The sequence below is a fragment of the Cervus elaphus genome, chromosome X (genome assembly GCF_910594005.1).
Source record: "Cervus elaphus chromosome X, mCerEla1.1, whole genome shotgun sequence".
NCBI lineage: Eukaryota > Metazoa > Chordata > Mammalia > Artiodactyla > Cervidae > Cervus > Cervus elaphus.
The window spans coordinates 121,588,448-121,660,536 of NC_057848.1; the positions used below are offsets into that span (position 1 = coordinate 121,588,448).

General features: G+C 42.0%; 2 long non-coding RNA genes across 3 annotated transcripts; both read left to right on the forward strand.

Annotated features, from left to right (window-relative positions):
• Positions 1 to 17,468: 17,468 nt before the first annotated feature.
• On the forward strand, positions 17,469 to 51,470 carry LOC122689974. 2 transcript variants are annotated; one of them, XR_006339955.1, is made up of 4 exons: positions 17,469 to 17,592; positions 18,061 to 18,154; positions 23,729 to 23,975; positions 51,125 to 51,470. It is a non-coding gene; the product is annotated as an uncharacterized LOC122689974 (long non-coding RNA). The 2 variants fall into 2 exon arrangements; XR_006339954.1 differs by having other exon boundaries at positions 17,512 to 17,612.
• A 3,052-nt stretch (positions 51,471 to 54,522) lies between these two features.
• Positions 54,523 to 58,832, forward strand: LOC122689975. The gene is made up of 3 exons (XR_006339956.1): positions 54,523 to 55,636; positions 57,608 to 57,667; positions 58,546 to 58,832. It is a non-coding gene; the product is annotated as an uncharacterized LOC122689975 (long non-coding RNA).
• The last annotated feature ends 13,257 nt before the right edge of the window (positions 58,833 to 72,089 follow it).

The following is a 72,089-nucleotide window of genomic DNA, read 5'->3' on the forward strand; positions in this document are numbered from 1 at the left end:
AATTAGGTTAGAAATCAATTTTTTAAAAAGGATTCACTTTTTATTGCAAAGTAGAAAAGTGCTTCAAAGTGGTTACACAGGTGAAATGAAAAAAATAATCATAACTGAAATTTTAAAATACTTATTAATGAACAATAATGATAATACAATACAATATATCTTGTGGGTCTTAGATGGAAATGTTTAACCTTAAGGCTTAAATTAGAAAAGGAGGGGTTGACTAATAATTCACGGGGCATCTGATGTAAAAAATCCCATCATTGAATCCACAGTAGCCCCGACACCAAGGTAGATTCCCCCCATCACTCAGCTCAGAGTAGCCAACCAAACCCTCTCAAAATCACCCCTGACCGGCGCTAACCTGCAACCCCTGACAACTCCTTTGCTTCTGAGTTCCAACCTCTAACACCCTGGTATTTAGTGGAGAGGCAGGGTAAGGCGAAGGCTCATGCTCAAGAGCACTTGGGAAGCCATGTTCCCCAGTCAACAGGCCGCTCCACTAGAGTTCCTTTACCCTTTGCAGATTTGCTGGGCTTCTAATATGATCACACTCAAGTGTCATTGCTTCTTAGGGACCGCCATCATGGAAGGGTGTCCTTGCACTACAGTGGAAGAAGCTGTTGCCTCCAGTCTCACCCAGCAGGCCAGTGGGGCTGCCCTGGGAGAAGGTACTCTACCCTTATTTGAGTAGACTTCCTGGTGCAGGAAGGTCTTTGGGGATAGGCTCTGAGGGGCTGCTAAAGGCAATCCATGGGTGAGAGGGGCGCCATTACTAATGAAAAGAGTAAGAATAACCCAGAATAAGTCCAGGAGATACTATTATAGCAGAAATTGATAAAGGCTGCTTCTAATATGCTAGGTCTTATTCTTTTAAGCCCACTCAGCCATTTTCTCGGAACTGTTTCTGTTTTTCACTTAATTACATTTTTTGAAAATGATTATTTCTAACCAGAGCTGTACATTGCAGCTGGTGTTTGCTTCTCTGAGAAAGCACTCCCTAACACTCCCTTCTTTGGTAAGCATTCTTTATTCCAGAAAGAAAGTCACAGTGTGATAGCTTCAGTTCAGTTCAGTCCAGTCGCTCAGTCGTGTCCGACTCTCTGCGACCCCATGAATCGCAGCACGCCAGGCCTCCCTGTCCATCACCAACTCCCGGAGTTCACCCAAACCCATGTCCATTGAGTCGGTGATGCCATCCAACCATCTCCTCCTCTGTCGTCCCCTTCTCCTCCTGCCCCCAATCCTTCCCAGCATCAGGGTCTTTTGCAATGAGTCAACACTTTGCATGAGGTGGGCAAAGTATTGGAGTTTCAGCTTCAACATGAGTCCTTCCAATGAAAACCCAGGACTGATCTCCTTTAGGATGGACTGGTTGGATCTCCTTGCAGTCCAAGGGACTCTCAAGAGTCTTCTCCAACAACACGGTTTAAAAGCATCAATTCTTCAGCGCTCAGCTTTCTCCACCGTCCAACTCTCACATCCATACATGACCACTGGAAAAACCATAGCCTTGACTAGACGGAGCTTTATTGGCAAATTAATGTCTCTGCTTTTAAATATGCTATCTAGGTTGGCCATAACTTTCCTTCCAAGGAGTAAGCATCTTTTGATTTCATGGCTGCAGTCACCATCTGCCATGATTTTGGAGCCCCCCCAAAATAAATCTGACACTGTTTCCACTGTTTCCCCATCTATTTCAATAAACTGTGGAAAATTCTTAAAGAGATGGGAATACCAGACCATCTGACCTGTCTCTTGAGAAACCTGTATGCAGGTCAGGAAGAAACAGTTAGAACTGGACATGGAACAACAGGCTGGTTCCAAATAGGAAAAGGAGTACGTCAAGGCTGTATATTGTCACCCTACTTATTTAACTTATATGCAGAGTACATCATGAGAAACGCCGGGCTGGAAGAAGCACAAGCTGGAAAGAAGATTGCTGGGAGATATATCAATAACCTCAGATATGCAGATGACACCACCCTTGTGGCAGAAAGCGAAGAAGAACTAAAGAGCCTCTTGATGAAAGTGAAGGAGGAGAGTGAAAAAGTTGGCTTAAAGCTCAACATTCAGAAAACTAAGATCATGGCAGCTGGTCCCATAGCTTCATGGGGAAATAGATGGGGAAAACAGTGGCAACAGTGACAGCTTCAAGGTGTACCAAAACCCACCCAAGACTGCCTGACACCAACTTTGACCATGAAGAAGTTTTCCAAGAGGAAAGAAGAATGCAAGCTTGCATCTGCCCTACTCCTTGCCTGCAGCACTCCCTTCCCCTCCTGAACTATAAGACCCCCTTTCTATTTTTCCCAAGGGAGGGCACAGTCCTGAGGGCACCAGGCTACTGTGGCCTCCTTTGCCTGGCAAAGCAATAAAAGCTACTCTTTTCTACTTCACTCAAAAGTCTGTCTTTGCATTTCTATTCGGCATTGGAGAACGTGATAGCTTATGGTGAACGGTGTCGGATTCTTGATCTCCAAAGAAATTTTAGCTTCAGGACCAGGGACCAGCTTGATCACTCAAGGGCTTTTGTGTAGCAGAGTTTTATTAAAGTATGAAAAGGGACAGAGAAAGCTTCTGACATAGACATCAGAAGGGGGAGTGCAGAGAGTGGCCCCCTGCTAGTGTTAGCAAGGGAGTTATATAGTTTTTAAACTAGTTATTACAATAAATCAAAAGAATCTCTCCAGGTTGTAAAGATCTTACTATACCCACTCCCGTAATTTACATTTTAAGATAACAGGATTAGCCAGAAGGTTTTCAGGAAGGAGAAACTGTCCTCAAGCAGGATACATTGTTATCATACAATCCTTAGTACAGAGTTTGAACCCAGTTGTTGTTGTTGTGCAATCATCAGTTCTGGGCTTAAGGAAAAAAAAAAAAAAACGTTTTATGTGACTAAGGAATGTAGAGAGAGGAAAAAAAAAAGGTGTTTGTCCTTTCCTCCTCCTTGAGAATTCCAGACCCCTATCTCCAGTTGGAGAGCCCCAGGCCCCTTTCTCCTCCTTGTGGACCCCAGACTTACCTGCCTAGGAATTGACCCTCTCATTCCCCCGTTTTCCTTTAGGAGAATTATGTTGCCAAGGGAAAGGGGCATCGTTTTCATTCCATAACTACTTCCTGCTGTTGAGGGGCACGGTCCCTACATTGTTGAGGCAACATATTCTCCTAACCCTAATATTGAGGGTTTCTGACCCAGGGACTCCAAGTAATAGTTGGAGGAGGCTGTGGCACTGGTAGGAGCCTGGGCAATCATTTGTAATGTAAAAGCTTTCAAACAGTTAGAAACATATCCAGTTACACAGTTACAGATGCAGGGAGCAAACAGGAAAAACAAAACGATTAGAATGATTACGATTAAGATTGTTTTCCACCATGGGGAGCTAGTTAACGTTTCCCAAAGTGAGGTGACTGAGGCTTCGGGAGAATCCATAGCCTGAATCATCTTGTTCATGTGTTTAGTAAAGTGAGTAACATTAGTACTCATATCTGGTATATATGTACAACATTGGGTATGAATAATGGCTCAAGTTCCTCCTTGTGCAGCCGTCAGAATATCTAAGGCCAATCTGTTTTGAAAAACCACCTTTCTAATTTGTATTTGTTCAGTATTAAGGGCTGAAAGTTAGACAAGGCATCAGCTGATTGTAACATCTGATCTGTAGTTCCCAGAGAGGAAACGAATATTGTAGCCAGATAATCATACCAGTGAAATACAGATCTTGCCCAGTGAGTTTTAAGGTGTAGCAAATTAGTAGGCTTCTCTGAAAACTGAAGTGAAGTGACTCAGTCGTGTCCGACTCTTTGAGACCCCATGGACTGTAGCCTACCAGGCTCCTCTGTCCATGGGATTTTCCAGGCGAGAGTACTGGAGTGGGTTGCCATTTCCTTCCCTCATAGCTCAGTTGGTAAAGAATCCGCCTGCAATGGAAGAGACCCCGGTTCCATTCCTGAGTCAGGAAGATACCCTGGAGAAGGGAAAGGCTACCCACTCCAGTATTCTGGCCTGGAGAATTCCATGGACTATACAGTGATTATACAGATGTGACGTTCACCTTCACTGAAAACTGAAGCCATGGGTAAAAGTTAGACCTAGGGTACATCTTCCTATCCAGCCAGGGGGAAGCCACACCCACAGGTAAGAGCCACATATCCAGTAGGTCCCATTTGGAGTAAACCAGTGTGACTGAGGGATCCAGTCCCCATCGGTTCCTGGCCAGGCAAAAGGAGGACCTAAGCTAGGATTGGAAAACACAGGAATGATTGTGCTGTATATTTCTTGAGGCAAACATCCCAGTTGCGTCCAATCATTATAATTAAGTTGTCGGCGAACTTCTGGGGATGGCTCTATTTTTGCCCCAGCATATGGGAGCATTAGATAGTAGGTATCCCTTTTTAGGAGTTAGCCATATGACCTCATCCCGTATCTGATCAACATCAGGTAGAAAGCCACCAGATCTAGACCCACTTACCTTCTTATGTGCAATAAAATAGTCTAAACCAAGTTAAAACATAATCAAAATTAAAAGTTACGTTATGTCCATAGTTACATCAGTCCATCTTAGGATTGTTAGATGTCATCTGATCAAGAAGAGGGGTCACATATGATTATTGTTGGTCAAAGTATTCTCAGAGTTGAAGAAAGTCCTTTCCTTGAAGTGGAGAAACCCACCATGGGAAGTCTTCAATTGATGAGGAGGGGAGTGCTCAGCAGACCCAGCAATTAGACTGATTGTGGAATGCAACGTAGGGATGAGTCCAGGACAGGAAGGCACTCTCTTGAAAATCAAACGGCAGACTCAGGACTTTTGGAGTCAGCAGAAGCAAGCCCATCTGCATTCTCGGGCCCATCTCGGTTCCTGGCTCAAACAGGGGCTTGATGGACTCAAAGGCTGGGTCAGGAGTCAACCTCCTGGTAATGTCTGTTGAAAAGCTAAACGCTGAGTCACATAGTTAATTTTAAGGCTTCAGGATCTATCACGGTATCTGTGCACAAAAACAGTCTGTCATAGGGACAGATCAGATGTTACAGTCCTTTCTTCTTAGGGGCAGTTTGCATCCTCATTAAAGCTACGGGTAAAGCTTTAAACCAATTGTCTTGTGTTTCCTGAGTTAGCTTATGCATTAGCTTTTTTTCTACTTTTCCCGAAGATTAGGGTCTCCAGGAACAGTGTAAGTGATAGTCTATTCCTAGAGCTTTCAACACCCCTTGAGTTATACAGCAGCTTTAAAGGTGGAGCATGGTTGCTCTGAACTCTAGAGTTTAAGATCCCACTTACATCATGAGGAGTCAGTGCAGTAAGATTTTGCCCATTCAGTAACCTCCAGCTTTAGTGGATACTGCTTTTGATGTGAAAATAGGTGAGGGTCATTGAGCTTGATAAAGACAGGAACAGCATTTTGTGCTCCACCCACAGTTTTTCCATCAGTTCACACTCTAGGATTTACAGTTTGTTCCATTAAAAGAGCTGGTTCTATATCCATGAAAACAGAGGCCTGGACCTGGAGACTCTGGCACGATTAGAAACTCGTGAGAAAACAGCACAGAGTCCTAGGATGACTGACATAATAATGTTTGGCTCACCCAGACAGTCCCAAGCGGGCCAGGGGTTTCAGTGAGCACAGAGAAAGTTGCCCCGGTGTCCAAAAGAAGTCAACTGATTGACCCACCAGTTATTAATACCCAGGGTTCCTCAGGTGTAATTAGGATGGTAGCTTGTGTGGGGACCCCCTGGCACCTTCAGTCCAGATTGTCTTGAGAGTCCGACCCCTCGGGCCTACACCTCGGAGGGCAGTCTCTTCTCTAGTATGGTCCTCTGCAGACCAGACCTGAAGCCAGGGGCCGCTTGGATGCCTGAGGGCAATCCAGCTTGAGATGCCCTTCCTTTCCACAGTAATAACAAGTCTTCCCCTTTTCACCTGGGTTCCTCTGGGCATTTTTCTTCAGGCTGTCTCAGAGCAGATCTAACAGCCATTGTTGGGGCTTCAGTCTTTTGCCTGGTTCTTTTTTGCTTCTTATTTTCCCCCTTATATTCTCTACCATAATATACCGTCTGAGCCAGCTGTAACAGTGTTTCTAAAGACTGATTTGATCCAAACACCTGTTTTTGTAACTTACGGCCGATATCTGGAGCTGACTGAGTGAGAAATCTATCTTTTAAGATCATTCCTCCTTCTGTACTTTCAAGATTGACACCAGTAAACTTGTGGGGAGCCTCCCATAGTCTAAACTAGGAGTTTATCAGGAGTTTCCTTCTCTCCCTGGTCTATGTCAGCAAACTCAGCATAGTTTAAAGTCTTAGCAATCCTTCCAGTTCATTTCCACAGAGTCCACAAAAGAATATCTAAGGAGTTGAGACAAAAGCCACCAGAGAGCCTCCTCTGGTCTACTAAGAGCTAGAGCTACCAAAGGAAGAAGCCCACCGTACTTCCCACCTGAACAGATCCTGCAGTTCCCAATCTGTGCCCTCAAAAACCTCATGGTCACCAACAGTGCTTCTATCCATATAGATAGGAGGCACAGCCATGACAAAGACTCACTTTCAGGTCGCTGGCCCCTGGGGCAGGCAGCCAAACTAGTAATCTCCAGCCTGAAAGACATTCCTGGAGCTAGAGTTCCACCTCACTCCATACATGCTCCTAGTACCTTTCTAGCAAGGCTTGCCTAGTCTAGCAAGGGTAAGTGCTTCCATACATGGGGTCTAAGTAAAAGTACACAATAATAGCATGGATCACAAGTCCCTTGAAAGTCTACGATCTGACAGATTAGCTTAGTAGTTCTAATTCCCCATGCAATTATGAAGTGGTCAAAGAGACCAGGAAAAGCTGACCAAGCAAGGAAAATTCGGTCCACATGCTTCGCCCATTTCTGCCTGCTCCCCTCGCAGGGATGTTGGGTGTCTCTTTGCATTGGCAGGTCGGTTAAAACCCCAATAAGTCTCCCCTTTGGGGTGCTGCCTTCAGTCATTACGAGGCCTTGTGAAACCATAGAGCAAGGCTCAATGCTCGCTTCACACAGGGAGTGTCATTCATTCACTCAAGCACACCATTGACTTAGTAAAGCAGAACACGTGTGTACTGAGAAAGCAGAGAGGCTAGAACTCTGAGTGTTCTTACCTTGTCCTGAAGATCCTGGACGAGCCCCCAAGATGATAGCTTATGGTGAATGGTGTCGGATTCTTGATCTCTGAAGAAGATTTAGCTTCGGGACCAGGGACCAGGCTTGATCACTCAAGAGCTTTTGTGTAGCAGAGTTTTTATTAAAGTATTGTCAACTACAAATTGGCACTGACCAAGAGCATTGCCAATGACTGAACAACAAACGCATTTGCCATCTGCCTCTACAGAGATTGAACCCGGTGCTGCTTATAGCTGTTGACCTTCAACAACCCCTGAGGGAGGTCAGGGTGGAGTGAGGCACTGTGCTCCAGGGAATCTGGTGGGACAGGTCTTTAGATAGTTGGATGTTTTTAGGAACAGATTTTATGATCTCAATCCTTCCATCTCCTCATATCTAGAGAAGCAGTAAATCCCTTCGTGGTGACATCAGATCCTCATGACTAACAAAAACCTTTTGTAAAATGAGTGCCTCACGGCATTGAACTGCCCCTTCACCAAAACCTTATAGATTGACTTTCCCCCACTGCCGCTTTGGAGCAGTCTCTCAGAGCGATCTGAAATGCTGCCTCCCAGGCTGTGGTGCTCATTTTGCCCCAGATAAAACTTAACTCACAACCCTCAAGTTGTACACCTTTTTTTTTCTCTTGGTCGACAGTATGAGAAGGGACAGAGAAATCTTCTGACACAGACATCAGAAGGGGGACAGAGTGCCCCCCTCGCTAGTGTTAGCAAGGGAGTTATATACTTTTAAAATTAGTTATTCCAATAAATCAAAAGAATCTCTCCAGGTTGTAAAGATCTTACTAGACCCACCAGGAAGGAGAAACTATCCTCAAGCAGGATACATTGTTGTTATATAATCCTTAGTACAGAGTTTAAACTGAGTTGTTTGTTGTGTAATCATCAGTTCTGGGCTTAAAGGAAAAAAAAATGTTTTATGTGACTAAAGACTAAGGAATGTAGAGAAAAAAACAAGTGTTTGTCCTTTCCTCCTCCTTGAGAATTCCAGACCCCTATCTCCACTTTGAGAGCCCCAGACCCCTTTCGCCTCCTCGGGGACCCGGGACTTCTTATCAACCTGCCTAGGAATCGACTCTCTCAAACAGAGGCTGGGATTTTGGCAACAATACCACTGGAGTTAAGGGGAAATATGTCAGGATGGTATCCTCCCCTGGGCTATACTATGGAGTGTTGTAGAAGGGATAGTAGGAGCAGTACTGTGGCCTTCCCCCACCCCCATATCAAGAAGGGAGAGGAGAGAAGTCAGGGTGGGAGCATTGGCATTGATCTCAATTTGCCCCCACACTGAAGTAGGAGATTTGAGGTAGGAGATTGATGCGCACCAGGTTGGAAATTCATATTCAGCCAGTCTCTTCTTTGCGTTTCCTGATGCAAGAGTTAGGTGGGCTCCAGTTGAGGACTATACAATCAGTCCCCTGTTGGCTCTAAGAAAAGGAAGCAACAGAAATGGGGTAAACAGCCAGTCTTTGTCTCCTGTAAACATCTCCAGGGAACAATCATGGCAAGGACAGTTCAGTTCAGTTCAGTCCCTCAGTCGTGTCCGACTCCTTGCGACCCCATGAACCACAGCACGCCACACCTCCCTGTCCATCACCAACTCCCGGAGTCCACCCAAACCCATGTCCATTGAGTCGGTGATGCCACCCAACCATCTCATCCTCCGTCGTCCCCTTCTCCTGCCCTCAATCCTTCCCAGCATCAGGGTCTTTTCAAATGAGTCAGCTTTTCGCATCAGGAGGCCAAAGTATTGGAGTTTCAGCTTCAGCATCAGTCCTTCCAATGACTATTCAGGACTGATCTCCTTTAGGATGGACTGGTTGGATCTCCTTGCTGTCCAAGGGACTCTCAAGAGTCTTCTCCAACACCGCAGTTCAAAAGCATCAATTCTTCGGCGCTCAGCTTTCTTTATAGTTCAATTCTCACATCCATACATGACCACTGGAAAAACCATAGCCTTGACTAGACGGACCTTTGTTGACAAAGTAATGTCTCTGCTTTTTAATATGCTCTCTAGGTTGGCCATAACTTTCCTTCCAAGGAGTAAGCGTCTTCTGATTTCATGACTGCAATCACCATCTGCAGTGATTTTGGAGCCCCCCAAAATAAAGTCAGCCACTGTTTCCCCATCTATTTGCCATGAAGTGATGGGACCGGATGCCATGATCTTAGTTTTTCTGAATGTTGAGCTTCAAGCCAACTTTTTCCCTCTCCTCTTTCACTTTCATCAAGAGGCTCTTTTGTTCTTCTTCACTTTCTGCCATAAGGGTGGGATCATCTGCATATCTGAGGTTATTGATATTTCTCCTGGCAATCTTGATTCCAGCTTGTGCTTCCTCCAGCCCAGCGTTTCTCATGAAAAACTTTGGCAAGGACAAAGTGAGGCAAAATCCCTTTCTGAGTAAAGGATAAGGGAGACACTGCACATGCGCAGAAAGGCTCCTTGAAGTCAAAAGTCAGGGGGATAACTACAGGCCATAATGAGTCTTGCTCCTTCCAGAAGCCTTCACTTCGAGATCCATCTTGGCTGAGGGGTATGTGCACACCCCAGAAGAGGGTTCCAGGGTACCTCAGGTGTGAAAAAAGGAACCAGGTAATTGGCCTGAAGGAAGACCAAGGACCCAGAAGAACTGACCTATATAAATGACTTAGCCACCTCTTTACTGTGCTTCTCCTCACTAGGGGGACGCCCACACCCTTTCTCTCCGGGTATGCATCTCCGCCTTGCTTCTAGCTCAAATAAACAAACTGTTTCTCTATGTGCTCTCCCACTTGTTGTGCTATGTCTCTAATAATAAGCTTTGCACCTGCATTTACAGTTTCTGCCTCCGTGATAAACGCGTTTTCCACTGGGGACAAAGATCCAGGGAAAATTAGCTTCTAGCCTCTAGCCCTTGCTGGTTTGGTGGCTAGGATTCCTGGTTTTCATCCAGGCTACCCAGGTTCAATTCGTGGGCAGGGAATTAAGATCTCACTTCATGCCACCGTTCTCTTCTGCCTCGCCAAGATCAACACCAGTCCCTCCAAACAAAATAGTTAAGTGCTATCAACAAAAGTTAGTCTATTTATTTATGTTTTGGCCCCGCTGTGTGGCTTGTGGGATCTCAGTTCCCAAAGCAGTGATTGAACCTGGACTATGGCAGCTAAAGCCTGGAATTCTGACCACAAGACCACCAGGGACCTCCCCCAAAATTGGTTATAAATTGATACGACCAATGGATGTTTTCTCTGTCTAATGTAATGTGTCAGTAAAAACATCTTCTAGGACATTTTATTATTCATAATTGCTCATAAAATGAAATCTAATAATTATCCTATTTGAAATGATCTGGCCCTGTGCTCTGGTGTTCTTTATATCTTTGTGCCCTGAGACCAGTCACATCTGTTTTGGGCCCCAGTTCTACATTCTGGGCAGTAGAGGGCTGGACTTTGTGACTACCCAATAATAGTGTGAAATTTTTCCATTAGAAATCTGGGTGTAAATTAAATAAACTATCATTGCTTTGTATCTACTGACACATGCAAATAATCGTAGCTGTTGGTTCAGAGGTCCCTGCTCAGTGGTTGTGGTTTAGTTGTTAAGTCGTATCTGACTCTTTGCTACCCCATGAAATATAGTCTGCCAGGCTCCTCTGTCCATGGGGTTCCCCAGCAAGAATACTGGCGTGGGTTGCCACTTCCTGCTCCAGGGGACCTTTCCAACCCAAGGATCAAATCCAGGTCTCCCACACTGCAGGCGTTCTCCTGCAATGCAGGCGGATATTTGACCAACTGAGCCACCAGGAAACCCTGCTCAGTAAATACTGTAAAATATTTTCCACCTACTAAAGGAAGGCATGCAAGACAAGACTGATCAGAAGACTGGGTATTACTCCTTGCGTGTGTGTGTGTGTGTGTGTGTGTGTGTGTACTCAGTCACTCAGTTGTGTCTGAGTCTTTGTGACCCCATGGACTGTAGCCTACCAGGTTCCTCTGTCCGTGGGATTCTCCAGGCAAGAATACTGGAGTGGGTTGCCATTTCCTCCTCCAGGGGATCTTCCTGACCCAGGGATCGAACCCAAGTCTCCTTCGTCTCCTGCACTGCAGGTGGATTTTTCACCACTGAGTCATTGGATAAGCCCACTCCTTGCATCTACTGTAGGACAAAAAGGTACTCATTGTTACATCCTTAGCTGCAGATGTGAAAATATTCTGACCTTGCATTCGTCCTTGGTTTCAACTAGATGCCCACATACTCGTGAAGATTTGAGACTGGCCTGCTCCAGAATGCAGGGCAGCCGGTGGTAGAGTGTAAGAGGAGACTGCTCTTCCTATTTAAAGTGGCAGTTCTCCAGCACTTTCAAGTCACATCACTCTGTCCTATCCAACTCTCTTTAGAAGTTATCACCTTTTAACAATGTTTATTGGCTTTCTTCTTCATCAGAATGTCAGGTCCAGGAAGTTAGGGGTTTGGGGGTTGCTTTGTTCAACCAAACATTAAGTATCAAGAGCAGTGACTGGTGATCAACAGATTATTGTTGAATGAATAAATAGGGTCCTATATACTGAGAAGTTCTCCATCTCTAGTATTTTCTGCATTACTCTACAAAATCAAATTTATAACTAGTCGTGTCATCCAGAGATGCTCGCAGAGTCTTTTAGAGGGAATAATTAATCTTTTAACAAAATGAATACAGCACATACAGAGTTTTGTTGCACTCTACGTGTGTGGTAAAGATACTAAAAATAAAGCATCTGAATACATATGTGAGAAGCAGAAATCACTGCAGTATCAGCATGAACAGAAATGAGCAAACAGGAAATGAATAAGATCATGTCAGATAAAAAGGAAGGCTATGAAGAAAGCAAATGCATAGTGAGGAGTTAGAGAGTTGTGGGGTAGGTCAGGGAAGAAAAACATCTGAGGAAAATGCATTTGAGTGATAATATCTTTTATGTGGATTTTAAAAACATGATACGAATGAACTTATTTACAAAACAGAAATAAACTTACAGAGGTAGAAAACAAATTTATGGTTACCAAAGGGAGGTGGGGAAGAGGGTTAAATTGGAAGTTGGAGATTAAATTATACACAAAGCATAAGTAAAATAAAGAACAAAGCTCTACTATATTAATCAGGAAAATTAAACTGTTAGATGGTGAGATGGACAGGTAAGCCTGGTGTGTGGCAGTCTATGGGGTAGTAAAGACTTGGACACGACTTGGTGACTGAACAATGACAACTGTTAGATAAATATCTAAATGTAAAAAGAAAAAGTCTGCATGGAGAAAAGTACAGTCCTGTCCTTGAATGGGCTAAGAAAATCTTTGGGCCCAGCCCAGATACTCCACCCACTGGTGGGATGATCAAGAAGGCAGGTGCTCCGTGGCCTTGACAGTTTCTTTCTCTGTTTTCTTCTTCTTTTTTTTTTTTCACCAATAAAGACAGCTTTTATTTCTTAATAGAGGAAGGCAATTGAGAAAAGTAAGGCCTTGACGCTTTCTGTGGCCTCTGTCAAAGGTGCTCTGCCTCCAAGGCTCACCCCGTCACACCACTCATGCACCTGCTCAAATGTCTTTTTTTTTTCTTTTTAAAAAAAATTATTGAAATGCAGTTGATAAGCCATGTTGTGTTAGTTTCAAGTGCACAGTAAAGTGATTCAGTTATATAGTCATTATTTTTACCTTCTCTTCCATTGTATGTTATTACAAGATGCAGGGATGGTGGTTCCACTACATCCTCATTCAATGTGCCTATTTGTCACGTTGCACAGAAGACAAATGGATCTTGGAGAAAGACAGTGGATTATCAAAAACTTAACCAGGTAGTGTCTCCAACAGCAGCTGCTATACCAGATACAGTTTTGTTGCTTGACCAAATGAACACATCCTTTGGTACTTGGCATGTAGATACTTACCTGGTAAATGCCTTTTTAAAAACCAGTACTGTTAGTAAAGACCAGCAAAAGCAGTTTTCTTCCACTGGCAAGGCCAGCTATATACCTTCACTGTCCTACCTCAGAGGTAGATCAACTCTCCAGGCCGATGTCATAATTTAGTTTGTAGGGATTTTGGTCAACTTTCCCTTCCACAAGACATCACATCACATGTCTTCATGCTCAGTCACTTTAATCATGTCTGGCTCTTTGTGACACTATGGACTGTAGCCTGCCAGGCTCCTCTGTCCATGGGATTCTCCAGGTAGGAATATTGGAGCGGGTTGCTGTGACCTCCTCCAGGGGATCTTCCCAACCTAGGGATCGAACCCACGTCCCTTACATCTGTTGCATTGGCAGGCAGGTTCTTTACCACCGGCGCCACCTGGGAACCCCACATTGGTCCATTACATGGATATTATGCTGATTAGACCTAATGGACAAGAGTGAGCGACTACTCTAGACTTGTGGATAAGATATTTGTGTGTCAGAAGACGGGAAATGAATCTGAAAATAAATGTAGGGGCCTTCTATCTCAGTGAGATTACTAGGGGTCCAGTGGTGGGGGGGCTTGTGGAGATACTCCTTCTAACCTCTTGAAGAATAAGTTTTGCATCTGGCTCTTCCATAAGCAGAAAGGAGGGACAACACCTAGGGCCTCTTTGGACATCAGAAGCAACACAGTCCTCATCTGGATGAGCTACTCTGGCCTATTTACCAGGTGATTCAAAATTAATGGCTACCAAAGTGGGAGGGCTTCCCTTGTGGCTCAGCTGGTAAAGAATCCGCCTGCAATGCAGGAGACGTGGGTTTGATCCCTGGGTTGGGATGATCCCCTGGAGAAGGCAAAGGCTACCCACTCCAGTATTCTGGCCTGGAGAATTTCAAGGACTGTATAGTCTGTGGGGTCGCAAAGAGTTGGCGCCACTGAGTGACTTTCACTTTCACTTTTGAAGTGGGAGGGATTAATTGGGAGTATGGGATTAGCAGATGCACATTACCATACATAAAATAGATAAACAACAGGCACCTACTATATAGATAGCACAGGGAACTAACTATATTCAGTATCTTGTAATAACCTGTAATAGAAGAGAATGTAAAAATAATGACTGTATAACTGAATCACTTTACTGTGCACTTGAAACTAATACAACATTGCTAATCAACTGCATTTCAATATAAATTGTTTAAAAAGAAAAAAAGACATTTGAGCAAGTACATGAGTGGTGTGACGGGGTGAGCCTTAGAGGCAGAGCACCTTTGGCAGGGGCCACAGTAAGTGTCAAGGCCATGGAGTGCCTGCCTTCTTGGTCATCCCACCACTGGGTGGCGTCTCTGGGCTGGGGCCAAAGATTTTCTTAGCCCATTCAAGGACAGGACTGTACTTTTCTCCATGCAGATTTTCTCTTTTTACATTTAGATATTTATCTAAGTTTGTTGCTGTTGTTCAGTCACCAAGTCGTGCCTGAGTCTTCACGACCCCATGGGCTGCAGCATTCCCGGCTTCCCTGTCCATCTCACCATCCACAGTTTAATTTTCCAGACTAACTGAAACATTAAGTTAGTTTTAATAATATGATTAGCACTGATGCACCTATCACCCAAAAGAAAAGGTATGGCCTTAACAATAATTCCATCTAACCACGTGTTTCCTCAATTCCTGGCTCTGCCTGTCCTCAACTGAGGTAAACATCATCCTAAATACCAAGTTCACTGATTTTTTATTTCCTTTTAATATAATTTTATCACAACTATACAACATGCTAAATAATTCTTTTTAATTTTATAGAAGTGTGTTACGCTTTTTATACTATTTCGGGAATCACAGTTTCTTTTTTTCCCCCTTAAAATTCATCCCTATTGTTGGGTACTGTTCTGGTTCATTCATTTTGACTCCATTCACTTTTGTTTCCAGGTTTTGCTATCGTGAACAAGATACCATGCATATTCTATGTTTCATGTGCAAGTGGTTCTCTTAGATATACTCCTGAGCACGGACAGGATAGAATGTGAGGACTGTAAATATTCACTGCAGGAGGAAATGCCAACTATCTTCTGAAGTGGTCACACTGATTTATATTCCTTCAACAGGGCAAGAAGATCCTGTATTTATATATCCTCTCCAACAGTCTGTTTTGTCAGACATAATTTTTGCAAGTTGAATGGGTGTTAAATGTTACCTCATTATTTGTATTTCCCTGATCACTGATGACTTTGAACATCTCTTCATATGATTATTGGCTCCGTCTTTCTTCTCTGAAATAGTCTAATAGACTTAGCTTTTTAAAAACATAACCATAGTACTATTATGACACTGACATTAACAATGATTCCTGGTGCTGTTATTAGACTAGTATGCATACCAAACATGCTTCCACTGATTCCATTTCTTCTTTCATGTATTCATTCAACAAACATCCAGACCAAGACTATAGGGGCAGAAAGAGAATATGGGATAATCAGAGACTCGAACCATCTAAGAAAGTAAAAATTAGCTGAGAATGTAAAAGTATGCTCTGCCATTCATAAGGCTGGGGGAACAGACACAGATAAAGTCAGATGAAAATTAATAGGAAACATTATTTCTTTCAAGGATGTCCTGTATCTGTAATGCCATAAAGAACTCCTGCTTTGAGGGACTGCTGCTTTTTCACTCACTGAGAAACTTTGTTCTCTACAATCATAAAGTATCAGAAACTGTTTGATATCAGTATAGATAAAACATCCCACTCTTGCTGAAGATTTTAAGTCACTTACACACAAAAGAGCAGCTAAGGTTTCCAACCCCAGTGCAGAGACAGGGGGTATCTAGATAGAAACTTCCATATCTATCTTAACTTTATGGTTGCCAAGGAAACAGGATTCTGAATTCACTTTATAGTCCACATACAGCCCTGCTTTGCTTTGAGTTTACCAAAACACTGCTTCATTCACATTTCATCTGAACTTCACCATTCCTCAGAATTTCATAACTCCATTTTTTCTTTTGTTTAGTGAACCACTCCTTGGTTCCTCTGGTGTATGGTCTCCCTCACTGACTGATAAATTTGTCAGACTACAGATTAATCCCAGATGTTCTTAGGATAATTGGAATAGGACACCCGTATATTCCAGATTGTTAAACCGAGGCCCAGATGGAATGTCACTAGACTGAGCGCATCCAGCAAGTTCACATCTGAGCTCCTCCAAACACCTTCCATACTTGAAGATTCAGAAGGGCCTGCAGTGGGATACAGAGTCCTCTACCTCTGTCAGGAGGATTCCATGAAGGAGATATTGGAACTTGGTTTTGAAAAATACGTAGGCATTCCCAGGAGAAAGGCAGCATGACTTCTTCTTCATCTGCCCCAGTGACATCTCCCAGAGGGCAAGGGCATCTCCAGGATTTCCTTACTGGAGGTGACAAGGGGCAACAAACAGGTTCAACGGCAGAAGCGGTCTTGTCTAATTTTTTAATTTTTTTATTTTCCATTTATTTTTATTAGTTGGAGGCCAATTACTTTACAATATTGAAGTGTTTTTTGTCATACATTGACATGAATCAGCCATGGATTTACAAGTATTCCCCATCCCGATCCGCCCCCCCCCCACCTCCCTCTCCACCCGACGGTCTTGGCTTAAAGCTACATTTGCAAAGTAAGGGCACTATTACTATATACATTTTATTTTATGAAAAAATAAAAGCAATTTTTCCTAAAATATTTTTATTGACATATTGTATTAGAGTAAGGGAAAATTTTTTAAAAATTGGTATAAACTTCTTTTAGCTGGGGTGGCTGGAGTGGGTATGTCGATAATGTCGATTTGGGAGCATCCAAATCCCACAGCCAACCCCACAAGCCCAGCAGAGGGGAAGCTTACACTGACTCCTTCCCCTTTTCCTCCAGTGCTATATCCTAGGAGGGCCTATAGGTCCCTGATTTCTTCCCTTTCGCCCCTCGTGGTATGTTCCAGGAGGAGCCTGCAAGCAGTCCGACTTCTCATCCCCTGTTATCTGCCAGGAGATAATAGCCATTGGCATCTCCGTGTCTTTCCAGAGGCCTCTCAGCTTCTCTGAACATCATTACACAGATCCATAGAGTTCAGAGCCAAAGACCCTTTCTCCAAGAAGCCCGCCAGAGAAACGCCCCCATTCTTGCTCCCCACCACCTGTGAGGCAGGGCCACCGCTCCGCAACGTGAGTAGAGGCTTCCTCATCCTCTGTACGGAATGGACACTCCTCCAACATGGCGTACCCCACGGGGAATCGCACCTCTGGCGCGGCCACGTTCCCCGCCTGACCACGCTGCCGATGGGCACTGAATGCCCCAAAACTTCGACTCCGTAACATGGCGATGTTGACTGTTGGTTGACTGCGGCTTCGAACGCGGTTTTGCGCCTGTGCAGAGCCACGCCCCTTCGTGTGTGAACCTCCCACCCAAAGCTCGAGAAGGGGCGGTGCTAGGGGTGGTGACCGGAAGCGCCTGCAGTTTTCGGCCGCGGTTTGATAGTTGTTGTGAAGAGGATCCCGGTGCTCTGTGTCCTAGCGGCGTGAAGGTAAAGGGGACCCGGGGAGGGTGAGTGTTGGGGAATTCTGTCTGGTCAGTGATGGAGTCGGTTGTCTGGATATAGCTGGATGATTCGTCTTTTATTTTTCAGGCTTTCCTCTTTTCTCATATCAATGTCAAGATCTTAAAGTTCACTCAGAGACCCACAGGGTTGGGTGCTTTATATTTTAAGTGTTTTCTAAGAGTGGATTTTTTTTTTTTTTTGGGTCCATGAGTTATTTAGAAGTGTGCTTTCATTTTGCAAAAGTTTATCTTTTTACTAGACTTCTAAGTTTTCTTTGGTTGGAAAAATGTCTGCATGAAGCTCATTTCTTGAAATCTGAGGGGACTCATGGCCTAGTCCTTGGTGAATTTTTAATGAATGTTCCATGTATAATTTGAAAATAATATTTAATTGTTTAGCTATCACTTGTGTTGTACAAAATTTGTACTTTTTTGTTTGCTTATTCTCTTACAGAGAAAGGAGAGATTAAGTCTTCACTGTGATAAGGATTTTATTCATTTCTTCTTCCGCTGTCCATGATCCAGTTTGAATTGTTTTGTATGAAGTGGTGAGTCTTAGATCGAGGTGCATATATTTGATGCTCAGTTCCTTAAGCACTGTTTGTGAAAAAGACTGCAGTTCCTCCACTGACTCCTCTGGTACCTTTGTCAAAAATAAATTTGCCATACTTTTGTGCAGCTCCTTCTAGATTCTTTGTTATGTTCCATTTGTCTATGTGTCTGTTTGCTTTTATCGTGAATGTACGTTGAATTTTGTCAATACCATGTGAATTTATATGGTTTTTCTTCTTTAGCCCGTTAATATGGGGGAATCCCCTTATTGAGTTTTGAATATTGAACCAGCCTTACATTCCTGGAATAAACTTCAGTTGCCTGTGGTGTATAATTCTTTTTTATATATATTGCAGGAATTATTAATTAATGCTTTTTTTGAGGATTTTTGTGTCCAAGTTTGTGACAGAGATTGGTCTGTAGTTTTCTTTTTCTGTCCTGTCTTTGGTTTTAGTATAAGGATAATACTTATCTCAGTAACTGAGTTAGGAAGTGTTCTCTCCTCTTCTGTTTTCTGAAAGAGATTATGTAGATGATATTTTTTCTTTTAATGTTCAGTAGAATTCTCCAGTGAAACCATCTGGGCCTGGAGATTTCCTTTTGGAAGCTTTTGATTATGGCTTCAATTTCTGCAGTAGTTAAATAACTGTTCAGGTTATCTATTTAGTGTCTGTTCAGAGTACCTACATATTTAATAGTGGGTAAATTGTAGGAGTCTATGTTTTGTGAGAAAATTGGACTATTTCATCCATGTTGTTGAATTTATGTGCATAAAGTGGTGTGCGATATTCCCTTACTTTCAGTGACTACAGAATCTATAGTTATATCTCCTGTTTCATTTCTGATATTGGTAATTTGTGTCTTCTCTCTTTTTATCTTTGTCAGTCTTGCTAGAGGATTACCAATTTGATTGTCTTTTCAACAAACCAGCTTTTAGTTTCATTGATCTTTCTCTATTTTCAATTTTATTGATTTCCACTCTTACATTTATGACTTGCTTCCTTTGATTGCTTTGGGTTTTCTTTGCTCTTCTTTTTCTAGTATCTTATGGTGGGAGCTTACCTTATTGATTTAATACCTTAATTCTTTTCTAATCTAAACATTTAGGATTATAAATTTACCTTTCAACACTGCTTTATCTGCATCCCAAATTGTGATATGTTGTATTTTCATTTTCATTCATTACTTTTTAATTTCCCTTGAGACTTCCTCTTTGATCCATGGGTTATATAGAAATGTGTTGTTTAATTTCCAAAGTTTGGCAACTTTCCTGTTACCTGTTATTGATTTCTAGTTTGATGCTGTTATAATCAGAGAACATAAGCTGTATGATTTCAATTTGTCAAAGTTTGTTTTGTGACCCTGGATAGTGTCACACCGGTGCTTGAAGAGAATGCGTATTCTATTAGTGTTTGGCTGGAGTAGGAAGGATATGCTCAGTTAGGACTCTTTTCTTGGTCCTTTGATTAAGGGGTGCAGGCTTTTCCTAGAGCTTTGTTGTCTGTGCCTGTTGATGGTTCTGAGTTATAAGCTTCTCTAGTGGCCTGTTTGTGATACATGTGAGGGAAAAGGAAACCCAGGAAACTCACTACAAGGCCGTGTTCCTTAGGCCCTGAGATCTGTGGACCGCGCCTTTTCTTTTTAACTTTGAATCTTTCTATTTGTATTTGTTGTTATGTCATTTCCCCCGCCCCCCCTCCCCGGTCTCTTCCACATTCATTATTCTGTTCCATCTGTATTTTCCTGTATTAAGTTTGTAAATTTAAATTTTGCTAGGGAAGCACCTGTTTCACATCAATACAAACTATGTTGCTATACAGTTATGCATAATATCCTGCAATAACTACTTTGAAACACTGCCTTATCTGGGAATGATTCTCATTCTGTCTTCCCTCTCTGTATATGTGTTTGTGTGTGCCTGTGTGTGTGTGTGTGTGAGAATATATATGTCTTTTAACTCTTCTTTATCTCATTTGCTAGGGAGTTATCTATGACATTGGTCATTTTAAAGGACCAGCTCTTTGTTTTCTTTTAACTCCTATTATATTCTTTTGATTTATTTAAGGCTTTTCTTAGTTACTGTTTTCCATTGGCGGGGGTTTGCTTAATTTTTTTTTTTTTGCACCCCTCCCCTTGTTTTTTTTTCTATGTTTTAGAGTGAATACTTAGCTCTCTTTTGTTCTTGTTCATTTTTTTATTTATTATTTTATTGAAGGGTAATTGCTTTATAGGATTTTGTTGTTTTCTCAACATGAGAAAACCTCAACCTCAACATGAATCAGCCATAGATAGGTATACGTGCATCCCCTCCCTTTTGAATCTCCCTCCCATCTCCCTCCCCATCCCACCCCTCTAGGTAGATACAGAGCCCCTGTTTGAGTTTCCTGAGCCACACAGCAATTTCCCGTTGGCTATCTATTTTACATATGGTAGTGTAAGTTTCCATGTTACTCTTTCCATACATCTCACCCTCTCCTCCCCTCTCCTCATGTCCTTAAGTCTGTTCTCTATGTCTGTTTCTCCACTGTTGTCCTGTAAATAAATTCTTCAGAACCATTTTTCTAGATTCTGTATGTGTGTGTTAGAATACGATATTTATCTTTCTCTTTCTGACTCACTTCACTCTGTATAATAGGTTCTAGGTTCATCCACCTCATATACCCTGAGGAAACCAGGGTTGAAAAAGACATGTATCTATCTCTCTTTTGTTTTATCTATTTATTTGTATAGAATGTTTACTTTGTTGGTCTTTGGGGGCAATTTGATACATCACCAGTGTATTACAGCTGAGCCATTAATCTTGTAGCTTCACCACTGTTAACTGGTTCATTTTTATGACACTGCTGAAAAATCAGCTGTTTCTATAGAGATTAAAGATAAAAAACTTTTTGAGAAATGTGCAAGTTCCTTTTGTATACCTACAGAAGATTTTCCCACTCTATTAGATTTTTCATCTCTCACAATATGTACTTTCTTTAAATTAGTGGTAACTGGTTTTGCTGTATTTTTTACCTTGCTCTATGGAATACATTCTTGGACTTCTGCCCTCTTGGTTTGTCCATGGCCATGGGTATCAAAGACCCTCATGCAGCTGCTCAAGCTCCAGGTGACGCCATCTGCACCTGTTATATTTATTTTTAATTAAAAGTAAAGCCATTAAAATATATACATCTCACTCTGTATACAACTTTAGCATGTTCCATGACTTCTGGTAAAAATTGTGTAGCCTTTGTATTGATTTCTGACTTTGATCCTGGGTTATTTAGGAAAGTGTTCTTTTTCTTTTTTCTTTTTCCCTTGTGGCTCAGTGGGTAAAGAATCTGCCTGCAATGTGGGAGACCTGGGTTTGATCCCTGGGTTGGGAAGATCCCCTGGAGAAGGGAAAGGCTACTGACTCCAGTATTCTGGGCTGGAGAATTCCATGGACTGGATAGTCCATGTGGTTGCAGAGAGTTGGACACGACTGAGCGACTTTCACTTTCTTTTTCTTTTAAAGCAGATTTATTTATTTAGTTATATAAAAGAGACATACATATATATATATATATATATTCAGTACCTTAAAATTCATCAATTTGAAGTGTACGGTTCAGTGATTTTTAGTACATTCACAGAATTGTTTAGTCAACACCACAGTGTAATTTTAGAATGTTTTCAATACCCCAGAAAGAAACTTTTCACGCATTAGCAGACATTCATCATTCATGCCACCCTACATCCCCAGCCCTAGGGAACTTCTAATCAGTTTTCTGTCTCATGTGTTTGCCTATTCTGGACATTTCATATATATGAAATCATAAAATATGTGGTCTTTTGCGACTGACTTCTTTCTCTTAAGATAATGATTTCAAGGTTCATTTATGTTACAGCATGTATTGGTACTTCTTTTTTATTGCCAAATAATATTCCATTGTATGCACACAGCAAATTTTGTTTATCTGTTCATCAGTTGGTCGACATTTAAGTGGTTTCCTCTTTTTGGCTACTATGACTAATACTGCTGTGAATATTTGTGCACAAGTTCTGGAGTGGACATGGCCTTTCATTTCTCTTGGTAGATACTAGGAGTAGAACTGCTGGGTCATATGATGACTGTATATGGGTAGCATTTTGAGGAACTGCCAGCCTATTTTTCAGAGTGGCTACCATTTTAAAATTTTACCAGTAATGTCTGAGAGCTCAAATTTATTCACATCTCACCAGCGTTAGTTACTGTCTGTTTTTTTAGCCATCCTAGTGTATTTGAAATGGTTTGCTAATGAATAGAACATTTTTGGTTTTGATTGTATTTCCTAAGGCATAATGACGTTGAACATTTTATACTAGAAGATAACATCTTACGTACTATATGCTTATATATACTGTATATACATATAGTATATAAGTATATACTACAGTATAACATCTTATACTATAACATTCAGACATCTACCAGGTTTTTTTTCTGGCTATGTTATTTGATAGAATTGTGTAAAAAGTTCTATAAGCATAAGAAAAGAAAGCATATTCTCTCTTTCTCTGACACAACGTCTTCTTTACGTGTTTAAAATTTAACCTATTCATACTTTTCATTTTATTTTACTTTTTATTTTGTTTACTTTCTTGTTTCTTTTTCATCTTGTTTCTTAACTTCTCTTATCTTAAGTTCCTCCTCATTTTATGTGGTACTTTCCCTTTCCCAACAAGGATGACTAAATCTTTCGTGCCTGGATTAGTTGATCATAATGAAATTGTACCTCAGCTTGGACAGGGAGACACCTTCCCCTCCCTAGTTCCCTCAACTGGAGAAACAGTTTCTCCTTCTGGATGTTATTGTGGTAATTAAAAATTTTAGTCCCAGACTGTTAGTACTTTCCTTATGGCATATATCTTCTGGCTTAAGAACTTTACTTAATAATTTTTTCCAAATTATAATGTTTTCAACATCTGTTTAATAATAGAACCATGTTTATTTTGAGCCTCCCACATATAAGTACCATGTGGTATACCATTGAGAATGTGAGCTTTGAAGCCAGGTAGACGGACTTCAATTGAACATCACTGAACCTCTGTTTCTATATGCATACTGTGAGATAATAATAATTACAGCGGGACACAAATAATGTGATTGATGTACACACTAAATGAGATACCTCCTTCTTCATATTACATGATTCCTTGTAATAACCATACTTGCTAATATGAATTAAATATTTATCTGGGCCAGTCTGTTGCTGAGTTCCTAAAAAACATCAACTCATTTAATTCTCACAGTCCCTTGAAATAAATATTTTTGATTTGTTTTAGGGAAAAGAAAACCTGAAGAAACATTTTCATATTCATATAGCTAAAGGATGACAGAGCTAAAAATGAAGCTTTTGTTAGTTTTAGTCTAAGTCTCATGGTCACACTCATATTCCCTTTTGATGAGTGACTTGAATAGGTCGATGTGAATAGGTTCAATAGGTTGAATAGGTTGATGTGACTGTCTACTCCACAGTATTCCGTGCCATAACAATACTTTGGTGCTCTCAGGAAGCACTTGTGGGGTGAATGCAGAATAACTGATCACGTGAACACTGTCTTTCCAGGTTTCTTGGAATCTCTGCTTAGCCCTTGGGACAGACCCTGTGGTGAAGGCTGCAAGATCTTCCATTTCCAGCATCAGCAGCTGTGGTTAAGTCCACAGGTGCCCACCTGACCTCGGGTTCCTGGGAAGGGCAGAGTTGTCAGCAAGAGAACCTGGGGGTAAAGCCCAGCAGGAAGATGCCAGGCAATCGGAGTGCTGCTGGGCCGTCCCTGACCCTGACTACAGGGGGACGTGACAACTCCTGTGAGGTAAGGAGTAGGAAGAAGCACCCAGGGACAGAAATTCTCCAGAATGAAAGATAATATCTCATTATTTTAATTTGTATGAGTTTTTTTTTTTAATCAAGCAACATAGTCAGGGGACTTTTATTGCTGATTTATGTATGTGAATTTCTTTCTGTCCATTGTTGATTTATTTATATTAACTTAAGGATTTTTACAGAGTTTTTTTGAAGAGTAAGTTTAATAAACTTTTATCATTCTTATATATTGGGTTGGCCAAAATGTTTGGGGTTTTCTGTATGATGTTATGAAAAAAACCCAAATGAACTTTTTGGTTAACCCAATATTTCTGTGAATATTTTTTGCCACTTTGTAATTTGAAATTAGCCTCTAGTTTAGTTATAAGTGACAAAAGGTGCCAAAGAGTTCTCAAAGTCTTCTTAAAACAATGACTCTTCCCTGATTTGTTTCGCCCAGATTCCAGCTCCCTAGAAGCAAGCTCTCTTAAACTTTTTAATGGATTTCTTTTTCGTTTTGAACATTATCTATTGACTTTCCACTATGAAAGGTAGAGATTTAGCTTTTCTGTGCACCTCTACTCATATACACATTTGCCTCTACCTATCACTATTCTGATTAGATCTATCGTGTTTATTATTGTGACTGTTTATGGTTGAGTCATGTAGTATCCATGCTTACTGTTTCTTCACAACTTTTACTTTTCCCTGGAATTAACTATTTTTCAATGGATTGATCATTTCTTTGCTTTACTGTATACATATCAATAAATCAACTCCAAATTCTTTCTAGTTATTTAAATCTCCTCTCTGTATGTTCAGACATAGACGTTAAAGAATCTGCCTGCAGTGTGAGACTCACTTTGAATTCCTTGGTCAGGAAGATCCCCTGGAGAAGGGACTGGCAACCCACTGCGGCTACAGTCCATGGGGTTGCAAAGAGTCAGGCACACACATAGTGACATCACTTATAAATACTCATACCATGTTTACTATGAGCCCAGCACTGTTAAACACACACTACATCTACTAAGTCATCTTTGTTACAATCTGGAGAAGTAGGTACCATTTTTATTCTCATTTTATATAAGGGGAAACTGTTGTTTGTTATTTAGTTGCTGAGTTGTATCCAACTCTTTTTTTTTCTAAAAAATTAATAACACTTTATTTCCTACCTTTACTTTTTTATTTGTTTATTTATTTTATATTGCAGTGTTTTTTGCCATACACTGACAGGAATCAGCCATGGATTTACATGTGTTCCCCTTCCCGATCCCCCCTCCTGCCTCCCTCTCCATCCCATCCCTCCGGGTCCTCCCAGTGCACCAGCCCTGAGCACTTGTCTCATGCATCCAACCTGGGCTGGTGATCTGCCCCACCCTTGATAGTATACTTGTTTCAATGCTATTCTCTCAGAACATCCCACCCTCGCCTTCTCCCACAGAGTCCCAAAGTCTGTTCTGTACATCTGTGTCTCTTTTTCTGTTTTGCATATAGGGTTATCATTACCATCTTTTTAAATTCCATATATATGCGTTAGTATACTGTATTGGTGTTTATCTTTCTGGCTTACTTCACTCTGTATAATGGGCTCCAGTTTCATCCATCTCATTAGAACTGATTCAAATGAATTCTTTTTAATGGCTGAGTAATATTCCATTCTGTACATGTACCACAGCTTCCTTATCCATTCCTCTGCTGATGGGCATCTAGGTTGCTTCCATGTCCTGGCTATTATAAACAGTGCTGCGGTGAACACTGGGGTGCACGTGTCTCTTTCAGATCTGGTTTCCTCGGTGTGCATGCCCAGGAGTGGGATTTCTGAGTCATATGGCAGTTCTATTTCCAGTTTTTTAAGAAATCTCCACACTGTTCTCCATAGTGGCTGTACTAGTTTGCATTCCCACCAACAGTGTAAGAGGGTTCCGTTTTCTCCACACCCTCTCCAGCATTTATTGCTTGTAGACTTTTGGATAGCAGCCATCCTGACTGGCGTGTAATGGTACCTCATTGTGGTTTTGATTTGCATTTCTCTGATAATGAGTGATGTTGAGCATCTTTTCATGTGTTTGTTAGCCATCTGTATGTCTTCTTTGGAGAAATGTCTGTTTAGATCTTTGGCCCATTTTTTGATTGGGTCATTTATTTTTCTGGAATTGAGCTTCAGGAGTTGCTTGTATATTTTTGAGATTAATCCTTTGTCTGTTTCTTCGTTTGCTATTATTTTCTCCCATTCTGAAGGCTGTCTTTTCACCTTGCTTATAGTTTCCTTTGTTGTGCAAAAGCTTTTAAGTTTAATTAGATCCCATTTGTTTATTTTTGCTTTTATTTCCAATATTCTGGGAGGTGGGTCATATAGGATCCTGCTGTGGTTTATTCAGCTCTTTGAAGCTCCATGGACTATAGCCCCCCAGGCTCCTCTCTCCATGAAATTTTCCAGGCAAGAATGCTGGAGTGGATTGCCATTTCCTTCTCCAAGGGGAAACTGGGGCATAGAGAAGAACTATCTGGCCCAAGTTAACACAGCAAGTAATAGTGGGGAGTGCTATCTCAACTCTGGGTATCAGTGTCTTCTCTTTGAAAAAAATCTCTCCTGGACCTTGTTGACTTGCTGAAGGCTGGTCTGGTTGCTCTCTCACCTTCACGCACAGCTATGATTTTGGTGTCTACTGTTCGCCATCTATCAGGAAATCCTTTTTACCTCTGTCTTGTATCAGATTCCCTTCCCTGAGAATACAGTTTTTTCCTTCGTTTCCTAGATCCTGTGTCTTCCTCTTTCTTGGTTTACCCCCTAATTTGGGGGGTGGGGTACATCCTTCAGTACGTCCTTGAAAATGGATGCATGACAAGTGAACTTTACAAAGCTTTGCATATCTGAAAATGTCATGTAAAATGTAGTTAGGTAATATATATAATTGTATAATGTCAGGAAGCATTTAACAAGAGGGTTCCTGTGTGCTGTTTTGGATCTGTCAGGGACCCTCTGGCCCTTATTGATTCCTGAATATTCAGCAATTAAGAGGAGAGGCACGCCTTTCCCGGGGCTGAGGAATCCAGGCATTTCTCATTACAGTGATAAGTACCCTCTTCCTTTTTATGAGCCAAATGGTAAAAGGTGATTGTTTGCAACTCTGTCTTTGATAGGGATCATCTTATGTTTTGTAAGCCTGGAATTTTAATCTTTGTCTTTGCTGAGAATAACCACCTTGTAAGACAGTGTATATGCCCATGCCATGTTGATTAAAACACCTTTGTTCCATCAGAGCTTTGGTCCCCGTGTCTTCCTTCCTTCCTTCCTGCCTCCCTCCCTCCCTCCCTCCCTCCCTTTCCTTTCCTTCCTTTCTTTCCGTCTGTCTGTCTTTCTGTCTTTTCTTTCTTTCTTTCGTCTCTCTCTCTCTCTATTTCTGGCTAATTCCTTGGAGCGAGGAGGCCCGTTCAGCTCCCTTTCTTGCCAGGGCTTCTAAGACCCTCTCGAGAAGGCGCACTGTGCCTTCACCCACTGGAGAGGGCGCCCGGTGCCTACGTGCAGCAGCGCGAGCCCTAAGAACAGGACTCAATTGGCTTTCCGCGTAAACCAGGGGATGTCAGCCTCTTTCTCTCTAATTCTCCAGACCACCAGGTTCCGGTCCATGGAAAAAAAAAAAGAAAAGAAAAGAAAAAAAAATAAAGGACCAACAGTATAAATACCTTTATAAAAATAAAAAGTAATAAATACCATGGAAATATGTTTATTTGGCCCTGATAATAAATTTATCTTTTTGGCTGAGTGTAGAATTCTAGGTTGGAAATCATTTTTGTGTAGAATTTTACAAACCTGTTTCAAGTCTAGTCCTTTTCCCACTCATACACACATTTTTTTCTGCTTTTCAAAATCTCTTATTTTAGTTGTTGATCCTCCATATTTTAAATTCTTTGCTCTACTGATTTCCATTTCTTTCTCTTTTGCTCTCCTTCCTAAAAGTTTTTTTTTTTTTTTTTTTAACTATCTCGCAAGTCATCTCTGTGTCTCTCATTAATGCTGTTCTATATTTTTGGAAGATGGAGGGATACTCAAGATACTGGGATGGTATCTTGAGACTGAAAAGTGAGGCAGGCAACTCTATATATTATAATCAATGGATCCGTTTATTGTTATAGGTAACTTACAGGGTGGGATCAGGGGGTCGATGAACCAGAAGCATTCACAACTGCCTCCTATATAGCTGAGGGACGATTGGGACAATTTCACAGTTAACCCAGGGTCTGGGTGGGGTACGTGCATTCCTAAGTCAAGATTTACGAATGGGCAAGTAGTCTTATGGGCACTGGGAATACCTCAGTGAAGGTCTTCATTATTATTTAAAGACTAATAGAGCCTAGAGGCCACAAGATCTACTGATCATTAAGCAATATCTATTAACTATCCATGCAAAGCCCTTGGTGACAGAGAAGAGACTTACTACACAGTATAGCCCTAGGCAGGGTCAGTGCGGAAGCCCAAGATGGCCTCTATTATGATAACAACTATACATACGTTTTTATATATATAATTTTATTCATTTGTTTGTTTAGGCTGTGTTGGGTCTTTGTTGCTTTACAAGGGCTTTCTGTAGTTGCAGTGAGTGGGGGCTACTCTCTACTTGCAGTGCTCGGGCTTGTCATTGCAGTGGCCTCTCTTGCTGTGGAGGAGGCGATCTAGGGTGCATGGGCTTCAGTAGCTGCAGTTCCTGGGCTCTAGAGCACAGGCTCAATGGTTGTGGCATACGGGCCTAGTTGCTTTGTGGCATGTGGAATCTTCCTGGACCAGGGATTGAACCCATGTCTCCTGCAATGTCAGGTGAATTCTTTACCACTGAGCCACCAGGGAAGCCCATGTTTTTGTTGTAAATAGCTCTTTTTCTTTTCAGAATTTTTGTTTAGTATCTTATCATTCTACTACTAATATACTAATATTATTATTCAACTACTAATATAATAGTTTTTAAATTTAATTTTTAAATGACAATATAGTCAGATGGCTCAAAAACAAAATTTTAAATCTATATAACATTTTAAAACATGAAAAGCTATATACAGTCTAAATTCTTCTTTTTCCTATCTATTCACATCTCTTTATTTTTTATTTTTATTTAGTTTTTGGCTGCACCATAGGGCATGTGGCATCTTAGTCCCCTGACCAGGGATTGAACCCACGCCCCCTGCAGTGGAAGCATAGAGTCTTAAACCACTGGACTACCAGGGAACTCGCTGTTTACCTCTCTTTAATACATATAACCAAATTAGTTTTCTCTGCATGAATTTCTTTATGTAAGTAAAAGCCATTGAGCGCACACTGTTATTTTTTCTTTTTTTAGTTCAGGAAAGGTATCCCATAAAACAAATTCTTATCAGTTTTTGGTCATTTTAAATCTTTTGGTAAAATAGAATGTGAGTTATAAACCATGCTGCCATGAACGTTTTTGTTCATGTCATGTCTGTGTGTCCACCCTCTCTTGACTGTACAATAGGGATGGAGTTAGTGGGTCCTAGATCCTATCTTTTAAAAAATATTTTTGTTGTGAAATATAACATACGTACAGAAAAGTGTGCAAAACAGACATGTACAGCTCAGTAATTTTTCACTGTGTAGGTCTAGAAAATGTCCATCGCTAGCATTCCAGAATTTCCCTACTTCCAAAGGTAATCACTGTCCTGACTTCCATGATAACTTATTTCCATTGAAAAGAGAATCACAAGCCGCAGAGTGGAAGAAGAGACAGACAACAGAGGACTTGTACCCAGGATGCATAAAGAACAGTAGAACAGTAAGAAAAAGCAGATGACCCTGTAGTCAGAGGGGTTATTTGAATAGGTGTGTGACAAAGGAAGAAATCCAAATGGCTAGTAACACCTGAGACGGTACTCAGGGAAATGCAGGGAAATCAGGGAAATGCAAAAGTGAAACCACAATGTAATCCTACCATACCTCCACCAGAATGGCTAAAATTAAGAAGCCTGACAATGACAACTGTTAGCAAGGATAAGGGTTTGTATCAGTAGCTCATATAGTCATCTCAGCACATATAGTTGCTGATGTATTAGCTCATATGAGCAGTCCATAGACTGCTGGTGGGAGTGTAAACTGGTACAGTCTCTTTGGAAAACATTTTAGCTTTCTTCATCAAAGCATGTGTAGACCATATGAAGAAACTCTTCTAGAAAATACCCAAGAGAAATCCTTGGCTAGTGTACCAGGTTGTTGTTGTTCAGTCGTCCAGTCGTGTCCAACTCTTTGACCTCAGGCATGAGGAGGCTCCTGGGCAAAGAGCTGGCAATGTTCTGTTTCCAGACCAGAGTGGGAATTAGGTAGGTATTTGCCTTGAATAATTAGTTAGGCCAAATATTTAGGTTGCTGGATTTTTGTGTGAATATTATATTTTGTAAAAATCTTTTGAAAGAGAATACATGCCCTCCAATTTTGACCTTAATCTCCCATATACCCTTTCCAAGGGCAGCTACAAGGACACACACACACACACACACACACACACACAGAGCTGTATCCATTTCTAAACTTCTAACAGTTTTCTCATTTATTAATGTCTTAGTGATAATTAAATGTATAGATAATTAAATAAATAGATGTAAGAAGTTGCCTCATTCTTTTCAAGGATGAATCTTATTCAGTTATATGGATATATCACAATATAACCAGCCCCCTGTTAACAGACATTTAAGACATTTCCAGGCTTCCCTGGTGGCTAAGATGGTAATGAATCCACCTGCAATGCAGGAGACCTGGGTTCCATCCCTGGGTTGATTTTTGATTGTTATAGCAAAATGACCTTCTTTGTGGGTTTTTTCAATTGTATAAGAATGCCTGTTTTCAGCATACTCAAGACAGAACAGCATCTTGTCATATTTTTCTTTTTGGCCCATGTAATAGGTTAAAACGTGGTATCTTACTGCAGATCTAATTTGCATGTCTTGTATCATGACTGATGTTGAATACATGTAATTGTGTTTAAAGACCTATTTATATTATTTTTTCTAAGCTGATTTTAAATTTCCTTTGCCCATTTTTCTATTAGGTTGTTGCTCTTTATATATTAAAGACAGTGGCTCTTTGTCTTTTATGTGCGTCCCAAATATTTTCCCTCAACTTCTCAATTGCCTTTTAAAAGAAAAATTCTGATGTTTTCTCATGCGATTCACAAAATTGTGCTGATCAATCTTTTGTGTCCTCCAAGTTTTGTGCCATAAGTCGATGGCCTTCCCTATTGCTCATCTATATTTAAAAATAAAATTACTGCAATTTTCTTTTTTTTTTCCTTCTGTCCTATTTTTTTGGGGGGGGTCATGCCATGTGGCATGCAGGATCTTAGTTCCCTGACCAGGGATCAAACCCGTGCCCCATGAATCGAGAGCAGGGCATCTTAACCACCAGACTACCAGGAAAGTCCTGTGCATTTTCTTTTTAGTGCTTTCATGTCTTTGGTTTTGCTTTTACTTCTGTGACTGTCTGGATTTTTGATGGTTGTTGTAAAGTCTTAGCTGGGGATCAGTCTTCATTTTCTTCAACATGGTTACACGTTTGTCCCATCACTATTTGTTGAATAACCTAGAGTTTCCCCACTAACGTGCTGCACTTCATCATATATACACACATTATAATATATAATTGTGTGTGTATTTATGAACCTTATTTTCTTCTATTGATCTAATGGTCATAGTCTATATGATTCTAATTCCTTTGCATTTATAGTTTATTCTAATAAATAGGTGGGCTAAGTCTCTGATTACTCTTCTTTTTCAGAAATTTACTGTTTCCTTGACTGTTTTATTTTCCATACACAATTTATAGTCTGCTTACCAAATTTAATAAGAATCCTCTTGTTGTCAGTGAATTTGTATTAATCTTGTATTTTAAGAGGGCCATTTGTCTCTTTCTAATAATTCAGATTTATTACTAAAGTACAATGTATGTCTGTACTTTCTTCAAGTAATCTTTGCATTTTCGATTAGCGTGATAAAGTTTTCTTCAAGTATATTTTTGACCTCAGTGCTTGTTTCTGTTATCTAAATGAAAAATTACAATGCAAATGTATATGAATGTATATCATTACAAATTGGAACTAAAATGAAGAGGGACACATAAGAGGTAGTTGGAGAGTGAGTTAAAGGAAAAGTGAAGAATCCTATGGTTCTCTTATTGTTGTTGAGGAGAACAATATAGTTAGACCTATCTATATTATGCATGTTAGAGAAACATGCGTACAGTTATGGTTCCCTTTCCTCCACATCCTCTCCAGCATTTACTATTTGTAGATTTTTTGATGATGGCCGTTCTGACTGGTGTGAGGTGATACCTCATTGTAGTTTTGATTGCATTTCTCTAATAGTGATGTTGAGCATCTTTTCATGTGCCTGTTGGCCATCTGTATGTCTTCTTTGTAGAAATGTCTGTTTAGGTCTTCTGCCTATTTTTGTTTGGGCTTTTTGTCTGTTTTTTGGTTACTGAGTTGTATGAGCTGTCTGGCTATTTTGGAAATTAAGCCCTTGTTGGTCGCATCATTTGTAAATATGTAAGGGAGCCAAATGCCTAATCTCAGTTAATCATTCATGAGACAGATAATGGGGAGTTAAAGGGTCTGTGTCTGGCCTTGTCCACAGATTCAGGCACAAGGAGAAAGCTCTGCATTTGGCCTTGTCACAGGTAAACAAGGGAGTCATTTCCAAGTTGTGTGGGGTCATGGGAGAGAGTGGACAGCCAGGCTGACCTAAGTCATGTGGGAAGAATGGTTCTTTGTGGTAAGTCATTTCTGAAAAAGGAACACAGATGAGGGGTGAGGATTTCTTGACTGTCACTGTTTTGGGGGCTTAGGTGAAGTTCAGCATTGTCACAGGTTGTCAGTTCTGTCTGAAAGCTTGAGTCTAGTCCTAGGTGTCCATGCCATCAGACACATGGCATTCTTCTGCCCCATAGAATTGCTGAGCGATGGCCAGTGGCAATGGTTCAGGAAGACATTTGGAGGTGTTCACAGGTGTTCTGAGTGTTCGATGCAGGAGCTGGGGCCCTCCCTGCTGTTTGTGACAGACTTCTTAGCAAGATAAAGGGGAATGGTGATAATATCCCAGTCATAGGTGTTGGAAGACCTGACAGTCAGTTAACTTTAAGGCTCTTGCAATTTGGGGGAGATGTGCCAGGACATTCTTCTTTGTGAGGAAGGCTCCAGGGGGTGGTTCTGAAAGGCAAAGATCATTAATGCCTTTCACTTTCCTGTACTTCTGAGGTCTAAGGTGTTTCCTCTTCAGGTTCTGTGTTGTTGCTCGTCTTCTACTGACACAAAATCATGATGGCCCATTCTCGTAGCTATGAATTCACCTAACCCCCCAGTTTTCTCCTACTACTTACCAGACCATTTATCTGAATGGATCATGTACAAGAGAGACAAGGACATTTTTCATGAATTCACAGAGATCCGTTAGGTTGTGTACTTTGGCCTGTGTGGGTCGCTGTAGGGGGACATGGTAAGCAGTGTACTGAACCAAGTAGTAATTAGTCTTTCGATCTAGGACAGTGTCCATCCAACGGGAGAATCCAGGTAGCTGAACCAGAATTAAATTTCAGTCTCTCAGGCTCCCCCACTGCTGGCTGGGCTGCCATCCAGAGGGTTAGCAGCCAGGCTGGTCTAGGTCACTCGGTGAAAGAAAGATTATATCCAGGATGTTCAACAGGGGATCCCACGTTGTCAAAATATGTCCCTTTACCCCTGATCTTAGTTACCTACCCAGGGAGTAGCTGAAAAGAGCTGATTCCTTTCCAGCCATATTCATTGACCCAACTGCCATAATAGGGTGTATGAACCAGAAGCAGGTAAGGGTGGTAGACTCTGAAATCCTTTGGAGTCCATTTAAAAATTTTTTTAAACATAGAAAGTTTATTTTTCCAATGATCATTATTATTGCAAAAAATGCTTAATAATACATAGAAAGTAAGAGCCTCTTTGTAATCTCATCCTGGAGAGTCTGCCAAAGAATTATCTGAAAATTTCCAGGAAACGTTTGGTTGATTCTTTCTGTGATATTAGAGGTGGTTAGCCTGATCCATTCTTTATTAGGTTCCTCATTAGTTTTTTATCTGATGATTGATTTTTATCATTGCCTAGATCATTAATTCACTAGGAGTTACAAAATCATAATATTCTGTCATTCCTTCTGGATTTATTGGCTGGAATGTTTCTATAAAGAAGAACTTTCTCTCATCAACTAGCTGTATTTTCCCTTTTTCTTTAACTGATAAAAAGCTCAAGGGGCTTGCCCCCAGCCAGGCTCCGGGTTTATGGATGCTGAATTTCCTCCTGTGTTCCCCTTAACAGGAACCCACTGAATCAGAGCTCTATTCTGGCCTGTGTTGTTTTAGCACTGGCATTTGCACTGTGTTGTTTTTATGCATTTCTAGTATCCCCTAAGGCAGCATTTAGTCACACTGAACTGTCTGGGCTGCCATATTTTCTCCTGAGGGTACCAATTATTGTCTTTAGGGCTCCTACTACATAGATTTGATTGATCAGTTCCTAATTTGAGTCCATTTTTGAGGAGGCCGTTCCAGTGCTTGACCATACCAGATGCCACTGGATGGTAGTGAGTGTGGAAGTCCGTCAGATACCTTGACTATCAGCCTATCATTGCATGACTTTTGCAGTAAAAGGCATACCACTCTCAGGCTGCAAGTAAATAGTCCAGGATCCTGAATACCTGACACTGATTAATTCTAAGGGCCACAGTGGAGTGGCTGGCGTCAGCTGAGCAGACTGAAATAGCAACACTTCAACGTGAAAAAATATCAACAGTTGTATGCAAGAGCATACAGTGAAATCCCTGAGAACAGGTTCTTGAGATGCGATGCTGTGTGCCAGGAGCAGGCAGGCCCACAATTCATGCAATGTGCTCTTCCTCATCCCAACAGACCATTTTTTTAGAAGGAGTCACAGTTTGGCCGGCCATGGTAAGTTCTGCATCAGTAAGATATGGTCTTGTAATTTGTGCCCATTCTGTGATGATGGATGTGTTTGTTGCCATGTCCACGTGATGATGGATGCAGAAAAGCAATAGCAGTGATCTGGGCCCTGAGAGCTCCATCAACAGTATGCTGCTAGTCAATGGTATCAGAGAATGGACCCTTACCATGAGACCTACATAGGTGATCCAGACCATTCAGTTAGCAGCCTCGATTTGTTTCCATGACTCACCATACTAAGGAGGGCCATCCAGCCTCCCAGCCGGTAGTCTTCCAAGTGGGAGACTGAACAACTGGACATTGGCTGCAGCTTCAGAGTCAGTAGATTATCAAAGGGAGTATTGGCCAGAGTTATAAGAATAGCCTTGAGTTCTGCCTGCTGAAGGGAGCGCCCACATCTATTCTCAGTTCTGCTAAGGTTGAAGAGAATGTTAGATTCCAGCTAAGTCCAGTGGTTAGTGGATCAGGTTCAGGCATTTGAGGAATCATCTATGAATCAAGTGCCCCACAAAGCCCAGCAGCCTTGCTCTATGGTTGGCAGAGTGGGAAATAAATTTTCCCCCAAAGGGATAGCTGTCCCATTTTCCTCTGAAGCCAAGATGCTGCTGGAGCCGGGCCAGCTGTGCTCTTGAATATACTCTTTCCGTTTGACAAATGGAGGCTTGTTGAGTCCTTCCAACCTTGTCAGTCATCGAGTCTGAATTGACCTACCCCCAGATGGGACTGTCAGGCTAGATGGACTCCATGGGTCAGGTGTTCAGTTTGGACAAGGGCCCAGTGGAAAGCTAATAGCTGCTTTTCATAGGGGGTGTAGGTAGTAGCTGTGTAAGGAAGAAGAAAAGCTGGTACCCTAAGGAGCTTTTCCAGATGGGCTTCCCTTTGCTACTGGCCCCAACAGGCAACACCGTCAGTTACACAGACTGGTAACTCAGCAGGGTCATTGAGGCTTTGAGGACCCTGAAGATAGAGAGCAGAGAATGTGCCACAGCATGCCGAATAGTCCTACACTGGCCCATTGGTTTGGCCTCACTCAAGGGACATCGCAGTTTAGCAAATATGAAGGATCTAGTAGAATGTCCAGGCAAGGCACATACTGTCTCCTTTTCCCAAAGAGCCCAGGATGGTGCTGGACTTCCTTTTTTTGCGTAAGGTTCAAAGAGGTAGGTCTTCTTTGACTGCAAGAGGAACAGAGCATCATGAATCCATCCAGAGGTCCCAGACAATTTATTTGCATTTTGTCAGGGCTTACCAGTCACCTCTGATGTGGCAAAGGCATGATAATACTAAGGGTGGAGCCAGTGAGACTAAGGCTTCTGACTGGCTAACCAAGACTTCATCTATACAGTGAAAAGGTTGGACAGCAGAGGGTAGAGGCAGTCTTGCTAAAGTCTGACCCACTCACTGATGGTGCTCTCATTACCCCTGGGAAAGCACTGCCAGCGTGTATGGAAGGTCTTGCCATGTGAATGCCAACTCGTCATGGTGCTGGTGTGAAGAACTGTGAAGGAGCGGAGATTTTAAGCTAACACGCTGGTGTGCCACAGTTTCAAGTATGTTGACAGAGGCCATGAGACCCCTGAGTCAGTGATGAGATACTTTATAGTTGCAGAAAAATCAGTAGCCATAGTCAGCATGTTTGCAGTTTAGGGGAAAAGAAGTTAAAGCTCTTGGCAACCCATGAAATCTCTTCAAATATAAAATAGAAAGAAAATGGTTTCGTTATTGAATAAGCATCAAAGCAGGGCTTCCTGGGTAGCTCAACTGGTAAAGAATCCACCTGCGATGCAGCAGACCCCATTCGATTCCTGAGTGGGGAAGTCCCCCAGAGAAGAAATAGGCTACCCACTCCAGTATTCTTAGGCTTCCCTGGTGGCTCAGATGGTAAAGAATCCACCTGCAATATTGGAGACCTGGGTTCGATCCCTGGGTTGGGAAGATCCCCTGGGAGTGCATGGCATCTCACTCCAGTATTCTTGCCTGGAGATTCCCCATGGACAGAGGGGCCTAGTGGGCTGCGGTCTATGGGGTCACAAAGTGTTGGACACAACTAAGAGACTAAACACAGCACAGCACACAAGCATCAAAGCAGACCACAGTGTGCATCACAAGCAGTTAGCTAAAGAGATTGCACAGACAGAAGGAAATCTCATTCATCCTTTTCTGTGACAGAGCATATAGAGTCCATTACATGCTGGTTTTCAAGACACATGATAATTTATCAAGTCCTCATGCAAGAGGACTTAACAGGATGATTTGTCCTACCTTCTTTTATAGTTCATCCTAAGTTCAGCTGATAATGGCAGTGGCTATCTGTGCTAGTTAATTGCCTTTATCCAAAGGCAACATTGAACTTCTCTTTTCTCTATGACAATCAGAGAGTTCCAGCTTAGAGCCATTCACCCAGGATAAGGTGACAGGGAGATAGCGTACCATCTTCCTTAATGTTTACATGTCAGTGAGGTGGTCCTTAAGAAGACTCTTAAGAAAATCCCAGGTCATTAAGAAAAAACATTCCTGGGTTATAATGTTGACAAAAGGCTTTTTTCCCCCCATTTATTTTTATTAGTTGGAGGCTAATTACTTTACAATATTGTAGTGTTTTTTCCCATACATTGACATGAATCAGTAATGGATTTACATGTATTCCCCATCCCTATACCCCCTCCCACCGCCCTCTCCACCCGATCCCTCTGGGTCTTCCCAGTGCACCAGCCCCGAGCACTTGTCTCATGCATCCAACCTGGGCTGGTGATCTGTTTCATCCTTGATAATATACATGTTTCGATGCTGTTCTCTCAAAACATCCCACCCTCGCCTTCTCCCATAGAGTCCCAAAGTCTGTTCTGTACATCTGTGTCTCTTTTTCTGTTTTGCATATAGGGTTATCGTTACCATCTTTCTAAATTCCATATATATCTGTTAGTATACTGTATTGGGGTTTATCTTTCTGGCTTACTTCATGCTGTATAATGGGCTCCAGTTTCATCCATCTCATTAGAAGTGATTCAAATGAATTCTTTTTAATGGCTGAGTAATATTCCATGGTGTATATGTACCACAGCTTTCTTATCCATTCGTCTGCTGATGGGCATCTAGGTTGCTTCCATGTCCTGGCTATTGTAAACAGTGCTGCGATGAACATTGGGGTGCACGTGTCTCTTTCAGATCTGGTTTCCTTGGTGTGTATGCCCAGCAGTGGGATTGCTGGGTCATATGGCAGTTCTATTTCCAGTTTTTTAAGGAATCTCCACACTGGTCTCCATAGCGACTGTACTAGTTTGCATACCCACCAATAGTGTAAGAGGGTTCCGTTTTCTCCACACCCTCTCCAGCATTTATTGCTTGTAGACTTGACAAAAGGCTTATTTAACTGTTTAAAACATTTACATATATTTTGATATACGTGTAAGTGGCAGAGGAAGCATTTACGAATACTAGTTTTCTCAAGGAAATACTCTAAGAAAAGGGAGAAGATCTCTTTCAGTAACAGGGAAAATTACATTTTTAAAAATCCTTGCACTTTCCCTTTTAAAATAACAGCACATTTTTCTAATTATCTCCATTGTAATTTCTACCTTTGTCTGGGCAGTGTGCGGCCACCTATAATATCTAGCAAGTCCGTATAATAGCAAAATAAAGCAGTTAGGAAAATCATCATAGGGTGAATTTTAAAAGTCAGTGCAGCCTTCAGAATGGGAGAAAATAATAGCAAACAAAGCAACTGACAAAGAATTAATCTCAAAAATATACAAGCAGCTCCTGCAGCTCAATTCCGGAAAAATAAATGACCGAATCAAAAGATGGGCCAAGAAACTAAACAGACATTGCCCCAAAGAAGACATACAGATGGCTAACAAACACATGAAAAGATGCTCAACATCACTCATTATCAGAGAAATGAAAATCATATCCACAATGAGGTACCATCTCATGCCAGTCAGAATGACTGCTATCCAAAAGTCTATAAACAATAAATGCTGGGGAAGATGCCGAGAAAAAGGAACCCTCCTACACTGTAGGTGGGAATGCAAACTAGTACAGACACTATGGAGACCAGTGTGGAGTTTCCTTAAAAAACTGGAAATAGAACTGCCATATGACCCAGCAATCCCACTTCTGGGCATACACACCAAGGAAACCAGAATTGAAAGAGACACGTGTTCCCCAGTGTTCATTGCAGCACTGTTTACAATAGCCAGGACATGGAAGCTACCTAGATGTCCATCAGCAGACGAATGGATAAGAAAGCTGTGGTACATGTACAGAATGGAATATTACTCAGCCATTAAAAAGAATTCATTTGAATCATTTCTAATGAGGTGGATGAAACTGGAGCCTATTATACAGAGTGAAGCAAGTCAGAAAGAAAAACACCAATACAGTATACTAATGCATATATATGGAATTTAGAAAGATGGTAATGATCACGCTATATGTGAGACAGCAAAAGAGACACAGATGTGAAGAACAGTCTTTTGGACTCTGTGGGAGAAGGCGAGGGTGGGATGATTTGAGAGGGTAGTGTTGAAACATGTATATTATCATATGTGAAGCGGATCACCGGTCCAGGTTCGATGCATGAGACAGGGTGCTCAGGGCTGGTGCACTGGGATGACCCTGGGGGATGGGATGGGGAGGGAGGTGGGAGGGGGATTCTGGATGGGGAACACATATGTGCCCGTGGCTGAATCATGTCGATTTTTGGCCAAAACCACTACAATATTGTAAAGTAATTAGCCTCCAATTAAATAAATTTAGAAAAGAAAAAAACAAGAGAGACCATTTACCTTTCTCAGATTGAAAATAGTTGACAGACCAGAGAGAAAGTTTACGTTTCTAAGGCATCTTTGCACCTCCTGATACCTCTCTTCCAACAGCTGCAAGGATCAGAAACATCATGTTCTCTTCTGACAGCACAAATATGTCTAATGTTTGAAGGGACCTCCACTACGATAGCTTGTGGTACAATACTGTCTGTCCACTCCTATCTTTGTTAACTAAGGTTTTTGTTTACAGATATTGCAGGTGTCAACTAGGTGTAAGGAGCAAAGCTGTATAATAAAGTTTACACTGGGAGGGGGGGAATAAAAAAATAAAGTCAGTGCAAAGAACCTACTCTATAGCACAGGGAGCTCAGCTCGGTGCTCTGTGATGACCTAGATGGATGGGATTGGGGGAAGGCTGTGGAAGCGAGGTCCAAAAGGAAGGGGATATATGTATACATATAGCTGATTCAGTTTGTTGTACAGAGGAAACTAATACAACATTGTAAAGCAACTGTACCGCAATTTTTTACAAAGTGCAATATACATGTTGGAGGAAAAAACCTTTAAATATGTCTTACCAGTGGTTATAGCACATTTCTTGATTAGCAATTGTGAAGAAGTTCTCTGTTACACATATGTTACTTTTATAAATTGTTATGTTATCTTTGTTGCTTGCTCTTTCAAATGATTACTTATTTAAGTACTAGTTTGTAGTTCCTAAATAAATGGCAACCCACTCCAGTATTCTTGCCTGGAAAATTCCATGGACAGAGAAGCATGGCAGGCTACAGTCCATGGGGTCACAAAGAGTGGGACATGACTGAACAACTAAAAAAAAAATAAAACAAAACTTATGAAGTCTTACCCAATCCAAGCCCAAGGAGTAGCTCTCTGGAGGCCTGATGGTTAATTTTTAATTGAGTTTTTTCTTATAAGATCCAGTGAATTTCTCCTGAATTCTTGTCTTTCAATAATTAGCATCACACATGCATAATTTAGCGATGCAATAATGGTTCCATCTCCCCAGATAATATTTCCCAGATGCAAAACACAAAGACACCCATAGTCATTTCTAGTATATTATTATGAAACACTCTTTGAAGGGTACAGATTGAACTTGTAGTGCTTAATGTATTTGCTTTAATTATTTTGGGGCTTCCCTTGTGGCTCAGCTGGTAAAGAATCCGCCTGCAATGCGGGAGACCTGGGTTTGATCCCTGGGTTGGGATGATCCCCTGGAGAAGGGAAAGGCTACCCACTCCAGTATTCTGGCCTAGAGAATTCCATGGACTGCATAGTCCATGGGATCGCAAAGTGTTGGACATGACTGAGCGACTTTCACATTCACTTAATTATTTTAAGTCTTAAGGAAGAACCCAGCCTCTGAGCCACTGCTTGCAGTAGTCCAAATCAGTCCAATTCCCATATGTTCTCAATTTTTATTTGACTTGAGATTCCACAGCTTTTAAACATTTTGCATGACATGATTCCATCCAGTTTGCAGTTGTATTATGTGCTTTTTTAATTATTCCAAAACACTTAAGTTTATTATTCAAAGTCTCACTGTCAAAAGAGTTAGCTGTAGCTGCTCCTGTTCCTGTTTCTTCCAGGATTGTATTCTAATAAGCCTCCTTTTGCTCTTGTACAGGCCCAAACACGTCCCTTACACAAATTGGTGGGAAAATTGTGCCTATGCCAATTTTAAGTAAAATCCTTTATTTTGAACTATACTGCTTTGAGAGGTCTCATTTCAGAAGAATAGCCTGTGCAGTTGCTATGGTTGTTAATGCATTCTGAGGGTTTGTCCATCCCTGGGGTTTGCAAGTTGTTCACTTAAAACATTCTTAATATGGTTGGCTTCTTGTTTGCAAGCTAGCTCTTATGGCAGCAATCAAAGATTCCAGTGTTTGATGTTTGCCTGTGCTAGAAATAACAGCCTCTTAAGTGAAGACTTAAGAAAAACTTAGTGACTACTAGATTATCCTTAGGACTCTGCATTAATTCTCTAATGTTCTTGGTATTTAAGATAAAACATATTTGTCACAAAATTTTAGTTAACATCTTACAACTGAACCTGTATATGTTTAGATAAACTAGTCACTATAAACATTACATGATCTGGAATTTGTTTTTATTTGGAAATGAGAGCTTTATGATTTACAGATTCATTAAAAACTGTAAACTGTTTCTGTAAAAAAAAGTCTCTGAACTTTTAGAGTTGCTTAGGTAGAGTTGACAGAAGCCCCTTTAATACTTAAATGCCATCTCCTAGTATGACCCTTGCCAGTACCCATTGTCTTCTTTGGCTTTCTGGCAGGAGAGTATTCTGCCCTTCTCCCCCCAGCCCTGTAGTCTAGATCATATGCCACACTACCGTCTCAGGACCTTGCTTTCTTAGTTATTTTTTTCCTTCCCTACTGTTTTGTGCTGCTTTTGACCTGTCCCCACCACCACCACCATAGCTTTTGACCTCATGTATTTGGATTTCATGGATCTGCTTCCTTGCAAAGAACCAACTCTGCCCTTGCTCCTGCCAATCCCTTTCCGTTTCCTCTCCAGCGTCTCAATGTCATCTAACACCAACCTCATTTTGTTTTACATATGTCAGCTCTGACATCAGATCCTATACTCTTGCTCATCACCCTATACCTCATCCTCAGCTGCTAACTTTGTGGTGTTTCAATTTCTCTTATAATCAGCTATTTTGAATGTTAATGGCATCTGTTATCCACGTGGGATTCCATTCTGTGAAGTGCTTGTTCTTATTGTTCTATCCATTATTACTGTAGATATTTTGTGTTTTCCTTGTTGATGAGTACCTTGTTTTCTTTTTACAAACTTTTTCCCTTCCATTCCCTCTAGCCGAAGGGCCCTGTCTACTGTCCTCTGCTCTTCCCTTCCTTAAGGGAATCTTCCATCCATTCTGAACACATTTTGTTTTCCTATTCTACTGACTCATAGTGATCCCTTTAGTCCTTGCACTAGGACTGTACCTTAGTACCAAAATTTACCTGTGTAGAGTGACATTTCTCACAGCTGTGCACTTCCTTCATTCTCAATATATTATCAACTGGAATCATCATTGCCCAAAGCAGATATTGTTCTCCAATATTCTTCACTCTGCAATTCCTCTTTTTTTCTCTTTTTGAAAGTGTTATTTAAATGCCCCCCCCCCCTTTAAGTCCCATCTATGTCACCACAAATCAAGTCCATATTGTATCCTGGTTGGATTATTCTGTTTTTAATGGGATAACTAATTCCATTTTTTGACAAGTTCATTTTAGGTGCTTCTGACAGATTTCATTACCTAAACCATGACATTTATCTTGTACTAGCCTTATGAAATAAAATTGCACTTACTACCTATTATGTAGCACATGATAATTAAACTTTCCTCTTAATGACAGCAGGCCCCTTATTGGCAACTCAAACGTATATCTGTATATCTTCCACAACTCATGTTTAACTAGAGTTTTCTTAAAGCTTCCTACATAGGAAATTTCTCTCTGTGTCTAAGCTATTGATTATTTAGGGCTGTAGGGCTCTATTTAGATACAGGCTTCACCTGTTCCATAAAATTGGGCCCTTAATCACTCCAGTATCTAATATTCTTTTCCTTTTCTCACCCCCACCATCCCATAGAACTCAGAGCAAATAAAAACTTTTCCCCCTTTATTTTAATTTTCAATTTAAAATTTTTGGAGAGATGACACATTGACAAACGTGGAAATGCAGATGTGTGAAAGAGTAGACACTAAAACATCTTACTCTCACCTCTACTCCCCAGTTCTCTTCACCGGGGCCTAACAATGTTAATATTAACACTTTGTACTTTCTTTCCAGAAATATATCTTTAAAAATAATGCTTTTAGATTGTGTGGTACATGATTATATTCTATCCTATACCTATGAGAGAACTTTAACAATAAAAAATTATTAGTATTTTATCCTTAAATACTTTAGTGGAATAATGTAGAAACCAGTTCAAGTGCTGACATCGATAGTTTTCTGGAGATGTTTCAGTGAGTTTTTTTTTAAAAAAAAGCATGTTAAAGAGAGTTCAAAGAAACAGATTGTTAGTAGGAAGGGGGGAAATGGCTTGAAAACAGGAAAGAATTCAGCCTTGTTCATTAATCACTCTAGTGAAGCAGACAACTCTTACTCAGAAAGCATCAAGGTGGGCAGCATAGATAATGTCTGCTTTTAAAATGCAGAGAAAATTATGGCTCCCTAAAGTTGTGGTGAGACTGTGGACTAGTTTTCAGAGCATAGTGCTCTTAACTGATGTATGAATCACATGTATATTTTGAACTGGCACAAAGAGCAGAAAGAGCCAAATTAATGGAAGGAGTGTATGTGAGTAATTATTGGATTGGGGAATAAGCTGGATATTTTGAGGACACATTCATGACTAGTGGCATCCCTCATAGCTTGGTTGTTAAAGAATCCACCTGCAATGCAGGGGACAGCGGCTTGATTGCTGGGTCAAGAAGATCCTCTGAAGAACGGATAGGCTACCCAATCCAGTATTCTTGGGCTTCCCTTGTGGCTCAACTGGTAAAGAATCTGCCTGCATTGTGGGAGGCCTTTGTTTGATCCCTTGGCTTGGAAGATCCCCTGGAGAAGGAAAAGGCAACCCACTCCAGTATTCAGGCCTGGAAAATTTCATGAACAGTCCATGGAGTTGCAAAGAGTTGGGCACGACTGAGCGACTTTCACTTTCACGACTGGCAGAATACAAACTTACATTCACAGCTATGTTTCCAGACTGACGACTATATTTATGTGCTGATGAGGAAGTCTATGGGCTAAGACTGTTAAAAGATAATTATTTTTAGCACAGGCATAACACTATTCACATTGAATAGTGTTGGCTGTAAGTAAATATTGGCTCTAGTGAATTTTGTACATACATACTAAATGAAGTAGAAAGTTGGGGAAAGTCTCAATCCATGCCTGTGAATCGGGATGCTTAAGATCTATAGAATAAATGAAATGAGGCTTGTGGATATAAAGAGTACAGCATCGGAGTGAAAGAATAGTGAAGTTTGGCAGGGACAAGACAAAGTTCTAGATTTCACTATTTTAGCCTCCCTCAAAGAGGGAAACAAACTGGATTTCATGATCTGATCAGGCTCAGTATTTTAAAATTTGGTATAATGGGATAATAGCATAACTTCTTCATTCTATTTAATATTCAAACCTATTGTATTTCATCTTCTGTACAAAGCATCAGTGATTTTCCCTTCCAGGTGAGTTGGTACGTTGCTTAGGGTAAAGCTGAGCTGATGGAAGAACTACATGGGTACTACGTAGGTGCGTGTTTAGTCACTCAGTCGTGTCCGACTCTTTGTGACCCCGTGGACTGTAGCCCACCTGGCTGCTCTGTCCATGGGATTTCCCAGGCAACAATACTGGAGTGGGTTGCCGTTCCCTTCTCCAGGGGATCTTCCAGACCCAGGGATGGAAACTGAGTTTCTTGTGTCTCCTGCATTAGCAGGTGGATTCTTTATTGTCTGAGCCACCAGGGAAGCCCCCAAATGCATACCAGAGAGTCTATGTAAGTGGAGACATGCTGCCTTGTTTTATTCTCTCCTGCATATGACCCGTATCATCTTGAGAATATTCTTTACTTGTTCTGGGCTTTAGTTTCCTCTTTTAAATAATGTATAATAGTATCTAGCTCATATGGTTTCTGAGAGAATTAAATGAGTTCATATGTGTGTACGTACTTCTGTGTCACATAGAACAGTGCCTGGCATGTCCTCAAAACTATAAGTACATAGCATAAATGAAGAACCATAGGAGTGTTTGCTATCATCATCATCATCATCATCATCAGCAGCAGCAGCAGCAGCAGCTTTCCCTGTGTCCAACCTGGATCGGTTGCATGTAGCTTCTCTATGTGTGGCTAACTGTTCTAAGTTTCAATTTTGCCTTCTTTTTCTCCTTTTAAGAGAGAAACCTGAGATTGAAACCATACAGTAGATTACTGCAAAAGCTTCATTTCACAATGAGAAACTGGATGAATTCAAGAGGCATTATTCATTGTTTCTTTTTAATTAAAATGATTATTCATTTTAAATAAAAACTGTGACAATATGATGACCAGATAAATATAAGGAAAACCAAAAGAGACCTTTGTGTCATGTTGCTTTCATCAATAAGAACACATTGAATAAGTATGGAGACTGTGAATGTAACTACACTGGAAAAATAACTGATATGAGCCCATTGTTAGTTCATAAGAATAACCCCTTAAAGGTGATTCATTTGGAAATTGAAGTATAGGTTAAACTCACATGTCCTAATAGAAGTAACATAAGAAAAACCTTGAGACGATTATTGGGTGTAGTTAAATTTTACTGATTCCTTTTTCTATACTAACTATGTTAATTCTCATCTAAATGAGAAATTCTGTGAACCTAATCAGTGTGGGAAAGCCCTCAGCCAGAAACAAGAACACATGCCTCATTGAAAATTTCTTCCTGGGAAGGTAGCCTATGTATATAGTGAATGTGGAAAGGTCTTCACTCAGAAGCCACACCTCTTTGTCCAGCCGATTCTGTGGGAAAGCCCTATGAATGCAATGAATGTGATGAGAGTTTCACTCATCAGTCCATGGTGAGGTTGCATCAGAGAATTCATACAGGAGTGAAACCCTGCATTTGCACTGAATGTAGGCAGGCTTTTATCCAGAAGACCCACTTGCTTGCACATCAAAAAATTCATAGTGGAGGGAAGCCATATGAATGCAGTGACTATGGGACATCTTTCCCTTCCAAATCAAATGCATGAGCATAGAAAAACTCACACAGGGAAAAAACCCATACCTGTACAGGATGTGGGAAGGTCTTCACCAAAAGATCAAACCTCCTTATATACCAGAAGACTCGGACTGCACAAAGAACTTATGTTTAAACTGAATGTGGAGAGGCCTTCACTTAAAAGTCAGTCTTGATTACATATCAGAGAATTCATACTGGTGAAAAGCCTTATGAATGCAGTGACTGTGGGAAAATCTTTACCCAGAAGTCACACCTCATAGTACACCTGAATGTTCTTACTGGAAGGAAACCCTCTGCGTGTACTGAATGTGAAATACCCTGAAGTCCCTCATGACCACTCTGACACCTCCCCATTCAGAAGATGCTATCTTATCATTGGTAGCTTGTGAAACTCTCTGACTTCCCCATTCCTCAAATCATCCAGTGGTACATCTCAGAAGGGGGACTGTTCCATCCTAAATTTCCACCCTCTCACATAGTTGTATGTCTTAGAAGATAATTTCTCTGTCTTGCTCCCATGCCATATACTGAGGGTACCACTGTGACACTATAAATATCACAGATCACTATACTCAGATCCAAACACCCCCCCTACTTCTACTCCAGGAATCTTTCTGGACCAGCAATCAAACCTATGTCCCCTGTGTCCCCTGTGTTGGCAAGTGGATTCTTATCCACTGTGCCACTTGCGAAGTCCTTAATGAGTTTTAATCCTAGTATAAAACATAGTGTGCCGTTACTAAATGCCTAATATGAAATAACATTTTGTAGGAGAAAATATAATTGAGATTTCTGAAATTCAGTGTTCATGCAGTAATAGTTGTTCTTTACTAAAAATGAGGACTACATAGCAAATGAATGAATAGAGAATATGTGAGATACATATATATGTGAGAACCATTTTCTAGAAGATGGCTGTGGCAGATGTTACTATAATACACTTTCGACAAGATTACTGTTGATAACACTCTGTCTTTTTCATTAGGCCGACCCCTTGTCCAGTTTACACCTGTTGTTTGGTATAACCGTTATTATTGGCTGCATTGCACAGCTTGTGAGGTCTTAGTTCCCTGACCAGGGATTGGTCCCAGATCCCCAGCAGTGACACCACAGAGTCCTAAGTACTGGACTGCCAGGAAGGAAGTCCCCCAACACAGTTATTAATGATGCCCCTTTCCCATTCTAAAGTGTCCTGATTTAGATGGTAAAGTATAAGGTTAACTCAGCTATACTCCATAAGGAGGTCAAACATGTTTTTGAAATTCAGTTATCAGGAAACATTTACCCTGGAAGAATTGGCATATTTTCTACCTGTGACCAATGTAAATCTTGCAAATGACTGCATTTCTTTTTCAGCTGCATCTAATAGGAAGGTAAGAAAGAAACTTACAGCTCAATTTTATTTACTCTTTAGGACTGTCAGGCCCAAATGTCTACAGTCAAAATAGATGCTGGTGCTGAGTTTGTTCATTCTCTCTATATCTCCTCTGACCTCAATTTATAGAGTCATACCCGGACATTTTGCTTCAGGGATTCTTAAAGGCCCCCTAAAAACACTGGGAAAGCAATGGATGCAAAAAACCAAATACATGAATTAATGATAACTCGTTAAAAACTTGGTTATTTCCTGCTTTTATTGGGAAGGATCTTGGTCTGTGAAGTCAGAATTGTTGTAGATATCAGATCCACCGGCCTGAAAACACCCACACTTCAGCTGGGGGTCGCACCCTGTGGCAGACCCAAGGAGCACCACATTTCTATGGCCACAAGCTGTGTATCTGTAACTGATATGATTGTGTGACACTTAGAAAAGGCAGGTTTCTCACCAGGACCAAGTGTACCAGCTATCCCATCCCAAGTCATTAAATATCTTTCCTTACACCCTGACCCAGGACTTCAATTTCTAGAAATCAGTCATGTAGATGCACAAAGATTTAGATGCAGAAATTAACTACAGTGGTATTAATTGTCAACTCAGGACTGTCCTTCATACGTGTTTACTAACAGTATCAGTACAGTTCATTTGCTCAGTCGTGTCCAACTTTTGTGATCCCATGGACTGCAGCATACCAGGCTTCCCTGTCCATCACCCACTCTGGGAGCTTGCTAAACCTCATGTCCCTCTAGTTGGTGATGCCATCCAACCAAATCATCCTCTGTTGTCACCTTCTCCTACAGCCTTCAATCTTTCCCAGCAACACAGTCTTTTCTAATGAGTCAGTTATTCACATCAGGTGGCCAAAGTATTGGAGCATTAGCTGCAGCATCAGTCCTTCCAATGAATATTCAGGATTCATTTCCTTTACGATGGAATTGTTGGATCTCCTGGCAGTTCAAGGGACTCTCAAGAGTCTTCTCCAATACCAAAGTTCAAAAGCATCAATTCTCTGCCCCTCAGCTCTCTTTATGGTCCAAACACATCCATACATGACTATTGGAAAAACCATAGCATTGGCTAGACGGACCTCTGCGGGCAAAGTAATGTCTCTGAATTTTAATATGCTCTCTTGGATTGTCACAGCTGTTCTTCCAAGGAGAAAGCATCTTTGAATTTTATGGCTTCAGTCACCATCTGCAGTGATTTCAGAGCCCAAGAAATAACGTCTCTCACTGTTTCCATTGTTTACCCATCTATTTGCCATGAAGTGATGGGACAGGATGCCATGAACTTCATTTTTTGGATGGTGAGTTTTAAGCCAGCTTTTTCACTCTCGTTTTCCACTTTCATCGAGAGGCTCTCTAGTTTCTCTTTGGTTTCTGCCTTAAGGGTGGTGTAATATGCACATCTGAAGTTATTGATATTTCTCCCGGCAGTCTTGATTCCAGTTTGTGCTTCATCAAGCTTGGCATTTCCCATGATGTAGTCTGCATAGAAGTTAAATAAGCAGGGTGACAGTATACAGTTTTGACGTACTCCTTTACCAATTTGGAACCAGTCTGTTCTTGCATGTCCAGTTCTACCTTGCTTCTCCACCTGCATAGAGGTTTCCCAGGAAGCAGGTCAGGTGGTCTGCTATTCCCATCACTTGAAGAATTTTCCAGTTAGTTGTGATCCACACAGTTAAAGGCTTTAGTATAGTCAATAAAGTAAAAGTAGATGTTTTTCTGGAACACTTTTGCTTTTTCTATGACCTAACGGTTGTTGCAATTTGAATTCTAGCTCATCTACGTTTTCTAAATCCAGCTTGAACATCTGGAAGTTCACAGTTCACGTACAGTTGAAGCCTGGCTTGGAGAATTTTGAGCATTAGTTTGGTAGCGTGTGAGATGAGTGCAATTATGCAGTGGTTTGCACATTCTTTGGCATTGCCTTTCTTTGGGATTGGAATGAAAACTGAACTTTTCCAGTCCTGTGGCCACTGCTGAGTTTTCCAAATTTGCTGGCATTTGAGTGCAAAACTTTCACAGCATCATCTTTCAGGATTTGAAATAGTTCAACTAGAATTCCATCATGTCCACTGGCTTTGTTCATAGGGATGCTTCCTCAGGCCCACTTGACTTCACATTCCAGGATGTCTGGCTGTAGGTGAGTGGTCATACCATCGTGGTTATCTGGGTCATGAAGATCTTTTTTGTATAGTTCTTCTGTGTATTCTTGCCACCTCTTCTTAATACCTTCTGCTTCTGTTAGGTCCATAACAGTTCTGTCCTATATTGTGCCCATCTTTGCCTGAAATGTTCCCTTGGTAGCTCTAATTTTCTGGAAGAGATCTCTAGTGTTTCCCATTCTGTTGTTTTCCTCTATTTCTTTGCATTGATCACTTGAGGAAGGCTTTCTTATCTCTCCTTGCTATTCTTTGGAACTCTGCATTCAAGTGGATATACCTTTCCTTTTCTCCTTTGCCTTTAGCTTCTTTTCTTTCCTCAGCTATTTGTAAGGCTTCCTCAGACTACCATTTTGCCTTTTTGCATTTCTTTTTCTTGGGGATGGTCTTGATCAGTGCCTCCTGTACAATGTCACGAACCTCTGTCCATAGTTTTTCAAGCACTCTGTCTATCAGATCTAGCCCCTTGAATCTGTCACTTCCACTGTAATCATAAGGGATTTGAATTAGGTCATATGTGAATGGTCTAGTGGTTTTCCCTACTTTCTTCAATATAAGTCTGAATATGGCAAGAAGGAGTTCATGATCTGAGCCACAGTCAGCTCCTGGTCTTGTTTTTGCTGACCATATAGAGCTTCTCCATCTTTGGCTGCAAAGAATATAATCAGTCTGCTTTTGGTATTAACCATCTGGTGATGTCCATGTGTAGAGTCTTGTGTTGTTGGAAGAGTGCGTTTGCTATGAGCAGTGCGTTTTCTTGGCAAAACTCTGTTAGCGTTTGCCCTGCTTTGTTTTCTCCTTCAAGGCCAAATTTGCCTGTTATTCCAGTTATCTCCTGACTTCCTGCTTTTGCATTCCAGTCCCCTATAATGAAAAGGACATCTTTCTTGGGTGTTAGTTCTAGAAGGTCTTGTATGTCTTCATAGAACTGTTCAACTTCAGCTTCTTCAGCATTACTGGTTGGGGAATAGACTTGGATTACTGTGATGCTGACTGGTTTGCCTTGAAATGAAACAGATTATTCTGTCATTTTTGACACTGCATCCACGTACTGCACATCAGACTCTTTTTTTTTTTTCCAGATCAGAATTGCCTCGATAATCAATGGCGCGGGACAAGACCGGCCACATCAGACTCTTATATGGACTATGAGGGCTACTCCATTTCTTCTAAGGGATTCTTGCCCACAGTGTTAGATATAATGGTCATCTGAGTTAATTCACCCATTCCAGTCTATTTTAGTTCACTGATTCCTAAAGTGATTCCTATATTAACAGTATATTGGTTATAAAAATGGTGATACATGCAAAAACTGAATATTATGCCACTGCTCAAATTGTATATAAAAAAATTTGCCGACATGGAGAAATGTGTAAGTTAGTGTAAAGAGCAAAAAATGAAGGTAAACAATTCTAGTTTTCATGAAAACTAAGTGTGCATATATTAATAATATATTAAACACTCACGAACAGACACACATGCACATACCCATTAAAAAATATCTGAAACCAAAAACATCAAAATGTTAATAGAATTGATAGTTAGGTGACAATAGAGTTAGAGGTCACTTTAATTTTCTTCTTTCTACTTAGAGTGTATGACTTCTTGTTTCAAAAATAAAGCTCTTTTTATATAATCACAAATAAATATACATTTTACATATTTATATACATATATGAATTTATATAATTATATAAAATACATTTAACTATTTCAAATCCATATAATAAACAAAACTATGTAAGGCAGTTTTATAATATATAGTGTCTTACTGAGCCCCTGTGACAACCAGCCTGTCCCCGGAGTTGACAGCAGACTCAGGACTCTCAGAAGAAGGGAGCTGTGCGGCAGGGTCTGGCTCCCTCATCCTCCTGTGTTTGCAAAATTTCAAGGGGAACTTTTAGTGGGAAAGCTGGTCTTGGCTGGAGTGTGGGGAGGGTGGAACACACAGTCAGGAGACCTGGCTCCAGTCCATTACTGTCACAACCCCAGGAACCTGGCCAACTCATGTACCTTCTCAGGCTACTTTATTCATCTTTGAGAAGAGGAGGAAGAACTAGAAGGGCCCTAGAGACTGTGTGCACCCTACGACCTGGCCATCCTCTAAGTTCCAAAACAAGGAGGGGGGGGCAGTTTCTGTCCTAGATCAGGGTAGAGGGAAAATTATCAAATCCCCAAGGATCAGGAAAACAGAAGATCTGGTGGTGATCAGCTGAGCATTTGCACAGAGCCAGTGGGGAGTGGTGGACATCAGGGGGCAATGTCTCCCAGGCTGGGGCTGGTGGTCACCCCTACCAGGACATTGCTGCCTGCAGACACCCTGAACTTCCCCCTCTCCCAGGCTGTGGTGCTCACCCTTCATCCCACCGTTCTTCCATCAACTACATCACATTTTTCACTGAAATATGCAGGGCTCTAGATGTGGGACACCAGCCATGTGGTACTCATGCTCAGCAGTGGGATGGTGATTCATCTCTGGGGCAACAAGTCTGGAATCTGCCCTTCCTGTGACACACTTGCCCTGCCCTGAGGCCCTGCTGATCAATATCAGGCTCCTCATTTAATTTTCACTGTAACCTTGTCAGCTACACGACAATGATTATCATTAGAACCATTTGACAGCAGAAGTTGTTGAAGCACAGTGAGGCTAAGTCCGTTATCCTAAGGTCCCACTACTAGCAAGTAGAAAGACCAGGAAATACGGAAGCCAAGATCAGCGGACTCCAAAGTTAGTCTGTGATTCTGAACCCCATACTGGGTCGGCTCCCAATAAACAATATTCCACAATGGTGACTATGACAACATTGAAAAATAACCAACACAAGTACAGCAGTGCCACATCCCATGCAGGTTTCCAATTGTCCATCTTTCCAGACTGCCAATTAATGACCCACATAGTTTCTAAAATGGACTCATGGAGCAGCCAAACACTGGACTTTCCTGATGGATGCTATGGTTTTCATTTCAGAAACCAACCTAGCACCTTTCACAAAATCACTGACCTGCTAGTCCCTATCTGTCTCCAATTCCCATAAACGTAATTGTCTAAAACAACACACACTGATTATCTCATAGTTTATGTGGGTCAAAATCTTAGGCACAGCGTAGCTTGATCCTCTGTTTCAGGGTCTCTCATGTGGTGCAATCAAGCTCTCAGCTAGGCTTGGGGCCTCATCCGAAGGCTCACCTGGGGAAGGATGTTCTTCCAAGCTCATTTATGTGGTTGTTTGCAGGATCCAGTTCATTTGGGCTGTTGGACTGAGAGCCTCAGTTTCATACTATCTGTCAAAGGCCATCCTGAGTTCCCTGCTATATAGGCTTCCCCAACATGGCAAGTTGGTTCATTAAGTCCACAAGGAAGAGAGCCTGTTAGCAAGACAGAAGCTACAATCTCTTGTAAGCTAATCACAAAGGTGGCATCTCCTCAATGTTAAAGGTATGCTCCTGCTTAGAAGTGAGTTACACAAATGGAGGGAATTACACAAAGCCTTCAATACCAGGAGTCTGGGATCTTTGGGAGCCATCTTAGAAGCCACTTCTCATAGGCCATCAATAAAGAAGGACTCTTTGATACATATATATTTATGGCTGAGTCCCTTTGTTTTCCACCTGAAACTATCACAACCTTGTTAATCTGCTATACTCCAATACAAAAATAAAAATGTAGTTAAAAAGAAGGACTCTAATGCAGCGATCCTATACCCACTCCCAAGAAAACACTCCTTAGAGCAAAAGAACAACAGGTTCAGACATTAAATAATTTGAAGACTATTCCACCAGTTTATTCTATTTGATGAAAACACTAAAGGAAGTATTCTAAACGAATAGTGAATGAGAAGATAGATCTCAAAATAAGAGAGCAAAAAAATGGTTAGCAATAACTGTTTTGGTAAAACATAGACCTGCAATTGCACACTCATAGCTAGAGTTAAATTATGACACCTAAAGAGTGTAATTGGGAACTTTGAATACAATTACTAAGTTTTCTTGAAGCAGAATTGACTTAACCAAAGAAAAATACAGTCTTCAAAAGAGCATCTTTAATATTTCTAGAAAAACACAAAAATAATACTGTTCATCATCCTGAGGCAAATATGGGAAAAAAAAAACAAAACAAAACAAAACTCCGAGGGTCTAGTGAGTATAAAAAGAACAGGAAGAGTAGTTGAAGTCTCTCATTTGCGGCATACCAGTCCCCACAGGCAGCCTTACTGGACACACCTCCACTGGCCTGGCAGTTTCTTGCAAAGACAGATGTGGCAGAGGTCCCAATCCCTTTCTGGCAACCTTACAGCATTAGGTAGACAGAGCCAGCTCGAGAGAGTAGACCCAGAGAAGGGTAGTGGGAAGAGGAGAACAAGACAGGATCAGAGATCTGGGGTGGGGTGGGGAGGGGAGGGCGGTGGCATGTGCATAGACCAGGACTGCACTGACAGGGGCCAAGGCTGACAGAAGGGCTGGGACCTCATGGTGTGGTGAGGGGTGGAACAAGATGGGCAGGGGCAAGGGCACGATTGCATTGACACCTTGAACTCTGCTCAGTGTCCCCAAATGGAATCATCACCTTTCCCCTCCATTGCAACATTTTTCCAGCACCTCTGGCCTGGGAAATGCCAAAATTATACAGAAGTCGGTCAAAGTGCAAAAATCAGGTGACAGTGACAGACCTGATGGCCTGGGATGGGGGACTCAGGGTCACTGGTACCCACTTTGTAACCTCACCTCTCCCTTGACAGAAAAGGACAAACTGAGCTGAGTGTGGAGCACTTCTCAGCCAACTCCAAATGGGCCTGCCACCCAAGTAAAGCTGCACTGTCACCCACCACCGCTGGAGGCTTGGAATTGGGTTTGTGGGCACAGAGACTGGATTAGGGGCCACCAGGAGATACCAAAATGTCTTGCCAATCTGAAGTTTCTAAAGAAAACTCTGGCCAATGGGAGATGAGCACATGGCAGATCCCTTGGCCCTGCCCAGATTCAGGAAAGAGAGAGAAAGGGGATAAGAGAAAGGACAGAAATGGGGAAATTGTAAAGACCAGTCCACCTTAAGGAGGCATAGAGACAGGATACTAAATGGGGAATAGAGAAGCACAGAGAAACTTTGAGATGCCCTGAGAAAGACATGGTTAGAGGAACGGGTGTTTGAGAAATTCGTAGTGGCTCCTTTGCACCAGGTATCGAGCATAGGACCTCAGTTGAGCAGAGCTCAGCTGTCTACTCTGGAGCGTAGGTCAGTGGTGAGTGGATCATGCTGGGTTGCTTGGTGAAGCATCAGGGCCAGCAGCCCTGTCCGATTCATAATGGCTGTGCGCACCTCTGCTCCTTCTCAACCAGCTCGTGCAACTGTGGGGGTAAGTGTGAGAAGGGGCTTGTAGGATCCCATGCTGCCCCTCAGCCACACTCAGCCTTGTAACCCACTGCACGAACACACTCCAGGTCCACCTCAGCACGCCTCAGCTTCGCCCAGCAATAGTGGAGGTTGCAGAAGCATTTGGGGAGATGACAGAAATCATCAGTGACCTCAAAGACATTGTGCACTAGTGGACAACCACACACCTCATCGTCTGGAACCTGTGGGCAGAAAGAATGATGAGGTATGGATGGGGGTGTTTAGAGGGGGATCAGACAGGTAAAATGAGAGGAAGAGGGGGATTGGAGGGCAGTCAGGCAGAAGGAGAGGGATGGGACATGACCTAGCAGGAAGGAAGAGAGGAATTCATTGATTACTAGGTAAAGAAGAAGGGGGCACAGGGGGTATGATCAAGCATGGAGGATGGAGGAAGAAGTTAAGCTGGGATGTAGGAACGGGTGTGATCGGGTAGGATGGATGGAAGAGTAGAAAGAGATCAAACAGGAAGGAGAGGAAGGATGGCAGGGAAGTCTGACAGGAAGAAGTACATGAATGTGAGTGACAGTCGCCCAGTCATGTCCAACTCTTTGTGACCCCATGGACCCATGGAATTTTCTAGGCCAGAATACTGGAGTAGGTAGCCTTTACCTTCTCCAGGGGATCTTCCCAAACCAGGGATTGAACTGAGGTCTCCCGCATTGCGGGCGGATTCTTTACTAGCTGGACCACAGGAGATGAATGGAGTTGGTAAAACATAGAGGAGGTGAGGAATGGGGTCAGGAGTGTGGAGCAATGAGGGCTGATCAAACAAAGAAGAAGGGATTTTGGAGATGAGAAGTGGTGAGAAGGTGACTGGGGAAGTGAGGCAGGAAGAATAAAAAAAAATGAAGTCAGAAATTCAAAAGAGGAATTGAGGGTGGCCTTTCAGGGATGGTTGGGGTGGAATGTCAGGCAGGGTCTGGGAAAAGAAAGTAGATGGGCAAGCAAGGAGACAGGGGGAACAGGATGGTTATACTGAGGAGCAGAGGAATGGAGGCTAGACAGGCAGAAAGAGAGAGACAGGCAGAAAGAGAAATGTTGGGGGTGTGGTCAGGCAAGGAGCTTATCAATGAAGAAACAGAAAGAAAAGTGAGACTAGAAGATGATTGATCACTAAGGTGGGTGAGTGTAGGGGAGGTCAGAAAGAGAGGAGGGGACCCACTGAGATTGGTCAGTAGGTATGAAAGCAGTCAGGCAGAGGGAAGAAGGAATTGGAGGCAATTCAAACATGGAGAACCAGAAGAAGGTGGTCAGGTAGGGAGAAGGGAGAGGGGAAATGGAAGGTCATGAGATAGAGAAGGAGAAGTCTCACCTTGGGGTCCATTGAGTGCTCGGGGCCTAACACCGGGAGTTGCTTATAGTACCTCTTACTCTGTGGGTTGTAAACATCACAGAAGAACCTTGTGGCTCTGGGGAGAGATTGAAAGTGAGGTGCTAAAGATGAAGAGAAGGGTGGTTTCACCCTGAACCCAGGCCACCCTTTCTCCCAACCCCACCCAAGTGGGCTTCCCTGGCGGCTCCTCATACAAACCCTGCCCCAAATTCACCCACTTTTGCCTCTGAGCCCACCCACATCCTACCCTTGATCTTGCCCACCCTGTTCCTGATCCTGTCCACATCATGCCTTTGAAGCTTCAGCTTCATCATCAGTCCTTCCAGTGAATACTCAGGGATGATTTCCTTTAGGATTCGCTGGTTTGATCTCCTTGTAGACCAAGGGGCTCTCAAGAGTCTTCTGTAACATGAATATTTACCAGAAAATACAAGCATAAATTAGCCTCAGGGCAAATTATTGAAACGTGTGGTTCACCAGTTTCCACCTCCAAGATTCCCTCAATCTGTTGACTTTGAGTCTTTTGCCTATTATTCCCTAGCTGAGGGTTTCATCCTGGGCTTTCCTGACTCCCTTTTTCCTGCAGGGTCTGCATTCTCAGGAGTCTCTCTCTCCAGTCCCTCTTGCAGTGTCTTGACATAATGTAATAATGACATACAGTCTTCCCACCTAACTTGGCTCCCTTCACATGTTGTCCAGAGTAGGGGTTCTTCCCTTAGAAAATAGGTGTAACCAAGTGGCTAACACAGTGATGTTTAACTGCTCCTTTTCTCCTTCCTTTTTCTCTAGCATGCCCCCAAATTGAGCAGCTGCTGCTAAGTTTTATGTAATAATCTGTTCTAGGTTGAAACAAATGTAGATAAGACTAGTGCATGATTTTGAACTGCTTCTGGATCCATGCCAGTAAGTTGTGGGAAAGCCTCAACAAACTGTCAATGAAAATCACCAAAGAAATCACTAGTCTTCTGAATACACTGCTGTGATTTCTCCTAGCTCACTTTTCGTCAAAGGGCTTAAAATATGGCCACCTGCAGGCCTCTCAGTGGGTCCCTCAAGCCATTAGTTCTTCCATGGTTGTGGGATGTGGCATATAGTCTGAGTCTTTTGGCCACCTTTCCCCCTGATATGGTGGGTTGCTTTCCGGTCCTGACATGCCTGCTCCATCAAACAACCAAAGCCTGCTGCATGCAGAATTCTGTGCAGCTATCAGGGCACATCCCATGTTTGGGGCTGTAAACTGAAAACACACTGCCAGGTACTTGTGCAAACTTCTGTGGGTGTTTCCCAGGCCCAGGAAAAGAATCCCGCAGTGAATAATGTAGGGAAGTTGAAGAGCATGTCGATTTGTACTGTTTCAAGTCTGGGTAGTCAATGGCATCAGCTTTATTGGCAAAGTGGTAAGGGAAGGCTAACTGTCTTTTCACTGACTCAGGAAAAATGTAGAATTAGACGACTCTTGGGTTTCCTTTCCCATATTGTGTTTTTCAGCCTAACACCACTTTTGTTTGTCTATTCCAGTGACTGCTGCAACCACTCTCCATCCTGTAGCCACCATGGGAGGTGGGGTGGGGACACAGTCTTTTATTAAAGTTCCCAGTTGCTCCTTAATAGTATTGCTTTATCATCTCTGCTTTCCTGGCTATATAGTTTGTAGATAAGAAAATACTCTTGAAGGTCGAGATCTAGGCTAAGCCTGAAATGGAATCACAGCTAGGGCATGAGACACACACATCTCACACAGGGCAGATAATTCATTACTGTCTCCTTGTCCTTCTTTGCAGGGAAATCTACTTAAACGCCTATCTTGAAGGTCATCGTTTCGCCCTTACTAGAAGTCGGATTGAGGCGTGAAGATGAAGAGATGCCATGGAAAGGGACCAGAATAAAGGGAGACAGCTGAGAAAGGAGGAGGAGGGTTTGGAGAAAGAGAAAGTGACTTTAGTTCTCCCATTTCCTCTTCCATTTTCCTACATCTTCCCAAATAATGTAACCTTCTTCCTAGGATGATATTCAACCTGTAAACACAAGTATGTCCTTTGCTGGAGATGAAAGTGCAAGTGTTAGTCGACCAGTCGTGTCCACCTCTTTGCAACACCATGGACCCCAGCCTGCCAGGTTCCTGTGTCCGTGGGATTCTCCAGGCAAGAATACTGGAGTGGGTAGCCATTCCCTTCTCCAGGGGGTCTTCCTGACCCAGGGATCAAACTCAGGTCTCCTGCGTTGCTAGCAGATTCTTTATCGTCTGAACCACCAGGGAAACCTGGGCAAGAGGTTCTTCTAAAAACCACCATATATGTTAATTCATCCAAATTAATGTAAGCATGCTCAGGCCAATATAAGCCTGCATTTTCCTTTCAAATGGATGTCCTTCCAAATGTCATATAGAGCTGTGTTGGCCATTCAAGAGAGAAGATCTGCAGGCAACATCTGGGCTTCCCATCTTTCCCACCATTAAAGCTGATGGTGGCCCTGATGGATTTTTAGGTCCTGTATTATGCGTGCTTACTCAAAAAGACAATCTAGAATTTGGAGAGTGAGATCTATCCAGGTCATATTTGAAAAGAGCAAAGTGCTAAGAGGGAGGCATTTTATAATTCACGTTCACTGGTCTGCTCAGTTCAGGAACGTTCAGGCCATCCCATCCTCATCAGCAAACTGAGAAAATTAAAAGTACAGTCTCCTGAAAGCCCAGGACATCTTCTCCACAGATGGAGAATAGAAACAGAATGATTTCATTACTGAGTATTAAACCAGGCTGTGATTGGCATCATGGGCAATCTGCTAATCAGACTGCAAAAGTAGCAAGAAATCAACCTTTTAACTGAGCAGATACAGTCCAGTACCTAAATGTTGTTAAGAAGAATGACAACTAGTTGTCCTGCAAGAGGACCTGAGACCACCATTTTCTCTACATTCGATCATAGTTCATCCTAAGCTCTGCTGGCAATGGGAGTGGCATCTGTGCCAGTTAACTGCCTTTATCCAAAGGCAAAGTCAGACTTCTCCTCTCTTTTATGACAAGGAGGTATCAAGGAAAGAGAAGAAAGCCTTCCTAAGTGATGAATGCAAAGAAGTAGAGGGAAACAATAGAAAGGGAAAAACTAGAGATGTCTTTAAGAAAATTAGAGATACCAAGGGAACATTTCATGCAAAATTGTGCACAGTAAAAGACAGAAATGGTACGGACCTAACAGAAGCAGAAGATATTAAGAAGGGGTGGCAAGAGTACACAGAAGAACTATACAAAGCAGATGTTAATGACCCAGATAACCACAATGGTGTGATCACTCACCTAGAGTCAGATATCCTGGAAAGTGAAGTCAGGTGGGTCTTTGGAAGCATCATTATGAACAAAGCTAGTGGAGGTGATGGAATTCCAGCTGAGCTATTTCAAATCCTAAAAGATGATGCTGTGAAAGTGCTGCAATCAATATGTCAGCAAATTTGGAAAACTCAGCAGTGGCCACAGGACTGGAAAAGGTCAGTTTTCATTCCAATCCCAAAGAAAGGCAATGCCAAAGAATGTTCTAACTACCACACAATTGCACTCATCTCAAACACGAGCAAAGTAATGCTCACAATTCTCCAAGCCAGGCTTCAACAGAACATGAGCTGAGAACTTGCAGATGTTCAAGCTGGATTTAGAAAAGGTAGAGGAACCAGAGATCAAATTGCCAACATGCATTGGATCATAAAACAAGCAAGAGAATTCCAGAAAAACACATATTTCTGCTTTATTGACTATGCTAAAGCCGTTGGCTGTGTGGATTGCAACAAACTGCGGAAAGTTCTTTAAGAGATGGGAATACCAGACCACCTTACCTGCCTCCTGAGAAATCTGTATGCAGGTCAATAAGCAATGGTTAGAACTGGACATGAAACAACAGGCTGGTTCAAAATTGGCAAAGGACACGTGAAGGCTGTATATTGTCACCCTGCTTATTTAACTTCTATGCAACATATGGAATTCAGAAAGCTGGTAATGATGACCCTATATGCGAGACAGCAAAAGAGACACAGATGTAAAGAACAGACTGTTGCACTCTGTGGGCGAAGGTGAGGGTGGGATGATTTGAGAGAATAGCATTGATACATGTATATTACCATATGTGAACTAGATCGTCAGTCCAGGTTCGATGCATGAAGCAGGGTGCTCAGGGCTGGTGCACTGGGATGACCCTGAGAGATGGGATGGGGAAAGGGGTGGGAGGGAGGGTCAGGATGGGGAACACATGTACACCCATGGCTGATTCATGTGAATGTATGGCAAAAGCACCATGATATTGTAAAGTAATTAGCCTCCAAAAAATAATTTTAAAAAAGAAATTCCCATTAGCCAGATGGTATCTAAATAAGATTATTTTAAAAACTGCCAATTCTTGCTTCTACAATATAAAAAATTTTAAATAACTTATTGAATTATATAGTAATCTGCATATTGAGCATTTCATATTAAATATCTGTGGTAATTTTATAAAATCAGAAAAAAAACTATGCAGAGTACATCATGGGAAATGCCTGGCTGGATGAAGCACAAACTGGAATCAAGATTGCCGGGAGAAATATCAATAACTTCAGATGCACAAATTACACCACCCTTAAGGCAGAAACCAAAGAGAAACTTGAGAGCCTCTTGATGAATGTAGAAAAGGAGAGTGAAAAAGCTGGCTTCTTGAGCTCTAAAATCACTGCAGATGGTGATTGCACCCACAAAATTCAAAGGTGCTTGCTCCTTGGAAGAAAAGCTATGACAATCCAAGAGAGCATATTAAAAATCAGAGACAGTACTTTGCCCACAAAGGTCTGTCTAGTCAAAGCTATGGTTTTTCCAGCAGTCATGTATGGATGTGAGAGTTGGACCATAAAGAGAGCTGAGGGGCAGAGAATTGATGCCTTTGAACTGTGGTGTTGGAGAAGACTCTTGAGAGTCCCTTGGACTGCCAGGAGATCAAACCAGTCCATCCTAAAGGAAATGAATCCTGAATATTCATTGGAAGGACTGATGCTGCAGCTGAAGCTCCAATACTTTGGCCACCTGATGTGAATAACTGACTCATTAGAAAAGACTGTGTTTCTGGGAAAGATTGAAGGCTGTAGGAGAAGGGGACAAGAGAGGATGAGATGGTTGGATGGCATCACTGACTTGACGGACATGAGTTTGAGTAAGCCCCGGGAGTTGGTGATGGACAGGGAAGCCTGGCATGCTGTAGCCCATGGGGTCACAAGGAGTCGGACACGACTGAGGGACTGAACTGAACTGAACTGAGTTCCAGCTTAGAGCCAGGCCCTGAGGCTAAGCTCCCAGGATGACAGAGAGACAGAACACTGTCTTCTTTGGTGTTTATATTTCAAGGAGATGTCTCCTAGCCCCAAAAGAAAATTATTCCTGGGTTGTTTTGCTGACAGAAGGCTTGTTTACCCTTTTAAGATTTACATATGTATCCAAGGGGCAGAGGAAGGGTTTACAAATACCAGTTTTCTCAAGGAAATATTCTAAGAAAAGGGAAGGAGGGAAAGGTCTCTTTCTCTTATAGCCACAGGGAAGATTCCCTTTTTTTAAAACAGCTGTGAGTTTTAAAAGGCTGTGAGTTTCCTAAGCCTGAGTCCCCACAGATGTGACACAGATCATGCTTGACAAATGCCAGTATGTGCACTGAGTTGCCTGAACCTGAGCCTGGGCAACCTGCTGCCTAAGAGCAGCCTGGAAACCAGCCTTCAAGTCATTTGCTGTAAGCACAAACCTGAGACATGCCAGGGAAACAGCACTCGGGGCCTTGCTTTCCTGTCACACTCAGCAAGATGTGTAGGAGCACAAGCGCCCCATGGAGGAGTGTCTTCCAAGTCCAGTGGGACAGAAAAGAAGGCCTAGGCAGTGACACAGCACTCCCAGTGCCGTCAGTCTGTGCTGTCCGTTCGTTTACAGCCACAAAGTCTCCAGTGGCCAGGGCCACTGGAGCAACATACATTCCATTGGAGGTAATCCACAGTGAGCCTGCACCCCGTGCTAGTTTTTTCCACTGGCCATACTGGGCCATTGTATTGATGCTTTACTGTCGTCATCTACCTGCCGCATTTTAGTCCTAATCAAGGCTGTGACTTCTTTGTCCTCCAGGGATTCTCTGCTGTTTCTCTTCAGACACCTGGGCGAGGATAAGGGAGATGCGTTGGGGAGTCAATTGCATACTCTGCTGTCATCTCTCTGCATGTGGCAGTCCCTGAACCAGAGAATTCCCTTTGGTCTTTATCCAGCATTCCTAGAACAAGCATGCAAAACACTGTCCCAGTGAAGTATTAGGTTTTGGAAGCAACAATGACAGTACTGTTGACCCTTGAACAATGTAGGGGTTAAGGGCACCAACCCCCGCTCTGAGTTAAGAATCCCAAGTATAACTTTAGACTCTTCCAAAACTTCACTACTAATAGCCTACTGTTGACTGGAACCCTTACGGTTACCATAAACAGTTGATATGTTATATCCATTACCTGGGCACTAGTGGTAAAGAAGCTGATTTCCAGGGCAGGAGACGAGCAAGATAGGTGGGTTTGATCCTTGGGTGGGGAAGATCCCCTGGAGGAGGAAGTGGCAACCCACTCCAGTATTCTAGCCTGGGAAATCCCGTGGACAGAGGAGCCTGGCAGGCTACAGTCCATGGGACCACAAAGAGTCAGACACAACTGACAATGCACACTCACTCATGCCTTATATACTGTATTCTTTTTTAAAAAATAATTTTATTTGTTTTGTGTTTGAGGTGGGGGGACTGTGTTAAGTCTTTGTTGCTGCATGGAAATGTTCTCTAGTTGGGATGAGCGGGGTCTACTCTCTAGTGGCGGGCTGCACCATTCTCATTGTGGTGGCTTCTGTTGTGGATCTCAGCTTCTAGGGTTTGTGGGCTCAGTCGTTGAAGCTCTGAGGCTCTAGAACACTGGCTCAATAGTTGTGGCACACACAGGTTTATTTGCTCCACAACACGTGGGATCTTCTCAGATCATTGATGGCACCAGTCACTCCTGAATTGCCAGGCAGATTCTTTACCACTGAGCCACCAGGGAAGCCCCTAAATACTGTATTCTTAAGGTAATCCAGAGGAAAAAATAATGTTATTAAGAAAATTCATAAGGAGACACACCTTGGATGGCAGCGGGAGGGATGGTGAAATTTGTAGCCTGCCCCTCTGGGCTCTAGTCCTTGGGCCCCTGTTCCCCCAACCCTTTGGGTGGCCAGCCCATGTCCTGGTGGAGGCCCAAATGGTAGACCTCTACACCATCATATACAACACAGCCATGTTGACAAGCTTCAGATGCTTCAGAGGCTGCCCAGCAGCCAGAGCAGGGAGGAGCTGGACGAGCTGATGGGCTAGTTGGCCAGCGGGGGACAGGGGTGGGGGGTTAAGGTGGGGACACTGCTTGTCATCACCTCCCATTGCAGCCAGCTAGATGTGGTTGAGTACCCGGAAGACAAGAGAGGTGCCAGCAGGGATGCTGGCGGCTCCATACACTTCAATGACGAGAGCATCGAGGGTGCGCAGCTGCCGTGGGGCGCCTCAGCAGCTGATCACCTGGACGTGGTGCGGAGCCTGCTGTGCTGGGTGGCGGGTGGGGGGGGGGGGCTTGGTGAGCCGCAAGAATCGCAGCTAGAATGGCTTCACTCCTGCACATGGCAGTGGACATAGACCACAAACGAGGGCCAGTTCTAGGTGGGCAGATTCCCCTCCCTCCAGGTGGTCAAGGTACCCTCGACTGTGGGGCTGACCCAGACAGCCAGGACTTTGAAAACAACACGCCAGTGCACATCGTAAAGCAGAACAACTGCTTGGGGATCACGAATGCCCTGACAGGCGGGGGCACACATGGATGCCATCAGAACTTTCAAGAAGACAGTCTATGAGCTATTACTGCACGAGAAGCTACTGGCCAAGAGCACCATTCAGCCCTTCAACCACGTGACCCTGTAGTGCATTGCGACTTCCACCCTGGACAAGAACAAGATTCCACCCTGGACAAGAACAAGATTCCATACAAGGGCTTCACTCCCTAAGAGCTGGAAGCTTTCATCCAGCTGCACGGAAACGGGTGGGAGAGGAAAACCTGGGATGGGTGGGGCCCACACCTGTCCTCGCCTTCTCTGGGGAACACTTGTGGTGATTGGAAACCAGGAAAGAGCTCATGGGCCTCCATGGCCCCCTCCCCTCATCAGGGAGAGGGGACAAAAATCAATGAGATGTTGGTGGTAGAAGCTTCCAGACCACGTGCTCAGAGAACTGACCTTCTATGAGTCCCTGCAGTCATCCTCCACAAGAAGGTGCTCAACCTCCCACACATCCCGTCTGTCTGAGTTTCAGAGAATCTTGCCTCTGACCTGGGGCAGAGAGATTGAAGCCATCGCCTTCCTCCCCTACTAGAAACACATGTAGAAGCTGAGAGTTGGGTTCAGCTTCTACCTCTGACCTATCAGACAGGATAGACCCAGCCACCCTGGGCAGTGTTAGAACTGGGGCCCCTGAGAAGGCAAAGTGGGAGAATCCACCTTTCCAGCACATTCTCACCTGCTCCTTCTGCCCTGCTGTGGGTCCAACTCTCTGCCCCCAAGCCTCCAGCCCCTTGGGTAGCTTTTGTATTTGGTGTTCTGTTTATTTACTTGGGGGAGGGGAGTTAGTGCTCACTAGGTAGCTCTGTGGTAAAGAATCCACCTTCAAGCAAGAGACACAGGAGATGCAGGTTTGATCCCTGTGTCGGGAAGATCCCCTGGAGAAGGGAATGGCCACTCACTCCAATATTCTTGCCCGGAGAATACCGTGGAGAGAGGAGCTTGGTGGGCTACAGTCCATGGTGTTGCAAAGAGTTAGATGCAAGTATGCATGCTCAGGCACAGGCAGCTTACAGCTGTGGTGCAGGAGGTTTTGCTGCCCTACCCGTTTAAAAAAAAAGATTTTGGGAGGAAGAGCTAAGATGGCAGAGGAATAGGACGAGGAGACCACTTTATCCCCTACAAATTCATCAAAGAACATTTGAACGCTGAGCAAACTCCACAAAACAACTCCTGATCGCAAGCAGAAGATATCAGGTGCCCAGAAAAGCAGCCCATTGTCTTCAAAAGGAGGTAGGACAAAATATCAAAGATAAAAAGAGAGACAAAAGAGTTATGGATGGAGACCCATCCTGGATAGGGAGTCATAATAGAGGAAGTTTCCAAACACCAGGAAACTGTCTCACTGGCGGGTCTGGGGGAAGTTTTCGAATCTCGGAGGGCAACCTAACTGGGAGGAAAAATAAATAAAACCCACAGATTACTTACCTAAAAGCAACTCCCAGCAGAAAAGTACCCCAGACGCTCACATCCACCACCAGCAAGTGGGGGCTGAATGGAGAGGAGTGGGCGGCATTGCTTAGGAACAAAGGAAGGACTGAGCAATTCCAGAGAAGAGCTAGCCGGCTGCGGACCGGCCCATCCCCCGCCAGAGGCAGGAGGCGGGGGGAGGGGAAAGGGACAAACTAGGCCCCAGAGAGACATCCCCTACCAAACTGCAAACAGGCTTCCAGTTTCTAACCAAAGACTTCCTGAGATTCTGGATGGTTGACATCTGCCGGGAGGGTTGCAGCTAGAGACCAGCTCCCCAGAACAGACACAAGGCCCACCAGACCGGCGCGTGTGGAAACTGAGGCTGGGACTGTGGAGGGGATAAGGCACACTGCACCCAGGGAGAGTGCGCTCATCAAGCTCCTGGTTGTCTGAGCTGCTCAGGCCGGGGAAGGCACAAAATGCAGGCCCAACCGAGTCTGCGCTTTTGTGGAGTTCCTGAAAACTGGAACCACATGCAACACAGGGCCCACTCCCTATAGAGCAGCCTGGAGCCTGAGCAGTGTAGACAGGGAAAGCACACACGCTGCAAGCAGGGGCAAACCCAGTGTGGCCGGAACACTGTGAGTACTCCTCACACAGGCCAGTGATATTTGTCTGCAGTGCCCGCCCCTCCCCGCAGCACGACTGAACAAGCGAACCTAAACAAGAGACCACCTCCACCCACTTGTGTCAGGGCGGAAATTAGACATTGAACAGACCTGCAAACAGAAGCCAAATAAGCAAAGGGAACTGCTTCAGAAGTGACAGGTGCAACAGATTAAAATATCTGTAGTTAACACTGACTACACCAGAAGGGGCCTATAGCTATTGAGAAGTGTAAGCTGGAACAAGGAGCTATCTGAAACTGAACCAAACACACACTGCCCGCAACAGCTTCTGAGAATTTCCTAGATATACTTTTACTTTTTTTTTTAATTAAAAAAAATGTTTTTTCTTTATTTTATTTTTATTTTTTATTTTATTTTATTTTAAAATTCCCTATTACTCCTCTATTACTCCTTAATTTTCATTTTCTTTTAAAGTCCTCTATTACTCATCTATTACTCCTTAATTTTCATTTTCATATATTTTTACTTTTTTTAATTAAAAAAATTTTTTTCTTTTCCCTTTTATTTCCTTTTGAAGTCCTCTATTACCCCTCTATTACTCCTTAATTTTCATTTTCATATATTTTTATTCTTTTTCTTTTTAATTAAATTAATTTTTTTCTAGTTTCCTTTAAAGTCCTCTATTACTCATCTATTACCCCTTAATCTTCATTTTCATTTCACTATAACCTTGCAAAAAAAAAAAGATCCTATTTTTTAAAGCAAACTTCAAATATATTTCTTAAATTTTTTGTGTTTTTGTTTCTGTTTTTAATATTGTATTTTTAAGAGTCTAACCTCTACTCTAGATTTTTAATCTTTGTTTTTCAGTATTTGATATCAATTTTGGACTTTAAGAATCCAACCTTCAGTACCCATTTTTACTCAGGAGTGTAATGACTGGTTTATTACTCCCCCTTTTGACTCTCCTTTTTCTCCCCCAGATCACCTCTATTTCCTCCCTTCCCCTTCTCTTCTCAATCCAATTCTGTGAATCTCTGTGGGTGTTCTGGGCTACGGAGAACACTTAGGGAAAAGAGTACTGGGTAGACTGTCTCTCTCCTCTTGAGTCCCCCTTTTTCTCCTCTTGCTCATTTCTACCTCCTTCCTCCCTCTCCTCTTCTTCATGAAACTCTGTGAACCTCTCTGGGTGTCCCTCACTGTGGAGAATCTTTTCACCATTAACCTAGAAGTTTTATTATCAGTGCTGTATAGTTGGAGAAGTCTTGAGGCTGCTGGAAGAATAAGACTGAAATCCAGAGGCAGGAGACTTAAGTCCCAAACCTAAGAACACCAGAGAACTCCTGACGACAGGGAATTTTAAGTAATAAGAGATCATCCAAAAGCCTCCATACCTACACTGAAACCAACGACCCCCCAAGAGTCAATAAGTTCCAGAGCAAGACATGCCATGCAAATTCTCAAGCAACGCAGGAACATAGCCCTGAGTGTCAACATACAGGCTGCCCAAAATCACACCAAACACATAGACCCATCTCAAAACTCACTACTGGACACTCCATTGCACTCCAGAGAGAAGAAACCTAGTTCCACGCACCAGAACACCATCGCAAGCTTCCCTAACCAGGAAACCTTGACAAGCCAGTCATCCAACCCCACCCACTGGGAGAAACCTCCACAATAAAAAGGAACCACAGACCACCAGAATATTGAAAGGCCACCCCAAACACAGCAATCTAAACAAGATGGAAAAGCAGAGAAATACCCAGCAGGTAAAGGAACATGAAAAATGCCCACTAAGCCAAACAAAAGAGGAGGAGATAGGGAATCTACCTGAAAAAGAATTTAGAATAATGATAATATAAATGATCTAAAATCTTGAAAAGGAGTTACAGATAAATAGCCTGGAGACAAGGATTGAGAAGATGCAAGAAATGTTTAAGAAGGACCTAGAAGAAATAAAAAGGAGTCAATTAAAAATGAATAATGCAATAAATGAGATCAAAAACACTCTGGAGGGAACCAACAGTAGAATAACGGAGACAGAAGATAGGATAAGTGAGGTAGAAGATAAAATGGTGGAAATAAATGAAGCAGAGAGGAAAAAAAGAAAAAAGAATCAAAAGAAATGAGGACAACCTCAGGGACCCCTGGGACAGTGTAAAACACCCCAACATTCGAATCATAGGAGTCCCAGATGAAGAAGACAAAAAGAAAGGCCATGAGAAAATACTTGAGGAGATAATAGCTGAAAACTTCCCTAAAATGGGGAAGGAAATAGAACACTTTCTAACACCATACACAAAAATAACCTCAAAATGGATTAAAGATCTAAATGTAAGACTGGAAACTATAAAACTCCTAGAGGAGAACATAGGCAAATCACTCTCCGACATAAATCACAGCAGGATCCTCTATGACCCACCACCTAGAATATTGGAAATAAAAGCAAAAATAAACAAATGGGACCTAATGAAACTTAAAAGCTTTTGCACAACAAAGGAAACTGCATATACACAATGTACATATACACAATGGAATATTACTCAGCCATTAAAAAGAATTCATTTGAATCAGTTCTAATGAGATGGATGAAACTGTAGCCCATTATACAGAGTGAAGTAAGCCAGAAAGATAAAGATCAATACAGTATATTAATGCATATACATGGAATTTAAAAAGCTGGTAACGATAACCCTACATGCAAAACAGAAAAAGACACAGATGTACAGAACAGACTTTGGGACTGTGTGGGAGATGGTGAGGATGAAATGGTCTGAGAGAATAGCATTGAAACAAGTATATTATCCAGGGTGAAACAGATCACCAGCCCAGGTTGGATGCCTGAGATAAGTGCTCAGGGCTGGTGCACTGGGAAGACCCAGAGGGATGGGATGGGGAGGGAGGTGGGAGGGGGGATCGGGATGGGGAGCACAGGTGAATCCATGGCTGATTCATGTCAATGTATGGCAAAAATCACTACAATATTGTAAAGTAACTAGCCTCCACCTAATAAAAATAAATGAAAAAAAAAATAAATTACACAATTGTCCAGCTAGACCTATGTGATATATATAGGACATTTCACCCCAAAACAATGCATTTCACCTTTTCCTCAAGTGCACATGGAACCTTCTCCAGAATAGATCACATCCTGGGCCATAAATCTAGCCTTGGTAAATTCAAAAAAATTGAATTCACTCCAAGCATCTTTTCTGACCACAATGCAGTAAGATTAGATGTCTATTACAGGGGGAAAAAAGCTATTAAAAATGCCAACATATGGAGGCTAAATAACATGCTGCTGAATAACCAACAAATCATAGGAGAAATTAAAAAAGAAATCAAAATATGCATAGAAACGAATGAAAATGAAAACACAACAACCCCAAACCTATGGGACACTGTAAAAGCAGTGCTAAGGGGAAGGTTCATAGCAATACAGGCTTACCTCAAGAAACAAGAAAAAAGTCTAATAAATAACCTAACTCTGCACCTAAAGCAACTAGAGAAGGAAGAAATGAAGAACCCCAGGGTTAGTAGAAGGAAAGAAATCCTAAAAATTAGGGCAGAAATAAAGGCAAAAGAAACAAAAGAGACCATAGCAGAAATCAACAAAGCTAAAAGCTGGTTTTTTGAAAAGGTAAATAAAATTGACAAACCGTTAGCCAGACTCATCAAGAAACAAAGGGAGAAGAACCAAATCAATAAAATTAGAAATGAAAATGGAGAGATCACAACAGACAACACAGAAATACAAAGGATCATAAGAGACTACTACCAGCAGCTCTATGCCAATAAAATGGACAACTTGGAAGAAATGGACAAATTCTTAGAAAAGTATAACTTTCCAAAACTGAACCAGGAAGAAATAGAAGATCTTAACAGACCCTTCACAAGCACGGAAATTGAAACTGTAATCAGAAGTCTTCCAGCAAACAAAAGCCCAGGACCAGATGGCTTCACAGCTGAATTCTACCAAAAATTTAGAGAAGAGCTAACACCTATCTTACTCAAACTCTTCCAGAAAATTGCAGAAGAAGGCAAACTTCCAAACTCATCCTATGTGGTTACCATCACCCTAACACCAAGACCAGACAAAGATGCCACCAAAAAAAAAAAAAAAAAAAAACTACAGGCCAATATAACTGATGAACATAGATGCATAAACCCTTAACAAAATTCTAGCAAACAGAATCCAACAACATATTAAAAAGATCATACATCATGACCAAGTGGGCTCTATCCCAGGAATGCAAGGATTCTTTAATATCTGCAAATCAAGCAATGTAATACACCATATTAACAAATTGAAAGGTAAAGTAATATGATAATCTCAATAGATGCAGAGAAAGCCTTTGACAAAATTCAACATCCATTTATGATAAAAACTCTCCTGAAAGCAGGAATAGAAGGAACATGCCTCAACATAATAAAAGCTATATATGACAGACCCACAGCAAACATTATCCTCAATGGTGAAAAACTGAAAGCATTTCCCTTAAAGTCAGGAACAAGACAAGGGTGCCCACTCTCACCACTACTATTCAACATAGTTTTGGAAGTGTTGGCCATAGTAATCAGAGCAGAAAAATAAATAAAAGGAATCCAGATAGGAAAAGAAGAATTGAAATTCTCACTGTTTGCAGACGACATGATCCTCTACATAGAAAACCCTAAAGAAACACCAGAAAATTACTAGAGCTAATTGATGAATATAGTAAAGTTTCAGGATATAAAATTAACAGAGAAATCCTTTTCATTCCTATACACTAGCATTGAGAAAACAGAAAGGTAAATTAAGGAAACAGTGCCATTCACCATGGCAACAAAAAGAATAAAATACTTAGGAGTATATCTACCTAAAGAAATGAAAGACCTATATATAGAAAACTATAAAACACTGATGAAAGAAATCAAAGAGAACATAAATAGATGGAGAAATATACCGTGTTCATGGATTGGAAGAATAGGTATTGTCAAAATGAGTACACTACCCAAAGTAATCTATATATTCAATGCAATCACTATCAAACTTCAAACAGTATTTTTCACAGAACTAGAACAAATAATTTCAGAGTTAGTACGGAAATACAAAATACCTTGAATAGCCATAGCGATCTTGAGAAAGAAGAGTGGAAATGGAAGAATCAACCTGCCTGACTTCAGAGTATACTACAAAGCCACAGTCATCAAGACAGTATGGTACTGGCACAAAGACAGAAATATAGATCAATGGAACAGAATAGAAAGCCCAGAGATAAATCCACGAACCTATGGACACCTTATCTTTGACAAAAGAGGCAAGGATATACAATGGAAAAAAGACAACCTCTTCAACAAGTGGTGCTGGGAAAACCGGTCAACCACTTGTAAAAGAATGAAACTAGAACACTTTCTAACACCATACACAAAA